The sequence below is a fragment of the Myodes glareolus genome, chromosome X, assembly GCF_982192425.1.
Source record: "Myodes glareolus chromosome X, mMyoGla1.1, whole genome shotgun sequence".
In the NCBI taxonomy this organism is placed as follows: domain Eukaryota; kingdom Metazoa; phylum Chordata; class Mammalia; order Rodentia; family Cricetidae; genus Myodes; species Myodes glareolus.
In genome coordinates this window covers 47,140,121-47,212,209 of record NC_142053.1, presented here as the reverse complement: position 1 = coordinate 47,212,209, position 72,089 = coordinate 47,140,121, and the positions used below count along the sequence as shown (strand labels likewise).

Sequence of the window (72,089 nt, the reverse complement as noted above, 5' to 3'; positions counted from 1 at the left end):
TAAAAGTTGAATGAATATAGCTTCTTATGAATAAAGGAATTGAACTTTTTGTTATACTGGACATCAAACCCAGGACCTAGTCAAATGCTGCATCCTCATCCCTACGTAATTTAATTTTAATTGCACGGGAGAAATGGCATGAATTCCTGACTGTTCTCCAGCAGTCATGCTGCAAGTGCCGGTCCTGAGGCCAGCAGCTTCACCGGCTGCAGGGCATCTGTGAGGATTACAGAAGTAAATACTATCATATCCAGAGTTTCTTTAAATCTGAGTTGGTAAAGTATTTGCCTAGTATGCAGGAAGCCTTCCATTCAGTCCCCAGGATGACACAAACTAGACTTGGTGGTGCATCCCTGTAATCCCAGAACTTGGGAGGTGGAGACAGGCAGAAGAGAAGTTCAAGGTCGTTCTTGGCTGAGTTTAAGGACAATCTGAAATACCTGAGATGCTGATCCAGAAAAGTATGTAAACTTGAAAAGTCCACAAAACAGCATTAATAATAAAAAGAACCTACGTTTACACTAGGAAATTACCCAGTCTGCACCTCTGTGTTTTATCCCACAAACACAAAGATAACTGATATTTTAAAAGTCTGACATACTCAAATGTGGCCATTTGTTGTGCATTATCAGGTCTACCAGGTTCAGAAGGGCCCCGTGGTCCCCCTGGAAATGGAGGTATTAAAGGAGAGAGGGGAAACCCTGGCCCACCTGGGCAACCTGGCTTACCTGGTTTGAAAGGAGATCAAGGACCACCAGGACTCCCGGTAGGAAATGGGACTAGATATTTGATAAAAGAAGAGTGTGGGAGAGAGCTTTCAAACTGGGAATTCTGAGCTGCAGAATTATATTAATACTCACTATGGGGCTCACTGGTGAAGTAAAAGTAAAAGAGAAGACGAGGCCCCTAGTCTTCCCACTAAAGTGTCTTTGCTGTTTTATAAAAAGGGGTTTTGGTGAAAGCAAACCTGTGAAAAGGAAATTTACATGTATGCATCAGTGCATTGCATTTGGATGAATACACCCATAGGGAAGTAATTATGGTTAGTGGGCATAGTTTAGATGTTGAAATCAGAGTCAGGGTCAGGTTTGAGTTCCACTACATGGTTTTGCTTTGCGTCTATGAAGAGAAGGACACCCCAGTTCTCTCTCCTCGCCTATAAAGAGAATAACATATACAGTTACTTCTGTGTTTTCTCTCTTGTTTGAATAACCCAAAGAGTCAGAAACTTTTACTTATTTCATTCAAACAGATTCCTGGTAGACGGCCTCTTCTTTCTGGTCTGTCTTTTAACTGTGAAAACCTCCTTATAGTTGAAATCATTATCCTTAACATGTTTCCTGTATCTTACTGTTTTTCCTTACCACCATTCTTCTTCTAGCTACCTAGATTTAAATATTGAAAAGCCACAAGGTAGTAAGAGGCAGAGTTAGAATTTGAGTCCTTCAAGTGTAACTGGAAATACAGTTCTCTAAGCCACTGTGCAACATCTGAACCTTCTTTCCTCTTCTCTATCCCCTCCTTGTTGGTTTTCTAACACCAATGATCGTTACTTATTTAGGGTAATCCTGGCCGGCCAGGTCTCAATGGAATGAAAGGAGATCCTGGTCTCCCTGGTGTTCCGGGATTCCCAGGTATTTGAAAGGATGTTTTAAGGTTTTCCTTTATATTTCTAAAGTATTTTTATTTATTCTTGGGACTTTTCATATATTCAATATATTGTTATCATATCCACTCCCGCTGCCTTCCTCCAGCTCACCTAAGTTCATGTTCTCTTCTGTTGTTGCTGTTATTATTATTATAATCATTCTTAACAACACACTAAGTTCAACTAGTGCTGACTATATTAAGCTCCTTTGGTAAAATCATTTTTTTCTCATTTTTCTATGTAAAGATTGTCTTGTTGTTTTTTTTCCATTTTCTGATTTTATTTTGTGTATTATATTTCAAGGGATGAAAGGACCCACTGGAGTACCAGGCTCAACTGGCCCCGATGGGGAACCAGGCCTTACTGGGCCCCCAGGTAAGGATTTTTTTTCTCCTAAAACTGTTTATGCCTGTTACTTAGAAACATGAAAGACTTTTGAAAGTCCCATTCTGTCTTTCCAAAATATCAACATAATTTCCTAATTTCTCAAACTCTTTAGTTATGTTATATTGATAACCAGCCTATTAAATTTAATATAGATTCTGTATCAGCAAGAAAGTCTTAAGATTTTATTAGTTTTTATGCTAATATCACCATATTCAATTGGCCAGATTATAAGAACAGGCTGCTTCTGTATATGTGTATATTTTTAAATTAAAAGTTTTATGCTAATAGAATTATATATTTTTTTCATAAACCATAAAAGAGGATGTCTGGTTGTTTCAGTAACTGTCTTAATGCACAACAAAGAAGTGTATAATGCAGACTCAGATAGGGCTTGTCATCCCTTGGAGACAGGCATGAAAGCATGAAAGTTCTATTGTTTTTGTCACTGACCCTAAGAAATATATTCGATTTTTAAACATCTCTTAGAAATACTCTCTTAGGAGTTTTTTGAGAGTTTGGACATGTTTTGATCACAATTATTTACTTTTCCCCCAACTCATTTTTCACCTAGCCTCTTCTCTACACACCCAACATTAAAAAACAATAAACCACAATAATAATATTTAAAAAGACCAATTTGTGCTGCCCAGATATTCTCGGATATATGACCTTCCACTGGAACGTAGCCAACTTATCTAGGACTACACTCTTCGAGAAAACTGATTCGCTCTCTCTCAGCAGCTAACAATGACCAGTAGTTCCTTAGTGATGTTGGGATTTGGGCTTACAAAGTCTCGTGCATGCTATTCCAACTACTGTGAGTTTATATGTGCAACCTCTCTGTTGTGTCCAGAAGACACTGTTGCCTTGTAATCATCTACCACTGCTAGCTCTTACACTCTTTCTGGCCCTCCATGTCAGCACTAAGCTTGATTTCTGCAAATTCTTTGACTCAAGTCTGTAGTGTCTTCAGCAATGGGGGTCTTACCATCAAATTCCGAGTAACCAAGAGCCAGTAATGTCTGGAGTAGTCTATGGTACCTCACTGGCCAACAACTTCAAAAGAAGTAACTTAGTCCTGGCACTGGGCTTTTCATTTGTTAGCCTGTAGTATCTCCAGAGGTTCTTAATGCTATTTATCCATCCCCATTGTTCCTCCTCTACCCTGCACTCCTTTTCCCCACCCCAATTTAACACTTGCAGTTTCATTATTCCCACTGAACCCTTAATAATAGTGTTTTCTGTCTTTCCTCCACAGAAAGCCCCTCTCCATGGTCCCTTAGCATTTAATTGACCTCTTTGAGTACTCCAAATGAAACATACTTATCTGATGACTCAAAGCTCACATCCACAAATCACAGAAAACATGTGATGTTTGCCTTGCTGGTTATGGATTACCTACTTAGAATTACTGTTTTCAGCCTCCTGCATTTACCTACCAATTTCATGTTATAATTATTCTTAATATTTGAAAAATGTTTCATTGTGTAAATCCATCATATTTTTGTTACACTTTCATCAGTTGCTTAACAGCTAGGCTGTTTTCATTTCCTGGCTATTGTGAAGAGAGCGGCAATACACATTGATGAGCAGACATCTCATTTGCTTCTATACTCAAATGTGATAAAGCTGGATCATATGTAGATCTATTTCCAGCTTTCTCAAGAACCTTCACACTGATTTCCATAGTGGCTACACAAGGGAGTACTCCTACTGTCAGTGAACAAGTGTTCCTCTTTTCCTACATCCACGCTACCATTTGCCATTTTGTTTTGTTTTATTTTGTTCTTTGGTTGGTTGTTTGTGTGTGCTGTATGTGTGTGTGGGTGTGTGTGTGTGTGTGTGTGTGTGTGTGTGTGTGTGTTTTGTTTGTATTCTAGACATTATGACTGGGTAAGATGAAATTGCAAAGTAATATTAATTTGCATTTCCCTGATGGCCAAATCATTTTAAAATGATTCTTAGCCACCGGTTCTTAGTGCATATATGGTTAAGATCGCAAAGTCCTATTTTTGAAGTTTTCCTTTAATGAGTATAAAGTTTTACTCCTTATCTCTTCTGATTAGTTTTGGTTTTAAGTCTATTTCATCAGATATTAGAATAGCTACCCTATGTTTAATTTTTTAATTCATTTTATTATAATATCTTTTTCTATCCCTAAGATGGTATCTATCGTTGGTCATTATGTATATTTCTTGAAGGCAACCAAAATGAGAGATCTTGTTTTCTGATGCAATCTGTTAATCTGTGTCACTTTATTAGAGAGTTGAGAACAGTTGGATGGAGGTGGCAAAGATGGATAGAGTTGGCAGCTGGAACTAGGCTTTCTGCCTAGAGATGAGGGGAACAGGGGTTCTCAGCATGGGAAGATGGAGTTACTGTGTGAGTCTGAAGTTTTCTTCCTGGTGAGGACTCCTGGAACGTACCAGAGGGCTGACATGGCTAGTTTTAATTTTCTTAATGAAGTAATTGCAGTTTTCCCAAATAAACTTCTGTTTGATGTGGCAGTAGTTGCAGCAGTTAAATACTTTTCTCTTTGTTTGTCATAAAAATATATCTGGTGAGGGCTGGAGAGATGGCTCAGAGGTTAAGAGCTCTGCCTAATCTTCCAAAGGCCCTGAGTTCAATTCCCAGCACCTACATGTTGGCTCACAACCATCTATGAGATCTGTACCCTCTTCTGGCCTGCAGTCATACATACAGGCAGAACACTGTATACACAATAAATAAATAGTTTAAAAAATATATCTGCTGACCGTAGATCAATTTGGCATCTGTTTCTTCTGACATTTCTCTTTGCCATCTTCACATTTGTGCGCTTTGCTTCTTAGGTCCTCCCGGGTTACCTGGTCCCTCAGGACAGAGCATTATAATCAAAGGAGATGCTGGTCCTCCAGGGGTTCCTGGCCAACCTGGATTAAAAGGTCCACCAGGATTTCCAGGCCCTCCAGGCTTACCAGGTACCTTTGTGGATCATTGTTTTCAGACCTATCCGAGAACCTTCCCTTAATCTGCTCCTTACATGTCAAGAGTTTGTCTCTGACAATAATAGTCTCAGCTATGAATAGAACGCCAGTCCACCACAGTCCCACCTCCACTTTTCTTGAAAAATCTTAAAATCTCAAACTGGGTGGTGGTGGCGCATGCCTTTAATCCTAGCACTTGATAGGCAGAGGCAAGTAGATCTCTGAATTCAAGATCAGCCTAGTCTACAAGAACTGGTTCCAAAACAGGCTCCAAAGCTACAGAGAAACCTTGCCTCGAATAAAACAAAAGAAAAAAAAGAAAGACAGAAAATATTAAAATCTCATGCACAACCACCCTTTAGGTCCAACCATATTTCTTTGAACTCCTCTGGGCATGCTAATTGAAATGACTCGATTGTGTTAAAGATCCATTTCTTTTCCCTGTAGGTCCAATTGGCCCTCCAGGAGATCCAGGGCGCAATGGGCTCCCAGGCTTTGACGGTGCAGGAGGGCGCAAAGGAGACCCAGGTCTGCCTGGACAGCCAGGTAAAATGACTGAAATAATGCTGCTGGTTGTAATGTTTATGTTTTCAAGGGCTCTGGATGTGAGCCTGTATTTGTAGCTGTGGTAACTTCTTAATGAGAGAACATGACTAACTGTCACATCCGGAGCTAGGGCAAAATAGGAAGGTGCAACTAAGGAGCTGTGTTATACCAGACAAACAGAAACATTGTACTTGGATTTTGCTTGTATATAAACACTAGAAATCCAAGATATTCTTCCAAGTACTCAAAATAATTACTAGTTGAACTATTTTTATTTTATTGTAGCAGGTGTTTAAATCCAGGGCTTGAGTGTGCTGGGCAGGTTACTTTTCAAACACATCCCCAGGGCTACTCAACTAATTTTCAGTGTGTTTATTTAAATCCCACAACTACCTTAGAACAATTTTTCACATTTTTCTTCATTTTCTAATATTATAAACGATAATTTTCCCATAAAATGCAGTAAATATAGGTTAAAATTTAAATGATCACCATAGAACTTTGAAGATCATGGTGAAATCTCATGTTGCCAAGATATATTTAATATCCAGATTTTTTAAGTCAATGATTAGTAGGTGCTCTTCACAATATTGATTTGGAGCAGGACAGTGGTAGCCCACACCTTTAATCCTAGCACTCAGGAGGCAGAGGGATCTCTGAATTTGAGGCCAGCCTGATCTACAAAGCGAGTTCCAGGACAGCCAGGGCTGCACATAAAAACCCTGTCTTGAAACAAACATAAAACAATATTGGCTTTTGTATCTACTAAGTTTATTCAATCTTATTTTGTATTTTGATTCAATATGTCACTATGCAACACTGATTGGCTCAATCTTTATAATGTAGTCTGGGCTGGTCTAAAATTCATAGCAGTCTTCTTCCTTTAGCCTCCTGAGTGCTAAGACTTGGCTTCCTAAATTCCTAGCTAAAGTCAACCTATTTCCAAAAAGTATTTGATTATGCTTATAAAAGAAAATATACTAATATGATTACTAAAATGAAAAATAGAAGCTGAGTGGTCTTGGCACACACATTTAATCCCAATACTAGGGATTCAAAGAAGGAAGATCTCTGTGAGTTTGAGGCCAGCCTGGTCTATAGAGTGAATTCCAGAACAGTCAGGGCTGCACAGAGAAACCCTGTCTCTAAATCAAATCAAAACAAAACAACAATAACAAAAAATTAGGAAGATTATAACTGAATAGATTGTTAACATGTTAATAACCTTAGATTTTATGTGTGTGTGTATAACAAGATAATGTAAACATAAAGGATGTGTGTTAGAAAAATGTTTCATTAGTGACAATATGAAGTAGTGATTCATGTAGGCCTTCCTAGAGCCAACACTGCCAATTTAGTAACTTTGTTTTTCCAGAGAGTGAACAAATTAGTGATGTCTTTATCACAGGTATTGCTATGAAGTGTCCTAATTGCAAAACTCAGCACACACTGTGGTTAAAGGCCTTGATATAAGAATTTTTAAATAAGCTCATGCAAAAAAGACCCAGTGGTATATTAAAATGGTGCATTTTGGAGACTTCTTAAGAATGTGTTACCTATTTTGTAAGCAAGTATCCTTCAGAACAGTACTCCAGAGGAAAAGATTTCATCAGTGAAGCTGGAGGAACTACAGAAACCATATCTTTCTTTTTCTGTTGATGAACAAAACAGTTGGCTGAAATTTGGTCGTAAGATTCAAACTCCTTTAGTATAACAAGAGAATAGATAACATACTGGCTTTCAATAGGCATCACTTCGTCCTACCGAAAACTCTATTCTTTAAGGATTTTAGGTCTCAATGTCTTCAGCCAATGCCAGGAGGAAATAAATGCAATCGCTTTGAGGGCAAAGGAAATAATCTCATTTGTCTCTCTGCCCATTATATTTGACAATACTTTTATAGATACCCAATAGACATTGAATAAATTAACTACTCAAATTCAGTCATTATACTTTGTTTATAGTCACAATAGTGGCTTAAAGCTTCCTTAATCTTGATTTCATAAAATTAGGTATGCGTGGGTTGGATGGTCCCCCAGGACCAGATGGATTGCAAGGACCTCCAGGTCCCCCTGGAACCACCTCAGTTGCCCATGGATTCCTCATCACACGCCACAGCCAGACAACAGATGCACCACAATGCCCACAAGGAACAGTCCATATCTATGATGGCTTTTCTCTCCTGTATGTACAAGGAAATAAAAGAGCTCATGGTCAAGACTTGGGTAAGATAGTTGGCATCAAATTTCTCTCTGTGCATTTTGTGTTTATTTTAAAAATCCTCTTAGGACCTAGAGTGACCTTAGACAAAGTACATACCTCTTTTCTTTGGGTTCTTCAAATTGAAGATAATGTCAAGGCCAACTAACTACAGTCACTATAGATTTTAAATGAATCACTTTAAGTTCAAATAAAAATATTAAAGTCATTGTAGCTAGTACAAGGTACCATTTTTGACTTAAAACGAGATGACTTCAAAGGGACCATGTTTCCTTTTATTTAGCTTAATAAGGGAATAGTTGTTCTGGGCTCTCTACAGTATGGCAGCTGTTTGATTACACAGCCAGGTCTACTACAGAGTGAGTTCTACAACAGCCAGGGCTGCACAGAGAAACCCTGTTTCAAAACACCAAAAAGTGGGGAGGGAATGAAGAATTTATTTTCTCGCATAGTTTCATATTTATTCCATGGTCAGCTAATGTCACCGTCTCCTGACCTTAATGATGCAAAACATCATGGTGGAAGGGCATTGAAGAGCAGATATTTCATGGTGACTAGGAAGTAGAGAAATGAAAGCCTGTGCAAGGTTCTTTCTTCTTTCTCTATATCTTTTTCCTCTTCTTTATGCCAAGCCTATTGGATGGTGTCATCCATATTCAAGATGGGCTCTCCTTTATCAGGAAACAAACACACCTAGAGGTGTGCTTTGCTAACTCTGTAGGTGTGAGGAATATCTCAGTGCACCGAAGTTGAGAATCTAGATTAAACATCAGTTTAACCTTGACTTTCCTTTTCTTTGTTCTTCCTGCAATTTTTCCTTCTTCTTTCACGTTTGTTTAACTTTTGGTTTATCTCTAAACCTGTCTGTAATTGGTTAGCATTATTAATATTATTAATACACTTGAAGAAATTGCTAGCCCACACAAGATGCATACTGAACTCATCTTAGAAAAAAGGGGCAGCATGGACATTGACAGATTCTGCAAAGATTTGGTATGTCTCTTTTATGTGTACTCAAAAAATGTATAGAAGTTCTTCCGTAGACACCATTGTTTGTAGGATCCATAAGCAACTTAAAAACAACACTGGGAATATGTAATTATCTATAACAATGAAATCTGCAATCATTGTAAAAATACATCTTGATTTTACAAATGACAAAATGAGTGAAACCCGGGTTTTCAAAAACCTGTGTTTTTTAATCTAAGAAATGTGCACAATTTCTTTATAAAACATTGTTTTTTATGATTTTAGGAGAAAGTCAACATCATAATGTATTCCTTCATCTTTTTCTTTTCAATTCTTCCTAGGAACCGCTGGCAGCTGCCTTCGTCGATTCAGTACCATGCCTTTCATGTTCTGCAACATTAACAATGTTTGTAACTTTGCTTCGAGAAATGACTATTCTTACTGGCTTTCCACCCCAGAGCCCATGCCAATGAGCATGGAACCCCTGAAGGGTCAGAGCATCCAGCCATTCATTAGTCGGTGAGACAGTGATTTCACTTTTACTTTTACCAATCTCAGCTTCGTTTAACTAGTAAGAAACCAGTTTAAAATGGATAATCAGTACTATCAACCCAAGTTATGTATACAAGAGTGATTTTTAATATCAACCCCATATTTGGTTTGCACTGTGTTTGTTGGAGAACAACTTTTGACCAGGTCCTATGACAAACATTTTAATATGAAGAGAACTCGGTCTAGTCACTAGGCAATATGCTTGTGTATATTTGTGCTAATTTGTACTAATGTGGTATGTATCCAGCTTAGGCTGTGTTACAAAAGATCAAATAAAACATTTGACAAAAGTATGGAGGAAAGGATGGAAGGATGTTTAATTCTAACTGGAGACACCTGAGGATATGTGTCCCAAAGAAATGTGTTTTGTACTGATCTGTCTTTGATAGACTGGAAAACAACTAACTGCACATGTAATTATTTTAAAGCAAAGAGCCTTTAATTAAGCTTAAGCTTGGACCCTCTGTTTGTCTGATGCAGTAGTTGAGATCAGAGAGTACCCAGCCCAGTTGGGATAAGTTTTTTTGTTTTGTTTTGTTTATCACAGTAGAGGTTGGGGTGAGGGCATTTCCAGGGTTCAGGACCCTGATTGGCTGACATTTGTCTAGGGGTCTTGACAAAAGAGGAATAGATGAGTTCTGGACTCAGGGAGATCTGGTGATCTTATCTAATCCTATCTATGGTTGGGTTGTCGGCCCACCCTGGTCCGACAGGCTTATGACTTTTCCTGGAACCTGGTGTGGCTTGCCATGGCAGCTGTGTGGTCTGAGCCCCATGTGTGGCCAGGCTCTAGACATGGCTCAGAGGTTAAGAACTACACATATAATTATAAAGGAAAGTTGTAGTAAGGAAAAATATGAGAATGGACAATAGACAAAGGTCTTGAGAATTTAGTATTTAAAGTTTCCATAGGGAGAAAAGATTAAAAATTATCTTGAACACAGAGAGTAGAATGCTTTAACTGCCAAATTATAGCTTGGAATTTATTTGGTATATTATAATGAGCAGAACTACCACTCCACAAACAATTATTTGAGATAAACTTTAGGGAAGATTAAAGCACCTGTCAATGTACTTGAATTGCGTAGGGATAGTCCTTGGATAGAGTTCTGTTATTGAATATTGTTGCTGTGGTCCTGATGTGACTGGATTATATCTCACAGTGAGAAATATGCACCACATTATTAGGGTAAACAGAAATTGGGGGTTGAAGTAATAGATGAGATTTGGCATTCCCTTAAAGTAACTGTTAGAGGCTGGTCCCATTAGCAGAAATTTCCTGTTGTTTTTTTTTCCACTTTGGAGTAGTAACTTAAATCGATCTCTTGAGAATTCTGGATAGTGCTACTGTTATTGTGATCATGATACAGGGTTCTAGAAACCAAGGGATGACTCATTCCTAAGTCTAATTTCTTTGACACTGAATACAATGATGTTACCTACTTTGTCTTTATTAGCAGTTTCATGATTCCCTTGGTAATATATTTACCTAAATCTGTATGTGTTGTGGGATGGAGGAACATAGCAATGCATGGAAGTGTTTAGGGAAGAATTTTTTTTCAGTCTCAACTTTATGGACTAAAAGTTTCCATAATATATTATGTATTATGCAGATAAATTTTGTTAAATTAACCTCCATCATATTTCAAGATGTTCCCTCATGCTCTTTATTAAAATTTTGATATATGCAGCAATATTTATTCTGTGGCTCTTTTTACTCATGTTTTCAATCACATCTTCTCTGCTGCCTGGACACCTCCCCTGCCTTTCTGGGTCAATTGTCTTTACCCAAATATAGCCAAAAGGCTAATAAATGTCCTTTGGAGGAAGAATACTGGGTGGAGATTGAGAAAATATCTGCTTCTTGTCTTCCAGCTTAACAGACATTGTTCTTACCATAGTCATAGCATTACTAAGTGTCTACCTCCAGTTGGGCGCTTTGACAGCAAGTATGTAGAGCATAGTAAGCCAAACACCTATAGCAATTACAGCACTGGCTACAGCAAGTCTGATGCAAATTTATGTCACAATGGAAAATGAAAATGCGGTAGCTGTAATATTACAATGTCTTGAAAAAAGCCTTGCAGTTTCTGCTTATAAATGTATTATGCATGTGGGAAGAGAGTTCTTATGCAAAATGATCTTCAAAATGCATTTTTCTCCTCTTCTGATCATTGAGGACATGGTCAAGGGCCTCAGAAGGCGTCTGAAGAATGGTTGTTGTTTCCTTCATACTTGCTCTGTAAATCATATTCTCTCTCCCTTTCCTTTACCAGATGTGCAGTGTGTGAGGCACCAGCTGTGGTGATCGCAGTTCACAGCCAGACTATTCAAATTCCACATTGTCCTCAGGGGTGGGACTCTCTGTGGATTGGTTACTCCTTCATGATGGTATGGATCACCCATCCTTGCTTTTCTTGTCACAGTTGACCATCCATCATATGTCCATTTCTCCCAACTTGAAGACAGCTCAGTTATCTGTATAGTAATAAGTTTGAATACCAAATAGCTTCTGTTCAAGCACTGTGTTCTCCCTCCCACATTTTCTATAATACATCTTTATGTATTATAGGCTTATACATATAAGTATATATATATATTAAATATTATAGTATAATATGTAGATTATATATTTATGCCCATTGCTTTTGTTAATTGCTCTTGATGTGCATACTATTCTCTTACCATTAGTCCTAGTTTTCTTTATTGTGTTCTAATTTGTGACCATGTTAGGTATTTATATGGAATAATCACTAAAGCATTATAGCACATATGTGTTATGGAACATGTTCCTTTTTTTTTAGCATACAAGTGCAGGAGCAGAAGGCTCAGGCCAAGCCTTAGCCTCTCCAGGTTCCTGTTTGGAGGAATTTCGCTCAGCTCCTTTCATCGAATGTCATGGGCGAGGGACATGCAACTACTATGCCAATTCCTATAGCTTTTGGCTGGCCACTGTTGATATGTCAGACATGTTCAGGTAAGTAGCTTATGGCTTTAGTTCAGGCCTAGAACCTTCTTCATAGATACTAGTGAAGAAAGATTTTATTAATGGGTGGTATATCTCCTGTGAATTTGAGGACTTTGTTGGGCTGAGTTATTTAGTATCAGCTTGTTCTCCACATCTACCTAACTTGTAATATAGAAACTGATGTTATTAATGACAGATCAGTATGGTTACAGGTAGCTTAGCATTACATTAACCTTTCAATAACAAAATATCAGGACTTGGTCTACTAAAATGAGATAATTTCAAAAACTGAAACTAGTATTGTCTATTCCAATTTCACAATTCTTTTTCTAAGAATGTTTTCGGGGACTTCATCCCAAGTCTTCGATGGAATAAAATAACACACAATACTTATATTTCTGACTACCTCAATTTTTTGAAGTTTGTCTTTATTTTTATGTACCAACTCCCTCTTGATATTTTTCATATGATCTTCATCATGTATTGCACATAAATTGCCTAAACTTTTCTCCTTTTATGAATATTAGGAAAAGTATCACAAAAAACAGCAGCCGAGAAACAAATATATGATAACAGTAGTGGGGAAAGAAGTCACAGAAATACATGTGAAGATATAGAAAATGAGGTATAGATAGATATACAGTGGAATTTTATTCTGCCATGAAAAATTACATTATGTATGAAGCCAAAATCCATGATATTTAAAATAAACTAAACTTAAACAAATATCCATATTTTCTCTCTCATTTCTGAATCTAGGATTTTACCTACATATATACAAACACACACATGCACACACACAAATGAAATTAAGTGGAAACAAATTTGTCTAGGGAAAGAAAAAGAACTATGGAATATAGGGAGAGAGGTAAAGATATGGGTGTAAACATATATGATAAACATGAATAAAAATCTCTTTATAGAACTCATCACTATGTACAGTGAATGTACATCAATAAAATTTTTTTGAATACTTGTGATCAGTAATGGCTATGAATTCATAACAATTAATGTATTAGTAAGCTTTTAAGGTCCAACAAGATAACTCAGCATGTTAAGAAACTTACTACCTAGCCTGATGGCTTAAGTTATGTCCCTAGGACTCACTCAGTAGAAGGAGGGGACCAGCTTCACAACTTGTCCTGACATTTACGTTCATGCTGTGGCAGGTATACTTGTACACACACACACACACGCACACACACGCATGCATGCACACACACACACACACACACACACAGAGCAGAGAGATAGATAGATAGATAGATAGATAGATAGATAGATAGATAGATAGTTTTAAAAATAAAATAAATCGTTAAGCATAAAGTCTCTGAGAAAGCTGCTTACCAGAAAGAAAATGTCGATATGTGAATTCATGCCTATAATAGAATGTAAATGGCATAAGTGTATAGGATTGAAATCAACAAAGCAAAGCTGATTGTCTCATTTTTTTTTTATTTCCTAGTAAACCTCAGTCAGAGACACTGAAAGCAGGAGACTTGAGGACACGGATTAGCAGATGTCAAGTATGCATGAAGAGGACATAACATTTTGAAGAATTCCTTGTGTTTTTTAATGTGATTATATAATTATTATATGTGATTCCCAGGATGCAATGTCTCACTTACTCTCCCCCAAACTCCATCACTGCTGCCACCAATGGTGCTAATACACTCTAGGACAAAGAGAGCATGCTGGCAAGTAACCACGGAGATGCAGATGTACCTCAGCAATGTGCCAGAACAAGGCCTTACTTCTTATGAAAGAAATGGGAAAGGGACTATACTTTTGGGGTCCAGAATAACATTATTCAAGGAGTATAAGATGACGAAGTTTATATATTTTGCCCTATTGCTAAAACGGCACATTAAAAATTCAATGAAGGGAAGAATCATACCGAGTAAAATGAAAGACTGCTGTTTGGGGAACAATTCTTTTTCATGGTGCTACTAATCCTACTGTACCCCAGGTTTTTAATAGAGGGGTGTTAATCTTATTTTGCTCTGTAAGTAAAGAATGTGTATATTCTGTAAACAGCCTCAGCTCAAAACGCCAAGTCATTTAGATGTGATCTGGTATAAAGCCTTCTTTACTGAAAATCTATGAAAGCCTACACTGTAGACAGCAAGGTTTCACATGGGAGAGAATTTATCCTTTCATCGACTTACTACTGAAAGCAAATAAATTGGGACTTTTATCCCTTAAGTTATTAACTGACTTTAAAAAAATAGATCATTTAAGTGATTTTGATCAGAATTTTAATGGTTTATGCTGCGTATCAAGTTATCATAGCCAATGGAGCAATCCTTTTTCTACATTTTCCAAGACACTCATGATCAGGTGCCCCGTCTGCATATATTTATATCTTGTTTTTGCTTGTTCCAAACAGTTTTGAAGAAGAAAATTTGTCCAAATAATTAAGGACTCTTATTATCCTGGTGCTTCTCATGTAAGAATTATTTTCCTTTCGGCTCACTTGTGTAAGAAGACAATATTTGGTTAGTCTTCTCTCTTCAATTACAGAAAGCCAATGGACTTTACAAAGCTTCTTATTTTAAACATTTTATTATGAATAGTCATAGAATACCTTATTTCTTTAACTGTCATCTTCTCACTGAATGTTTTTTAATTCACCAGTATCAACTTAATTAAAGTTATATATTGTAATTATGGCTCATTGTCTCTCTATTTGGCGTAAGTGCTACTTCAAATGTTTCTTCCTCAGGCAATTTGTTCCTGTGTCTTTGATCATTTTATGATCGCTCACAGAAAACATATAGCAATGGAAACTTTTCCCATGAATAAATATAAACTACTGAAAGGTGCTTTGGTAATACCAAATTTCTTGACAATGTGGTATTGATAGACAGTAAAGAACAAGTTTCTCTTTACAGAATAATTCATCAATAATGCTTAAAACAGATTAGAAAATTAATATTTCTAATAATTAAGAATGAGCCACATGCAGCTCTCTAAAACAACCCAGGGGCTTTTAAAGATAAAAGGACTTTTAAAGCCTTTATAATAAAGTTTGTATGACAGCTAAAAATGCAGCAACCAAAACAATTTTTAAAATTTTAGATTCCAATATGAACCTATGGGCAATCTGAAGCTTAGAAAGTATGGTGGCAAATTGTAGAATCTAAGGAATAATAGCTATTTTGGCATTATTTTTTCATGTAGACCAAGCCATGCAAACACTACTGTGTAATTCTAACTGAGCCCCTATGTCCATTCCACAGATCATGTTCAATGTGGCATACATCTGAGTGTTGCTCCTTGAGTTGCGAGAGCAGATGTGGATTTTTGAGTCCTCACTCATGTATGTCTGATTGAATTTCACTTTGGAAAAGAGCCTTGAACTTTTAGATTGTTGCATGTGCAGGTGATATTGTGATTCTTAAAGCCTCTACCTCTCTGCAGGCCTATTGTGTTGTTTGAGGACACAAACTCAAACCAGTAAAGCCCTTTGATGTTGTTGATCCTCCCTTGCTACTGATTATTCAAAAACTGTTATGAATCTAGCTGTTCTAGGAATTCCCCTTGATGAGTGTTACAGTCATTCATGGTTTTCCCACATGGGCCAACAGTGGATCAGTTGTTCTGCTAAAGTAGCTCATTTTACTACAAAACATGTTTATGTACCAAATGTGGTTTGACCAATTAATAAATTTATTTCATTATTCACATATTGCACAAGGAGCAATTCCAACTATTCTAGTTCCAAGGATACCGCTAACTTTCAGAAGACTAGATAGATACAGAGACAGACAGACCTCAAACCCAACAAACCCCACAAAAATATTACACTTAAAGTAACAATGGTTTTTGATTTTTAAAAGCGTGTCTTCCTTTCTTAGGTTGGGTTGGTCTACCATCTTGATGTAGTACTCATTGCTTCCAACAGAGGTTTTATTGGACAGTTTGTGCATCCATAGTGTTTTTTCCTTCCAGTGAAATTTGAAAACCACTTTCCAATTCTTAAGGTGCCAATGAGGTTCTTTGTTTCAATTAGCATGGTTAATTGAAAACTCACTGACCACTGTAAGCCATTACCAGTTTATACAGAAGTTAACACAAGATGGCAGTGTTGCCTATAAAAATGTACCAGCATGTGCAAATGGATGGACCTAGGAAAAAACATACTGAGTGAGGTAATTTGTAACTCAGACCCAGAAAGACAAATATAATATGTACTCACTCATAAGTGCCTTTTAGACATAAAGCAAAGAAAAGCCAGCCTACAATTCACAATCCCAGAGAACCTAGACAACAATGGGGACCCTAAGAGAGACATACATGGATCTAATCTACATGGCAAGAAGAAAAAGACAAGATTTTTTGAATAAATTGGGAGCATGGAGGTCATAGGGGAGTGTGTGGGGGGGTCACAGAGTTGGTAGAAGGGGAAAGAGGAGGAAATGAGGGGAACTGAGAAAATTGTATCGCTCAGTAAAAACAATAAAAAAAAAGATTTGTTGAGCCCATTGTTGAAGGTGACAATGAGTTTGTATAAACTCTTCGCCCGTGTTTTAGGTGTCATGTGTTTCTTCATCGCCATAAAAATCAGTAGAAAATAATTGTCAGTATCTGAATCCAGACTGAAAAGACATCTTCAATGTCAAAGGTTCCATACTTAGCTTAATTAGGAGTTGGCTCTGAAAACACTTCTTAGCCTCTCAACACACAAGTAAAGAAACCACTGTTGTTTGGCCAAGACTTCAATTGGTTTTAGTGAGCAGAGAATCTCTTTTCTTAGGCTAGGCTACTTAGCCATGTTCACCGCTAAGCAACTTCGAAATAAACTGAACAGTATTTAAAAATCGAATACCATTGTTGTTTTAAGTGTGATTTTTGTGCGGATTGCTTGTTTGTTTTTAGAATTATGCATGATGCTTTGAAGGTTGCTGTGGTGGAAATAGCTCAAACATTGATACAGTGAAGGACTTGAACCCAGTGAAGTCTGTCCTCCAAAGTGTATGCTAACAAGCAATCATTGGATCCTTATTAGCCCAACTATACCACAACAAACAGTAATCCAGTATACACTCAACCAGATGATGTGTGGCCATCACGACGTGTGATAGGCAGAAAAGACATGCTATTATGTCTTGAATTACAACTCTTCCCGATTCTAGTACAAATCTCGGGTATTTGCCTACAGTAGATATTCAGAAGAAGCTAGTTTGCCAGCCTCTTCCTCAGTCCAGGAACAGACCCAAATCCCATTTGGATAACCTTAGTTCTCTCTTAGTTCTCTGAGAAGACAGCTTGCCAAACACCTGAACCTACAGGAAAGTAAGGCGCTGCTTACGCTACTTATGCCTCTTATCATTATTCTCCACTTCAGATTCACATTACATTCTTTGCCCTGCTGTTTGCACATAGAGGATTCCCAAGCCCTCTGGCTTCAGGGCTCAATCAGCAGGATACTCAAGCAGGATAGCTGGGGTGGGGGTGGGGGCTGTGAATGGCACTAGTAGGATTAGGGTTATTTATTTTCACAGCTCCCTCTCTGTGGGATCACTTCAGGTTGTTTTGTGTTCCTCAGGGGAATGTCCTTATTCCTCTTGGGGAAATTCTAATAATCCTTTGTGGTCTCGGTGTGGCTACAAGTTAGCTCTTAATAGACATAGATTCATTAATTGCGGTATTTTGCTAATTAAACGCTTGTCTAATTATTGTAAGTGTGTTGTCTCAGGGCCACCAATAATGTGATTAATACAGCATTGCTTCTAGTTCCCAGGGTGTAGGGGTGGTACCTATTGATGGTAAATTGGGGTTAATTTATAAAGCAGCTATGCATATGCGAATGTTTGATTAAAGATCTTCCAGTTGAAAGGAAAGACACTTCACTACCAAATTTAAAACCTGGCTTAGTACTCTGTATTGGAAGCTTTGTTCCACTTTTCCTAGGGTGAAATGGGGCAAAATGTGTTCATTTTGGTACAAAATTATTTACTTTTCCCAAACATTGGATCTTTGAGTAATGCACTTTGACTTCTTTCTGTTGGCCATTTGACTTGCATGGTCCTGCTCCGAATGCGAAAAAAAAAAAAATGCTTGTTCTATTAAATATCAACAACTGATCTTTGAGAGATCTTTGAGAGAAAATGCTTGGTTGGTAGTTCTACTTCCAAGAGAAAATCTGCCAAGTTAGGTCTTCATGCCTGCAAGCCAATAGAAATGGTCCAAATGTTACTAGCTAATAAATGGGAAGTTTACTCATTCTAGCCTCAAGAACATCTGTCCAATGTAAGCCTGTAGAAGCTTTTCAGACTTGCTGCTCTCTAGGGTGCCAGAGAAAATGCTTCCAGTAGAAATTATGGAACTCCAACCTGGGATTGGAGGCCACAGGTTGTCTGAGACTACCCCTCATTTCAACCCGGGTCACATAGAACCTACCAAAAAATTAACATTCTTCATTTTCAGTGAAATTCTTTTCCTGGTTCATTTTCTCAGGGTCAATAAGGCATCTGCTAGTGTCAGTTCTGCCATGAGACACAGTTGGAAGACCGGATTTCAAATCTTTGTTTCTTCCTTTGACACAATATTATGACCCTTCCTTGGACTCTCAGAATAACTACCAATAATGCCTCAGTAGTCAGCAGTGAGAGTAATGATTAATGTTAATCAGGCCTCATTAAAGTTTCATTCTTCCCATATCTCAAATGAGTCTCGGTAACTCTGGTGTATTCAAGTAGTGATGTTAGCATAGTCTCCAACTTAGAGATGCAAAAGATGAGCCTTGGAGTGCTCAACTGAATTTCCCAAAATTTAAGACAAATTAGTTCTCCATTTTCACTCAAAATTTAATTACCATCTTTATGCACTAAATTGTCCTATTTTACAAAATTCAGAAGCTATTATTCAATCAGAATCTTTGCCTATCACATGCTAGACCTCACAAACACACACATACACAGAGAGAGAGAGAAAGAGAGAGAGAAATAGAAAGACAGATGGAAAACAAGCAAACAAACAAACAAACAACCAGAATCCTGAGTGTGATAGAAATTAATAAAGGCCTACTACAGGGCTTTCTGTTTCGTGAAAAAATGTGTATTTGGGAGTCTTGGTTCCTAAGCGAGAACGAATATGTTTCCTGTCATCATTGCAGCACGGGAGACTCTTTCAAATTGCCCCTTGGAAATGGAGAACTACTAATGAGTCCACTTCACAATAGGGAATTCATATCCATACACTCTGTCTCCACAGATAAAGAAAACTTTGTGGATCTGGCTTGGTTCCCAGCTTGTGAGCTACCTCAAGGCTCCTGGAGTTTGAATTTTCTGGTTTGCAAACTCTCTAATGTTACTACTGCCCGTTTAAGGACCGCTTGTGTAATTCTGGAAGCAGTACTACGGACAAAGCAAAAACTAGTCTTTAGTTCTAACTGGAAAGTTTATTATATTTTATTAATATAGCATACATATAGAGAAGCAACATTACTTCCTTGACTGTAACCTAACTTATCTATAACTTTCTTCCCTTGTCTGGCTCTCTTCCTCAGAATATGAGACGACGTCGGTATCAAATGAATGGAACAAGTCAAGTGGACCCAACAGTACATGATAATCTATGAGATTAAAGAAGCCAAAGGGTTAAAGATAAACTGAGAATCTATGTCAAAATAGTACCCTGGTTAACCTATGATAATTAGGAAATAAAACAGCTTGGCTTTGAGGTTGCCAGCTGTAAGAATTTCCATATGTTGATTCTACTTTCCAGGGTGGCGGGGAGCGCTTGCTTTCCCTTATAGCAGCAGTAATACAGAAAGTGCTATCATTCTGTATCCGGTACTTCCTCCCCCAAAACCTATTCTTTCTTTTATTCTTTCTAAGCAAGCAGAAGCAGTCATGTGTGTATAAAAATGTGTGGAGATTTTTCTCTTTGCAAGTTTATCTTGTTTTGCTTCGTCTACTTTGAAAATCTTTTAGTAAGTACATAAATATGTTTTATTATTCTGTCTTCTTGCTGCAATGATCTCTTTTTCAGTGTGATGCTGGTAATGTGGTAAACAAAAATTAATATTTTTGTAATGACGTCCACATGATAGCAATATGTCTTTCAGCTTTCTTTGTATTAATCTGAACCTGAGGCACTTTTTTCTAATCATTTTACTTTCCAGTCTTTTCTGTATACTTAAAGTACAAATCCCAAGGGTGTGTATCACTGGACACACTTATTTGTAGAACTAGGCAATAGTGTTATAGAACTTCCATCTTTGTAACTCAGTCTGGCTTTTAACTAACAATTGTGTTGCCTCGATTTTCCAAATATCAGCATTGCAGGTGTGTGCCACAGTGCCTGACTTAAAGAACTTTGCTATTGATCCAATTTGTATTTTGTTCACTTTTAATGCCTTGTTTTGTATTAAATGTTTTCTAATTCCATTTTTTCACCTTAATAACATATTAGTTACCTGTCTTTTGTTAATCTCATGACTGTTAAACAGTTTATAATATTTATCTTTAACTTCAAAGTATTTATGTTCACATCCTATAATACCATCTCACAAATATAAGTGGATTACAAGAACATACTGTCAATTTTCTGACCTTAAGCTTTGAGTGATTTTCATATATTATACCTTCTATATATTTCTTACATATTATAAGCCCACACAACATTGTCATTATTTTGCTTACATACTACATTATCTTGTCATTATATAGAACTCAAATTGTATAAAGGTTATTTCAAAAGTATAATTTAATGATTTTACCATATTCATAAACTTCGATTGTCATTACAATATATTTCCAGAACATTTTGAGCACCTGCCCCCCAAAATTCATGCCCATTAGCTGTTATTGTTTTCCTATCCCATCCTCCTTCAGCTTTAGGAAAGCACTAATATACATCTGTCTTTACAAGTTCGTCTATCCCAGGCATGTTTTTAAATTTTTTTTTAAATTTATTTATTTATTATGTGCATAGTGTTCTGCCTGCTTGTATGCCTGCAGGCCAGAAGAAGGCACCAGATCTCAATACAGATGGTTGTGAGCCACCATATGGTTGCTGGAAATTGAACTCAGGACCTCTGAATGAGTAGCCAGTGCTCTTGACCTCTGAGCCATCTCTCCAGCCCTCCCAGGCATTTTATAGAAATACTATCACACACCATATGATCTTTTAACTGTGTCTTTCACAATTTACTGTCACATGCTCCAAACTTGCATCAATGTTATACCATGTGCTAGTAGTTCAATTCTTTGATTTTTAAAAATTGAGATGAAATATATATATATATATATATATATATATATATATATATATAATTAAGTATTTTAAGGCAAATAGTCTAAGCAGTGTTTACAACATTCACAGTGTATCCCAACCACCATCTCTAGCTACTTGAAAAACATAGTCCTCACCTCAAAAGAGACTCGCACATCCATTAAGTATTCTCTTAAAACCCTGATAACCACTAATCTCCTTTCTGCTTCTTTGGATTTACCAAATCTGGATGTGCATATGAAGAGAGTCATACAATGCTTGACCTTTCTCACCTGGTTTCTTGCATTTAGCATATGTTTTCAGGCTTCATTCACATCAGAGCATGTGTGAGTACTTCATTCTTTTTTGTTTTGCAGAAGAACTCATTGTATGGCTAACCCACTGTGTTGTTTATCTCACTGCTGACAGCTGTGTTGCTTCTGCCTTTTGCTGACTGTGAATGTTGCTGGAAACCCCCATCTACAAGTATTTGCTTAAAATTTTCATCACTTTCAGATATATCCTGAAAAATAGTGTTCTGGGGTTGGGTATTAGTTCTATATTATTATATTTTTGAAGAACTACCAAACTACTTTTCATAGTAGGCGCATTATTTTACATTCCTACCTGCAAAGTACTAGGGTTCCAGTTTTTCTACATTTTTACCCAAACTTACTAACTTTTCTATTTTCTTTTCTTTCATTCTTTAATTTTTTTTTTAACGGTCTGGTTATGTACTTCAGATTAACCACGAACTTTGATTTCCCTAGCAACTCATTACATTTGTTGATAATTTGCAAGTCTTCTTTAAAGCAACATGTAGTAGGATGATGCATGCCCATTTTGAAATTGGGTATTTGTCTCTTGTTGGATGTAAGAATACTTGACATACTATAGAAACAAGTCACTTGTCGGATAGGCAATTTCCCAACCTTTTTTCATGTTGCTGGCTTAAGACTATCTTCCTACCTCATTCAGCCTCCTAAGTACTGATGTTGATGGTGATATTTAAAACTCAAGAGATTTGAAATTTCTTGAACTCTCATTTAGCTACTTCTTTTGTTTTTGCATTTATATCATAATCTTCGGGCATGGTTTCTTCTAAGAGTTATCTGAGTTTAGCTCTTATATTTAGGTATCTGTTCCATTTTGAATTAAGTTTTATACATAGTGTGTGATAAGGGTCTAACTTTTTTTACATAGAGTGTCCAATCATCCCAACTGTATCTGTTGAAAAGAATTTCTTCATTAAATTGTGTCAGTGTCTATATAAAAATCGATTATTCATTGATACATGAATTTATCTTTGAACATTTATTATGTTTCATTTACCTACATGTCTGTCTTTGTGATAGGACTGAACCATCTTGATTAATGCAACTTTGTAGTCATTTTTAGAACAAGTATAATGTAAATCTTCCAACTTTGCTTATTTTCAAGACTGGTTTTGCTGTTCAGGCTTCCTTGCAAGCCTGTATAAATGTTAGATTTGGTTTATCAGTTAGTGGGAAAAAAACAGAAGACAACTGTAATTCTGATAGATTGTGTTGAATCTGTTTATCACTTTGGGAAATGTCTTTCAACATTATTATGTCTTTTGATCCATGGGCATGTATATTTTCATGTCTATACAGTTTAATTTCTTCAATGACATTTTGTAGTTCTTATGGTTTTATTCATGTATCTTTGTGTTTAATTTATTCATGTCTTTTATCTTTTTATGTTACTGTAAATAGTATGGTTTTCAATATTTTTTTACAGATTTTTCATTGCTACTATTTAAGAATATATGTCTCTGGTGTATTAACAATGTATTCTGGAACTTTAGTCAATACGTTTATTACCTCTAATATTATTTTTCTGAATGCCTTGAGATTTTCTTTATTCAAGGTGGTATTATATACAAACAGACCAAGCTTTATCTCTTCCTTCACAAATTTTATGCTTTTTATATATTCCCTTGATTGAATAGGCCGGAAACTCCAGTACACTATTAAATTGAATTAATGAGGGTGAGAGATGCGAAGTGCTTGCCTAGCATGCTGGAGGATCCCACTTTGATCCCTTAAACCTCGGAGACACTGGGACATTTTACTTCCTTTTTCACTTGTTTTTAGGGGTGGGATTTTTGTGAAGAAACACTGTTAATATGACTTACCAGTGAATGATAGGAGGTATTACCAGGCTTGGGTGCTGGGAACTGAGCTCAGGTCCTTTGGAAAAGCAACAAGTGTTCTTAAGCATTAAGGCACCACTCTATTCCTTCTTTTTACCTTAAAAAATATGACATTATTTAAGTGAGGGAGCATATGATCACCATGGTACACATGTGGAGATCAGACGACAATTTGAAGAATTCTGATCTCTCATTCCACCATGTGGGCCGCAGGGAAAGGTGTTCAAATCCTCAGGATTGGTAGCAAGTGCTTTTACCAAGTGAGCCATCATCTCATTTGCTTTTTCTGGTTTTGAATACAGATATTTTTGTAAATAAAATTTCCTTTAAATGCTACCTATGCCTTGTAAGTGTTGCTAGATGTCTATTTACTTTAAAGTGGCATCTTATTTCTTTTTTCTTTCTCGTTTTTAAAAGTTAGTTCTTTGAGAATATAGTCCAATGTATTTTGATCTTATTCAGTCCTCTTCCCCAACTCATTTCAGATCCAATTTCCCTTTTCTACCCACCTAATTTTTAAAAATCAAGTCTAATTTGTTCTATTTATATATGCTCCTGAATGTGTGATATTCCAATGGCAGATAATAAGAGATGGTAGAGAGCTCATACTTAACTGGGCATTTATATCACAACCCTAAACTCCAAAGTTTCAGGGATCATTGTAGAAAAGGGGACAGGCAGGAAAATTGTAAGAGTGAGGTGCTGGATACTAAAATGCAGCTGTGCTCCAGACAGAGCAGACCAGTTGTGTGAATGAAATCATGTAGGTTGTGACAGTGTGCACAAGACCTGTGCAAGCTCAAACCAAATAAAATCCCAGTATTGAAGAGTAGCACAAAGTCCTGCCTCTAAGAGAGGAATTGTTGAAAAAGCTGTTGGGAGACGGAGGCTCAGCTTTCTTTAAAGGTATGGTCCCTAGTAAGGCAACTTATTTTCTTATCCATTGATTATTACAGGAGGCGTTAGTTACTTTCCACATTTTTGTGAATTTTCCATTAGTCCAATCCAATATAGTTAGAGGATGTACAATTTTTAATCTTAAAGATCTACTTTTTTATGGGTGTTTTACTAAGTAACATATGACATCATTCAGAATATGTCCTAGGTACTCTTTGGAATAATATGTCTTCTGTTGCTACTGAGAAAAGTATTCTGTAAAAGACTTTTAGACAACAGATCAATGGGTTTGTTTCAGGATCTTTTCAATAATACATATATACATACATATATGTGAGTATACAACAGCAATTAATGAAAAAAAGGCCATGAATTTGAAAAAGAACAAGCATACACCTCCAAAGTCTGGGATGTTTTATTTGTTTGTTTATTTTGTTCTGTTTTTAGATTAATATACCAATTTAGGTCTCTTGTGTTTATGGTTTACATTCTACTGTAACTTGTCTATTTCTGTGTGTGGGTGCCTACGACTTCAGTGGCTCTCTGCTAGGCAACATATGTTCAAAGTATGTTTTTTATATACATTCTGCCTTTAGACTGAATTGTTCAAACCACTCCAATGCAATGCAATTTTGGAAAAGGTAAAATTGATGGCTGATGTTCTGCTTCTTCAATTCAGGAAGCTTTCTCCAGTTCTCCCATCCTTCAAATGCAGTGAGCCAGAATAGTCACAGGGCTCATCAAGTTTCTCATCTTGCTGAGATCCTAGACTTTTACTGCTTCATGTTCAATGTTTTTTTCACAAAGCTTTGTTCCATATTTTTTGTCTGCTTGTTTAGATGGAAGGATAAATATTCTATATCTTTGCCAGGGGTGGAAGTCTTTCTAAATCTTTTCATCTTTCATTACTTAGAATGACTTTGTGCCAGCACACAGAATACATATTTCTTCCAACATTAGGACAAACTCATTCCAGAGGACATTGTTACTGTGTAACAACTTAAACTTTCAGTGTCTTGTACTATGAATATTTGTGTCAATCTTTTATCTCAGTTGCAACTTAAAAATTGGAGTTTGAATTAAGGCACTTTTCCCATTAACTATATGTAACACAATGTATAGTTTCACTTTATCATTCATGTGGAAAGTAGAAATTTTTTTAGAATTTTTAAGTTATTTTTAAAACTACTGGATAAAGTAATGGGTTTCATTATGACATTTCATGCATAAATGTTACTATACTTCATTCTTATTCATATTTCTCCATCACTGTACCCCCTCAACCTTCTGAACTGCCTCTTGTTGAACCTCTTTCTCCCTTCAAATAGTACCCTCTTTTCTTGCTTTAAATTCTTTGAATTTGCAAGCAAGGGCATTTTGAGTAATAGATAGAGTAAAGACATTTTTGGTGTTAGTTAAGAGTGTTCATGAAGGCCTGCTCATTGGGGTTTCTGTCCTACCCGGTACCCCACAACCAGCAAGTCCCAAAGAAAATCACACAGAGGTCTCCAAAAGATTATAAACTGATTGGCCCATTAGCTCAGGCTTCTTATTAGCTCTTGTAACATATTAATCCATTAATCTTATCTATGTTAGCCATGTGGCTCAGTACCTTTTCCAGCGGGGGCAAGTCACAGCCTGCTTCTTCAGTGATCTGGGCAGGAGTGGGAGGAATGGGCTTCCTCCTTCCCAGAATTCTCCTGTTCTCATCACCCTGCCTCTACTTCCTGTCTGATTGACCAGTCTATACTTCCTGCCTGACCGATCAACATTTATTTAAAACATGACAGAATACAAACAATTCTCCCGCATCAAAAGAGAAAGACATAATTTTTATTCCTGTATGGTACTGGACATGATAACAGTAGTAAGTGATACTGAAAATAGAAGGATAATTACATTAAAGCCATCCTGGACTACATAGTTATTTCAAGGCCAACCTTGGTTGTATAACAAGACTCTGTCTCAAAACGAAAGAGAAAATCTATATATCCCTCTCGTTTTCTATGAATTATCATGAGTCATGAGTTCCAGACTAGGAATACCTCTCCCCAGCCAATTCATCCTATTTCCTATTAGACTTTTTATCGGAACTTTGTTAACTAGAAAACAGGATTATGACAACTAGAAAATACCACAGTAAAGCATTGGGTCGAGCTTCTGAAGTATAGTTGAAGAGAAAGAGGAGGGATTATATGAGCAAGGAACATCAAGGTCAGGATCGGAAAACCCACAGAGATAGCTGATCCAAGCTAGTTGGAGCTCACAGACTCTGGACTGACAGCTAAGGAGTCTGCTATGGGACCAAAGTAAGCCCTCTCAATGGGGGTGACAGTAGTGTGGCTTTGTCTCTTTGTGGGGCTCTTGGCAGTGGGATCAGGATTTATCCCTGGTACATGAACTTTTTTTTTGAGCCCATTCCCTTGGTGGGATACCTTGTTCGGCCTCACCCTTGATGCAGGGAAGAGGTACTGGGCCCTGTGTCAACTTGATATACCATAGGAGGGATTATCTTTTCTGAGGAGTGGGTGGGGGCTGGATGAAGGTGATAGGGAGCAGGATGATGGAAGGGAGGGAGAACTGTAGTTGTTAAGTAAAATGAATAAACAATAAACAATAAAAGGAGAAAAATAATAACTAGAAAATATGATTAAGAAAACTACTCCAAGTAAGAAAAGTGAATGAAGACATTGTTGAAAGGCTAGAAGAGTGTGGTCTATAGCACATCTGAAAATCCTTGTATATCTCCACCCAGTTCCAGTATTTAAAAGGTCAACTATTAGTTTGAAGATGAAATATTGATATAATGCTATTGTTACATTCCCACAAAAACATCTGTCTTTTGAAACAAGGTATTTTCAAGTTACATGGGCTATATGGGTTGTAACTGATATGCTTATCTGTGACTCTATGAACTAAGTGCAACCTCCAATACTTTTAGTCTTCCTGGAATGAGCATAAACTTAATATAAGAGGGAAAGAAACAGCACAGAAACAAGCTCATCCATATTTTTCTAATTTATTGATACAGATGTGAAAACAGCAACAGCAGAAATCTAAAGCAGGATATATTTTAAAGGCCCTTCATACATGTGGTCCCTGGAAATAAGATACAAAATGTGAAAATAATGAAAATTTTCTTGAGTGTTGCGAGTTTTGATATATAGAAAGAATTATAACCCTCACATTGTTTTTTTTTTTATGGTGATACCTAAGAATCTGTTTTCCATTTTAATATTTCTTTGGTCTCTTTTTTAGTTAAAATGCTAATTCAGAATGCTTCTGCTGGCACAGAAAACCCTATAATGGATATTCTGAGACTGAAAACTCAAGGAGGTGATTGCCCCTAGTTCAGTTGTATGAACTCAAATGCTTAATATTAAGTAAAACCAACAGTTTCCTCCTAAATTCTCAAGACTTTGTGTAAGTTTACCCCATTTACATAGCACAGCACTGTATGTTTCTGACAAATTCCAATGTAGCATGCAACAGTGGTTCCTAATTGCTTTAGCATTTATCATGCACAAGAGACGGGAGGGAAGTTGTCTCATTTTGTACAGCTCAGTTGCATTCCTTATCTCTGAAGTACACTTAAGCAGCAAACTGGGACTTAAGGTAGCTGAGTGAAAGCCAGCATCTATTAACATGCATATCTTGGAGGGAAAATGAATTGGATTTTCTAAAACGGAATACAGCCCAACCTCATTCCGTGCATTAATTTTGCATAATTTCACTTTTGCACATTTTATAAATGAGGGGCCATGCTCTGACTTACCCACATAAATTGTCATGCTCACATTTTCCAGGTTATGCCTTATGTCAGCTTTGTTTGCAAAACATTTCTTAAAAGCATTTTGGTGCATTTCCAAGATGTCTTTTGAGGTCAATTAGCACCTATTAATGTTTTTCTAAACAGTCACTGGATGTGCTTAACTAGTGTCTACTTAGGCATCTTTTATCTGACAAGTGTTCTGAAAGGTTTTATGTTTTAAAGAAATAGTACTCATTTTCCTGAAAATGACATATTTTCATACGCTTTATAGGTAAATAAAATTTCATTGTGCAAACATATCCCATGTTCTTTATTCATTTCTCCCTTAATTGACAACTAGGTTGACTCTGTAACATGGCACTGAGAATAGAATGTGAAAGTAGAGGCAAAACTATCTGGGGGGATGGATGGGAATAAGAAGAGGGCAGAGAAAATGGAGGGTGAGTTGGATAACATTAAAATACATAATATATTTGCATGGAGACAATTTTATAAAACCCATCACTGTGTATAATAAATATTTGTCCCCAATTTTTATATTAAAAAAAATGAAAGAATTTCTTGACATCTCACAAAGACTACATGGTTACCATGCATAAGAAAAGAAGAGTAAAGAAGTTGAAGCTTTCTGCACGCTTATATATAGGTGCTTCCTGCTACTGGGTTGTGCTGATAGTCAGCAGTCTGTCCCTACTGTTCTGGGAATTCAAATTATTAAGAATTAACACCTAAGTGGGCATACAAAGATCATGTGAACTGGAAAGCACCAATGCATGCATTTAACTTTGAAGATTCATTGGAAATTATGTGTGTGTATGTATGTATGTATGTATACATGTATAGTTCCATGAAATGATGGTGGGAGTCCCCTCTGTGTGATGTGGTTACCATTAATTAATAAAGAAACTGCTTTGAACCTATAGCAAGGCAGAACTTAGGTAGGCAGAGAAAGCTAGCCTGAATGCTGGGAAAAGAGAAGTGGAGTGAGAGAGAAGCATGGAGCCACTGGAGACAGATGCTGGGAACTTTACCCAGTAAGCCACTGCCATGTGGTGATACACAGATTAATAGAAATGGGTTAAATTAATATGTAAGAGTTAGCCAATAAGAAGCTAAAGCTAATGGGCCAAGCAGTGATTTAATTAATACAGTTTCTGTGTGATTATTTTGGGTCTAAGCTAGCCAGGTGGCTGGAAAGAACAAGTGGCTCACTCCCTCCAACAATGAAATAAATATTTATATATCTAATTTGTATATTGAATGTGAAATAATATTTATAAATTTTTATTTACATTCACGAAATTAGAGTAACTAAAGTTCTATCTGATGTGGCATCTCTTATTTTTATTTATTCTTTCTGTCTTTCATATCATACATTTCTTTTTTTTATTAATTTATAAAAATTTGCACTTCATTCCCTCCTCCCAATACCCTTCCACTCCCCCACTCCCTCTCCTCCTCCCTCTCCAGTCCTAAGAGCAGTCAGGGTTTCCTGCCCTGTGGGAAGTTCAAGTTCCTCCCCTCTCCCTCCAGGTCTAGGAAGGTGAGCATCCAAACAGACTAGGATCCCAAAAAGCCAGTACATGCAGAAGAAACAAGTCCCAGTGCCATTATCAATGGCTTATCAGTCAACCCTCATGTCAGCCACATTCAGAGAATCCGGTTTGATCACATGCTCGTTCAGTCCCAGTCCAGCTGGCCTTGGTGAGCTCTCATTAGATCAGTCCACTTGTGTCAGTGGATGAATGCCCCCCTCGCAGTCCTGACTTCCTTGTTCATGTTTTCCCTCCTTCTGCTCCTCATTTGGACCTTGGGGGATCAGTCCAGTGCTCCAATGTGGGTCTCTGTCTCAATCTCCATCTATCATCAGGTGAAGGTTCCCTCTGATCCTGCAATCCTTGCTCACGTTCTCCCTCTTTCTGCTTCTCATTTGGACCTAGGGAGTTAAGTCCAGTGTTCCAAAGTGGGTCTCTGTCTCTATCTCCATCCATTGCCAGATGAAGGTTCTATGGTGATATGCAAAATATTCATCAGTATGGTTATGGGCAAAGGTCAGTTCAGGCACCCACTCGTCTGCTGCCCAGGGAACAATCTGGGGACCTCTCCTTGGACCTGGGAACCCCTCCAGAATCAAGTCTCTTGCAAACCCTAAAATGACTCCCTTAGTTGAGATATGTATATCCCTCCTCCCATATCCATCCTTCCTACCTCCCCCATTCCATTCCCCCAAATTATCCCCCATCCTCCCCTTCTCCCTTCTCTCTAACCATCTCCCCTTACTTCCACCCCCCACCCCACCCCCCCCTGCACCCAAGTTTGCCTGACAATCTTGTCTACTTCCAATATCAAGGAGGATAACTATATGATTTTCTTCAGGTTCACCTTCTTATTTAGCTTCTCTAGGATCTCAAATTATAGGCTCAAAGACCTTTAACTATGACTAGAATCCACTTATGAGTGAGTACATACCATAATCCTCTTTTTGGGTCTGGGTTACCTCACTCAGTAAAGCATTTTCTATTTCCATCCATTTGCATGCAAAATTCAAGATGTCATTGTTTTTTACCGCTGAGTAAAACTCTAATGTGTATATGTTCCACACCTTCTTTAACCATTCTTCTATTGAGGGGCACCTAGGTTGTTTCCAGGTTCTGGCTATTACAAATAGTGCTGCTATGAACAAATGCTTTTGTAGTATGATAGGGCATCTCTTGGGTATATTCCCAAGAGTGGAATTGCTGGGTCCTGAGGGAGGTTGACTCCCAGTTTCCTGAGAAACTGCCACACTGATTTCCACAGTGGCTGCACAAGTTTGCATTCCCATCAACGATGGATGAGTGTTCCCCTCACTCCACATCCTCTCCAGCATAGGATATCATTGGTGTTTTTGAGTTTAGCTATTCTGACAGGTGTAAGATGGTATCTCAATTTCTATCTCTTTCATTCCCCTTCCCTTTATGTCCACCCTATGTCCTTGCAACCTACCCCTGAAAAATAAAATTTAAATGAAAAAATGATACAGGAAGTCCTTCTATATTTGTGTTGCTTTCATTGGTTGAATAAAGAAACTGCCTTGCCCTTCTGATAGGGCAACAGCTTAGGTAGGCAGAGTAAGGTGAACTAAATGCTGGAAAGAAGGACAGAGTCGAGATGCCATGATTCACCTGTCTGAGACGGACACTGATTAAACTCATGCCGGTAAGCCACAGTTAAGTGGCGATACACATTAATGAAAATGGGTTAAATCAAGATGTGAGAGTTGGCCAAGAAGAGGCTAGATATAATGGGCCAGGCAATAATTTAATTAATACAATTTCTGAATGGTTATTTCGGGATAAAGCTAGCTGGGCGACGGGACACAACTCCCTCCATACTACCAAAAAAGAAAAAAAATCAGTCTCATCATGGAAGCTGTAGGGTGACACAGTGAATTAAGCAGTAAAACCTTTTATCCATATATCTTTATATGCAAGTGTCCATTACAAAGGGTCATTGGTTTTGTTCAAGGCCTCTGGTGTCTGCTACACTATCTATGCTGGGCCCTCACTGGGACTCCTCTTGGATATCCTACTATTGTCCTGTATCATGGAGACCCTGCAGCTTTGCTTCTTCAGGAACATTCTTATGTACTCCAGAAGATCACTGATGGGATGGATGTTGGGGTGGAGTAACACATAACCCTAGTTCTGAGCCTGGGTAGTTGCGGAGTTGGTCATCCCGCCAGCTCTCCATTTTTCTTACCACCAGGGTGAGTTCTCCAGGTATTGCCTTGGCTTGTTCACCATTTGCAACAAGAGATGGAGCCAGTTCTCCTGCTTTCATGCCCTCAGGGTTGGATCTTCCGCACCTACACCTTCAGGGTCAGTCCTATTGTGTTGCCCAGACACAGCACAGGGGCCACTCTCCGAGTCCTGCAGCTGATGAGGGACAGGCCCAGTTTTCTCATCTGCCCCAGGCGTTGATGGGCAGTGGGGAGAGGGCATCTCTCCCCTACTCATATCTCCATGACAGATGGATCATAGGGACAGCTCTTCCATGCTCAACTTCAAAGCTGGTTCACCCATACCTCCACCAAAGGGGTTGACTCTACTTTGCTCCTTATGTGAGGTACAGGACCGGCTCTCCCAAACTTATGTTGGGGTGAAGGGCAAGTCTCCCCCACCCAGGCTGTGTTGTGGCACCTCTAACGATAAAGAAACTTTAATTATATCTTACCATTATAATATTCGTTTATGTACATCTGAGATGTACCCAGAAACCACAAGCTGTACAATCAACAGTGGGTTTCACAGAGACAGCTCATATGTATATAATCTGAGACCTGTCTTTTTGCCCTGTGGCCTATCTGACCTGTGTGCACCTACTGGATTCCAGAATTGTTCTCATATTTCTATGTGGTAAGGGTAACTTGGGAAAGACCAAATAGGTAATAGGGTAATCATATTTTTTTAGTGTTTCTTAAGATCTCTGGATTCCAAAAAGACTGATAAAATTTATAAATGAATTCATGATATTCAATCTACCCTTCCTTCTATAGTTTATCAGTGTGAAAATTCTTTCTGTCTATTGGTGTATTTTTCCCCCATGGCTAAAGAGAAGGCAATGAAAAAGGAATCCGTCAAAGGAAAATGTTAAGTGGCAAGGAGATAAAGTCTAATTACAAACAATCACCTCACTTTCCTTGGGTCATGGTCCAAGTGTAAACGTAGGGCACTCATTTCGTAGATTATTTTATACTAGTATCACCTCTACATTTGTTGATTCAAAAGTGAATTGATTCTATTAACTATGTCAAAAAGCTTCATGTTTGTGGGGAAAGTGACGGACATGGCTTATTCACCCCAACTGCTTCATTCGGGGAAATGGCTGGCAATCAGTTCTGCAAGAGCAGGGAAATATACTGATAATGAAGCTGAGACGATTGTACAATGAAAAATGAAACTTCACGCCAATAAGTTACATTAACACATTTATTGCAAGTAGCTCTACGGAAAAGCAAGTCAGATATCTATATAAACACTATACAGAGTTGCAAGGTTGTCTCCCAAAACTGCAAACGAGATGCTTACAAACAAGAAAGTTTAAGAGTATTTACAAGGGAAGACAAACACAGAGCAACTCAAAGCAGGTCTGTGAAGCAGAAATAGCAAATGCAATGAACTGTTGGAACTGTAAAGCTTTAGTTTTTACTGACCAAGTAACTATGTATGACACCAAACTAATGTAGTAGTCACACACACACAAATCGTTCCATCATTTCTTTTGCTCAGCAGCATAAACGTCACTGGAAGGTAAGTGGTATGTCGGTACACATATTCCATAGATTCTTCCAGCACAATACTGAATAAATTAGTTAAATCTGTAAACTAAGAAGTTGTGTCCAAAAGACTGCATATTTGTTATGCTGTACCTGTGACTATTTGTACCTGTGACTAATTGTATGTACTGTTGTGCATGAGGTTTCCATTCATTTATTCAGCAACTGTGCTACCTCTGTGCTCTACGTTCTGTACCCTGTCTATTGGCAGCCCCTAAACCGAATACGTGAATAAAGTAATATAGCAGTTTCCCCCAAATAATCTTTTCTTGCTACAATTCTGAACGATTATGACAACTTACTTGAATACTTGAATTAAAATGGTAACAGAAGGCCTGAAGGAAGGCTGCCTAAAGAGTACACTGTTACAATGAATAAAAGCCACACTGCATTACTGACTTAGGTTAGGACCAAGAGAGGAGCCTGAAGGGACTGATGAAAGTGATGCCCTAGCAATGACCAGAAACTGGGTAAGTGACTGGCATTGAAGCTACATCCTCTCAGCACAATTCACACAGGGAAAAAGGAGCACTCCCCATCCCTTTGCTTGATAGGCAGGGAGAAACAATAGAAGTCAACTCGGTTCTTTAGAAAGTTAGTTCAGCAACATGTACTAGAAGCCTGCTCAAAGATAGAAGCACACATTCAAAGATGTAGGAACCGAGTGGCAAAGAACTTCAGGTAAATGTTACACTACTTCAAAGTTGCACGTTAAATGCGAAGCAATTTTTTTTTAAACAGAGTTACACACAACAGGTACGTCTATAATCACATGTTCACAGGTACACAAAGGTGTACATACACACAAACGTGTGCATACACACACTAGCACTCACACACTTTTGCAGACACTTGCTCAAACACTCACACCCATCTGTGAGATGATTGAGGTTTGCCAGTGATGGTACTACAGCCGAGAACTGTATGACACCACATAACAAAGCTCTAAGCAAGCTTCAGGACCTTTGCTTCTATCCTGTGTGGTCACCACCTGATGTTGTCAAGTCCACAAAGGTCCAGGTTCCTAAAAATCTTAATTCAGTTTCCATCAGAGGCAAGCAAAAATAGGAGTGGGGGGAGCTTGCTCTGAGTTTTTTTTTTTTAATTTTGTACATCTTATATTGGCTCAATTGTCTTGAAGGAAAAAAAGCCATATAAGAGGTTCCGTTTGGCTTAAATTTAAGACAGATGATCAATTGATAGGTAACACTAATTTCTGATATGGGAAGCAAATTTCTTTATAGGTGTCCTGGGCATGGGAGGAACAATGGTTACTGGGAGAAAGGCCAGAAAGAGGGGGAGACAGTTTGAAGAGTAGGAGGGAGGAGCCTCCAGAGAGGCAGAAAGGGTTTTTTGAGATGGAGGCTTGCCTCTTTTCAGGGATAAGTGTAGGTTTCAAAAGAATAGGTTTGGAAATGTCCAATTCACTAGCAGACCATGGCTAGGTTCTACATGAACAAGTAGACAACCTGCTCTTTGGCTCTGCCTTTAAGATATTCTGTCAAGACATCACTTTAGTTGATAGTGTCAAATAGAATGTTGCAGTATTGTTAATGGGCAAAATCTGAGATAATCTGCCCTTTAGTCATGTCTTTAAAATACTGAAAATGCCTCGTCAAGTTCTAAGAAGTTCAGTTCATATTAATTCCTTGATCAAGAAATGTTTTAAGTGTGCACTAATTAGAAAAAGACTCCAGATCATACCTACCTTCTCATTAATATATATACATATTTATTTATCTGCCATTGTTTCAAGATGTTCACGTTGAAATTTCATCCAGGTATTATATGTCATTAAAGTTGGTGCTGGCTGTATTTACATAGACTGAACACATTTTTAGAGAGGAAAGGGGAAGTGTTATGAGATACTAACTTACAGCATCTCATTCCTTTCAAAGGGACAGATCAGGGAAGCTAGGACACAAAGCCTATGTACAGTGTGCACATCTTTAAGTCAATCAGTGGATCCAGGAGGCAGTAGTGAGAATGAACTCCATGAACAGGCTCATTCAGCTGCCACGGTCCAGTTGACTGGTAGGAACTGAGACTGGTTTCTATTCAGAAGCCTCAGGATTTTCTTTCTTTTAGGCAGATCTGGAGTAGATGAAGATGAAATTCTGTGTCGTTTTTCTTCTAAAAGGTGTCTGGTTTTGGTGGCAAGGTAATCACTCTACAAAAAAAAAAGATGACAAAAATTACTTTCAAAATTAGTGTAAAGAAATGTCATCCCTCCACATTTTTGAACAAAAGGGAAGAAAACCTAAAGAGGTTCCGAGAGATGCATTGAAGATATTTCCTTGGCATAGACATGGTTAATCAATACCCTGGACTTCCCGAACAGAGAAAACACAAGCTAGACAAAAACACTAGGGTAGCTACTCCTGTACCCAGGATGCCAACTTGGCATTGCTGGTGGGCAGTGGCTTGGAATGTGTGAGCACTGTTCAACCTCATCCCAGTGTGCCGCCTGAATGGAGCCTTAGAAAGAAAAGGTTCAGGCTTCTCCTCCATGCGTAAGTCTACCTTTGCCTTAGATGACACAAGTCAAAGGATTTAAGGACAATTGTGATAAGGGTCTTCTGACCTAATCATGGAATTGCTTCTGAAAGAACTAGCTGTAACTGCAAAGATTTGATTGACATTTCTATTTCTCTACCAAAAGATATGACTCTCTTAACTATCAGTTGAATGTGAGGGCACATAACAGGGAGTGCAGTGTGGAGAGCAGCGGGAATTAAGTATATGGGGGAAGTTACTGGAATGAAAAAGAGAAAGAAAATGCCGGCAAGTGGATTATGGAGTGTCAAGGTTACTTTAAACTCTGGTTACATCGAAGTACCCAGTAGTTCATGTCACCTGAAATGAGCTAAAAGAATCCATAGAAAGCTTCCTCCAGAGTAGCCTTCAAGTAAAAGATCTTTAATTAAACTGTAAGTATCTACTTCTTTTGATGGATATTTTAATGAATGCAACAAGACTGAGCAGCAAAGTCTCCATCCTTTCCCTACTTATTGTGGTTATTAGTCATGCTCATTGTTCTTTCCTTCATATTAAAAAGCTAAGAAAGAAGTACCCTAAATTAGGAAGTATTAAGTCTTCCCATGAGTACTACATTGGGGAATTTTAGCTTTAGGATAAAAGGTATGTGTGCTCATCACAGATTAATTGCGGGTGTGCATATTAGCAGCTCATTTACTTGTGACAAAATTGGGCTAGGTCGGTATCATGGAATTTATTCAGATATCATGTACATGTTTTTAACAGAAATGTGATGTTATAAAGGTATCTCAGTAATTTAACTTATTATTTTTAATGGACAACATCTTTATAGTTCATATATATAGTACATTGCAATTACTTCAAATGGGGGTTTCTGAGTATCATAGATTATGCATTTCATTTCATACACTTTTGCAGAAATATGTAAATTAAGTTCCTAAGCTACGTAAGTGACAGCTCTTGGAATTAGGACTATTTGTTGACATTGGAGTCATTTTCCTTTATTCTTTCCTTTCCAAAAACTATAGCAGCTCTAATAAAGAGTTGATGCTTTCCTATGGCACTTGCGTCACCATTGGGGAAAGCGTGAATAACCTACTAAAACCCAGAAAATAGTCATTGTAATTTCAAATTTACAAAATGTGTTTGTCAATTCCTATTTAAATATGCTAGTAGACAGGAATAATGCTTCCCAAACCTGAATAATCCCAAAATATTATAACTTGCTTTAAAAATGCATGGTGGGAACTGGAGCCACAGATTTGCATTTATAATTCTATTTTTCTTGGACCCATATTAAAATCAGTTTACATTCTCTGAACACATTCCAAAGAACAGCCAAAGGAAGCAATTCACAAGTCTGCTGAGTAGTGGAAGAAAGCAATTCAGGATTAAACCTCAATTCGAAAAAGTCTACAAAAGGAATATTAAAGAGCTGCTAGTCACACCATGTGTTCATTTCCCATTCATTTTTTCTGATATCTCACCACCAGAAAAACAAAAAGAATGGTGATGCTTTTGATAGTGTTATCTGGTCTGGATCTATTTTCCCATTTGATAGTGACAGGTTTTAAATGCTTGCCTTATTGTGTACCTAATTTTCTAATTAGTCAAAACTCTTTTTAATATCAAATTAATTCTACCCTTTTAATAAGTGGTATACTCTAAAAATAAGCTTTTACTTTGTAAGAGAGAAAACTTCAATGGTTTTCAGTATGTCAAAAGATTTCTCTTCTGCTTCTTCCAAAGTCTGGCAGGTATCATTTTCTCCTTAAAAATGAATAAAGACAATTTTTCTATTTCAATGTGTATAATGTTATAAACCCAAACATTAATCTTTAATTTACTAATGAAGCACACATGACTTGAATGTTACTGGAAATGTATAGGGTAAGCCAAAAAGGTAGTTCCTCCTGGGTAGTCCAGACCTTTTTATAAGAATCATAAGTGTGCTTCTATTAGGGTATGAAGTCTGAAACAGTAGACAAGAGAAAGGTGTAATTCCAACAATGTGTACCAGTGTTCGGTCACCCTCTTTTCATTCTCCCAAACTTGGTTCTCTTTTCAACTTTAATTTTTCCTCTCAAAGTCATATTGAAAACACTACTCACTAGACAGTATGCTGTCTTTGCAATCTACAGGTGATCACATTATCAGAGGCAATCAAGTAAATCAACCAGAGTGAGTGGAGGGAAATGGAAACCTCAGCCCCTACGATGAATGTATAAAGTGTATAAAAACGCAATCATGCTACTTAACTTCGCAGTCATTGGATTCTATGCAAGTTTCATCTCTTCAATAAGAACTGTCCCCTCACATTTCTGTGCTTGATGACTATACAGGATGATGATTCCATATAAGTTAATAAACAGGAAGTACTGTCCCTAAAGTGTGAAAATTAGCAAGAACTGCTGCTGGGCTTTACAGCGCCTTTCATAGTATCTACTTCTGAGATGAAATGATAAAATATGCTTTTCTCCACAGGGGCACTGATTTCCTAAGAGAATTGGCAAAAGAATCTGAATGAAAATGGATGGTACTTGTAAAGCTCCATGTTTTGAAAGGAAAGCCGAGTTGTCTCACATCTGCCCATCACGATCAGGCTCTGGGCCACATATGTTGGCTCATTCTAGTCCTGATTATCTCGAAATAGACTGTTTGGGGATCAGTCACTTTATTTATCATCCTAGGTTAGTCTCTCCACTCCCAACACACGCTTGGGCTCATTCACTCTGCTGCCTAGTTACTGTTGATGTGAAGAATGCAAGTTACTAGAATTTTAATATGTTCACTCTTCAATTTACAAAAGACGTATAGTCCCACGCTCATTGTTTAGGTGAAACTCAGAATAAATTACCTCATAGAAAACTGTCTACACATGACTCTATTTAACCTCTTCAGTTCCTGAACCAACAGAGGAACTGTTTTATCCCATCATTTCTGTGAGATGCGTTGGAAGTTTCAGTTTGGGACTGCAGTGAAATAGGTCTTTTAGTCACGATGGATAATAGAAATTATAACATTTCCTAAATTTAAAAGTTTAAAATCACATTCCCTGGTCATTTATCCAAGGGCTCAGTGGTTGAACCTGTGAGCAATTTTCAATATCAATTTTGAGATGTAGAGTTGATTGACATTCTTTCTACATTTAAAGTCTTCAAATAGGAAATCAGTAATCATATTAAGGCAAATTATGTAACTTTTTAGATCTAACTAGAGTGACTAAAATTTATGACAAATGGAATATTCAGTAAGTCTTGAAGGTCTAATTAACATCTCACATATTGTGGACAATTTACGTATGGAAATAGTTTTAAATATCATCCTGACTACCTCTGTGCCAACAAATGACAATGAACCAGGCATCATCTCCTCAGAAGTGTACAAAAAGAATCCCTACAAGGAAAGCTTCTCCCTCCAGTTGAGTTCAAGCAAGCTGGGGCTGAGGACATCTAGGCATAGTCCTTCATGTGTCCTAGAATGTCTTAGAATGTTCCCCACCTTTTCTGTTGGAAAGAGACAATGTAAGGGCATTTTTAGTGAAATGAAGGGGACAAGTCAGATAAGGGGCATCTTCACAGTATGAGTCATAGAACACCACGAATGGTAACCTTAACAATGATGTAGGTGTATCAGAATGCAGGGGGAAAAAGATCACTTTCTCATTTCTCTACATAAAATATTTAATCAGTCATTTTATATTCTACAGGGAATTAATTCATCAGTCTAAATTGAAATCAGCATATATGTTCATATTAAGAAAAGCTCCAAAATCAGGTTGCATGAGGTGAAATTCTCAGAAAAATTAATAAAAATGCTATATTGAAAAAAATTCTAAAATTTCCCATGTTTTAAATGGTAAGCCTATGATTCCACATCTTTTTTTCTCAATAATCAATGCAGAGTTGCTAGAGAAGACATCTTATATGCTCATAAAGCAAGTATAAAATCTTGACAATGTCATCAATAGTTTTAAAGTTTGCATTTCGATAGTCATACCCCCCCCAAAAAAAAACAGAAAACCCGAGTTGATTATAATGTAGTCATTATTCTAAAAAGTAATTGTTTAAATCTCATTTTTTCTCTGAGTAAATGATCCCCTTGGTCTAAGAACTCGACAGCTCCTCTAACACCAAACATACTATGGACTTTAATTAAGTATTTCGTAAAAGACATATCCCATAACTGCCAATAAAATATCTGGGCTATTTACACACAGTCTTAAAGTCTTGAAAAAAGGTGATAAAGAAATTGAATTTAATGTTAAATAAGGAGTTTTTAATGCCCCCACGAGAAGGATTTGGTTCTCAAGACTTCTAAAATCTACTTGCCCAAAGCACACCTCCCCAAAAAAACATAAAAAAGAAAGAACAAAAAGAAAACAAAAAAACATAAAAAACCCATACACTTCTACCTTACCTTTTTCTCTACCTGTCTTATTTTATCCTGTTTTGTTCAGTGTGGTAGTTTATATTAAAATACTAGATTTATGCAGAAATAATGAACTAAGAGACCAGCAATAGCTGATATATGCCATTAGATTATCAGCAGAACCTTAGAAATCTAACTTCAGTTAAGGAAATAACCATTGACTGGAATTTATTGACTACACTCCTATTTCAATTTCTTTCCTTTCTGTTGTTCATACTACACACACACACACACACACACACACACACACACACACACACACACAATTTGTGTTTGGGAAATCAGAGTAACTAACTCTTCCCTAGATCAAATTTAAAACATTGAATTCCAGCTAATGTCAGGGTCATTTTCTCTAGAAGGGCCATGGCAAACAGTTCAATGAAGGAAGATCACCTGAGCCCTGACAGATGTTCCAGTTGTAACACTCTAAGTGAATTGCAATGAAATTTGCTACCATTGAATTAAAGCGTACTTACGCTTTTGCTCCCATCGCTATCATACACAATAACTTTCATCAATATAAAAGTGACAAATTAAGCACTTGGTTGAAGGGCAGTGTGATGTGCTAGATGGAGCATTAGTTTGGAAAACAGATGTATGCGTTACATTTTCAGCTCTGCCACTTACCTTCGTGAACACAGGAAAATTCTTAACTCCAGCTTCACTTCCAGTACTTACCATCACTGAAATAATGAATGTGAATGTGCTTTGAAAAATATAAGGCAATCAATCTGTAACTGGAAAGCATTCCCTCAATCAAAAAGTTAACAATTTAACAACAGTTCATTTGAAATCACACACAGTAACCCTTACTTCTTTCTGCAATGGCCAGCTGCATCTGTTCCAACATGAAGTGTATTTTTTTTTAGAAACCTTAGTTTGTTCCCCAAGATAAACGCCTGCCAATGATTTGAAGTATTTTGGTTCAAGTTTGGCGATTAGAGACAGGGAAAGAAAGCTGGAGACCCTGGTTGAGTATTTATGAATGTATAACAATCTGGTGTGCTTAATTAAAGTCCTGGCCCTGGTTTCAAAGAGATGTTTTTCTCGTAGCTGACATTTTTATCCTGGAAGCATCAGTCTTAAAATAGAATGAATGCATGTGAATAATGGTTGCCAACAACTTTAGCTAACTTTAACTGAGTGAGGTCCTCCTTAATTGTTTAGGTCAAATACCTCACGAATCCAAAGAAATATCCAGATTTGGGGGAATGATGTATGCTACATAAAATAAGTGACCCATTAATTATAATGGGGAAATCTCTGGTATTTGGAAATTATATTCTAGTTATTTACAATAAATCTAATACAGTAAAAAATGATTTGCTTTCAGTACCCACAATTTATAGCAACAGGACTTGGCAGCAGGACAATGAAAAAAAGCTTTGACTTCCCATGTGGTGATAACAGGACCTAATTGTCAAAAGTTAATTACTAGTTTTTGGCCTTTTAATACCAAGTACTACCATGCCATAACTAATTTGGTTGAGCAATTATTTCCAGCCATCTACAGCTGCCCATTTCACTCTCCTATGTCTTGAATAAAAATACCAGAGAAATCTACATCCCAAATCACTTCAACCTATCAATTTTATATCAGGTAAAACATTAAAAGAAGCAAAAAGGCACACAAGGGTTTAGGGATGGACTAAATCACATGGGAAATGACACTCTTCTAAATGCTAATGTGTTCAAAACCTGAAGCGTTCATTATCAAGGGATTGCTTTAAAATCATTTCATTCATTAAAAAAAATACATACTCAAGTTATATTCTTGGTGTTTCTTTCTAAATGGTTTGAATGAGCACCTATAAAATACTTACATGAAGTTTGACTGTAGATAAGTACAGTGGTACATTCATTATTTTTGCACTGAGTAATAAACTGGTCTTAATAAATTATAATCTCACATAATAAACACATTTCAATACAGAGATACCACCTGTGAATAATCATGTGTGACACTTTTAATGAAAGTAAAGACTAATGAAAAAGAAACACAGAATTTTAACTTAGCTTTGTATTTCTAAGTTGGTAGTTAACAGTCACAACCAAAAGAGTGATCATAACTACATAATAATGCACACCTAGCACTTCTCTATTCCAGCTCTAAACACATTCTCTAAACTGAGATTAACTTATTGAGCTATGTGACTCCTAATGATATGTCTTTGTTTTTTGTTCACATTACTATTTATTTCTTAATATGATGTTTTCATTTTTAAATGCTAGATAAAAAAATAAAGACAGAACAGAAATAGGTGAAAGTTCTCCTATAGCGTTACAGAAAAAACATAATCAGAGTCATCTGGCCTGTTTTGAACATTCCACAGACAATGCTTTATCAATTCACATTGAAATGCTAACGAAAGTCATTTTCTGCAGTAGGTTGCTTCAATATCACACATCCTCTAAGGCCCTTCATGTGATCTATTGCAGAAAATTACATCTCAAATCTCCCTTTAGCATCAAGAAATTAGCTAGTTTTCTGAAAAACTAAATCATTTGTTTAAATGCTTGAAATTTCACGTCAGTGTTAAACCAATGACAAAGTAAAATTTTGCAAAGTGAGTTCATGTTCCCAAATGCTTCCATGTTCATTTGCTTCTTTCAATGTAAGCTCTTTGCCTGTCTGTGAGATACAACTTCAGTGGTGTAGTCCCTCAATAAAGTCAGGAATTTCCTCAATAAACAATACAATTGAAGCATATTAAATCTCCAAAATAGCTACAAAGCCATTAGTCAGTAATTAAAATATATAATGGCCCTGGATCTCAATAATCCTCAGCAATCAGAGTTTATTTGAAGAACAGTATGATTTCACTGTTTTTAATTTATGTGCGAACAAAGATCAGAGTATTAGAAAGTGTAGGCATAATTTCAGAGAATTACAGGGTCCCAAACAGCGACTCTGATGCATCATCTCTTTTGATGTGGAGTTTTACATCCAAGTTGTACCTCGTACTTTCAGGGTTTAGGCTTCAGCAAAAGCTTGAGGGTGATTTTGGGGTGCACTTTCTGTTTACTTGTCCCTGAAAGGCAGATTGTTTGATTTTCAGTTCTTGGAAATGGAATTATGACTTTTAAATATGTAGTTATAATAGTGGTGTTCTCTCTCTCTGTGTCTGTGTGTGTGTGTGTGTGTGTTGGGAGGAGCCTCACAATTTAGAGAACTTTTGGACTGAGTCCTTTACCAGCCACAGCATCCCTTTGTGGCTTTAATGATCACTCTTTTGGTGTGTCTGTGCAGCAAATGTGAGTTTTTGTATGGCAAGTTTTCTATAGCAAGGAGAGAAAGAGGAGGCAGGGGGCTCCACCTGCACTAAATGGGGAGCTTGTAAGGTGGCTGTTGTGATCAGTCCCCAACTTGTTCTGCCTGATCAAGCACAGTGGGCAAAGATCCAATCACAAAAGCATTCCAGAGCACAAGTAAAGCAGGAAACTGAGCACTGGAATGAGAGCTGCTGGGAACCATCCCTTCACTGGGAAAGAAGCATAGTCTTCTAAAGAGAGAAGGCAGGGCAGGCTACAGGGTCATCCTCTGCAGATGTTGATCGAGACCCTCTCAAGACAATACTGTGAACTCTTGGAGAAGGTTCACTCTTACAATCCTTCCCTTCCCTCACAAAATTAGGCCTTGACCCCCTCCCCTCAGGGTGGGCTGCCCCTGGAGTGCTGTCTTCTTCCTCCAGTCTTGTTATCTTGCTTTCCTTGATTTCCCAGAAGACACTTCAATTAAATGTTTTAAATGATTTTTTAAACGTTTGAAACAATATTCATATCCACAATCAAGATGCAGCTACAACTTCTCTAGAAAGGGGGAGGGGGTGAAAGAAGAAAATGAAGCCCAACAAAAGTGACTGACCTTTCCCTCCCAGTGACAGCGAAAAGGAACACTCCCAGTTTCTCACAATTCAGCCTGCGCAACAACAAAATCAGAACAACACAAAACTTTCCAGAGCAAATGCTGCCTTTTAATTGCCTGGGGTTTGGGATTGTGTATGCACCCTGTCACCATTCAGCTGACAACTGAGAGTTAACTTTTTGGGCAAATCCCAGCAAACTGGGCAAATGATGACTGTTTTTTAGAAAGTAACCATGTCCCTAGTTGTCTGGTTCCTGCTAAACTTTCCGTGCTCTCAGTGAACCCCTGCACTTGAACTGGGCCCTTGTAGAAAAGCAGCTTTAGCTGTAGGCTTGAAAATTAGTTGATGGAGCTCAGTTTCTGAAGGACTTAGAGAAGAGGAAAGCAACCTCATGTGGCGAGGCTTTAAGTTTTAACTGCTCCTGAGAAATAAATCCATTGTTTAAAAATTGGCTCTGTCAGTTAAATTTATGGGTTAGATCAAAGCTTATGTAATCGCAAAGGCCAGAAAGGTCCCATGTGAAAAGTGAAAACTGAATTCTACTCTCTCTAATAATACTAGTAAATGAACTATCACCTCACTTATCGCTAACACCATAGCAAGTAGCGCATCAACTCACTCATTAGGCAACTTCCGTTAACTTCAGAGATTTAAAATATAAAGTCACCAACCTCTTTTCGGAGAATGATCACTTCTTGTAGTCACGTCTGGCAAAGTCCATTCTCACGTAAATGTCGTCGTCATCGTCCTCGGTGTCCTCAGAATCCTCGCTCTCTGGGGGTCTAAGCACCCTTCGCTGGCGAGGTGGAGATGGGGGAGCGGCTGCGCGGGCCGCCAGGTCCTCACCTCCGGCAGCTTGGTTACCTGCTCCATGATTCCAGCCTGTTGCAATGTCCTGGACCCCTCTTACAACCTGGGCACCCAGAGCATTAGCAACAGGTTGGAACCAGCGAGAGGAGGCGGAGTCAAATCTGGCAGTGCTCTGGAAGCCGCCAAAGATCACGCCAAAGCCGGGGGCCGCTGCGAGCGCAGAGACCACCGCTAACGCCCGGCTCACTGCCAAGAGGGGCTCCTCAGTTACAACAGCAACCCTGGCCGAAGCGACGGGAAAATCTCTGTCGAAGCAGTCAGTGGGGAAAGCAGAGACCGCGGCTCGGATATTGGCGAATAAACTTTGGGAACGACTTTGTGGGCGTCTTCTCTCCTGCACTTCCTCCTGCAGCAGCAGCCTAGCTACAGGTGGTGGCTCAGCATATCGACCAGGAGAGAGAGAAATGTCCATACAACACTCAGAAAATGGGTCGACTACATAGATTTGGCCGGTTAGAGCATCGTAGCGAATGGCACGGTTAGCAAAAGGCACGATTGGTCTCATGACTGGGTTGAAAATGAATTCAATGTATTCACCCTCTTCCACAATACTACCTGTAGCATTGCCTGGGAAAGCACAAAAGGGCCACCTAGTACGGGCCAGAGAGAAGGCGCTGGCACCAGGTAGAACTCTTAAAAGATCTGAGAAACGGATTGCTGGATTTGGAAAGGGCACCCCGAATTCAATATTCAAGTAACTAGAAATACCTCTGCGTCTGGGGTCAATAATTAAGCCCCAGGAATCTGGCAGTCCTTGAGCAGAGAGAGCTGGTGCGCGGAGCTCTCTCTTAATGAAGTCAATGTTGACATAGTCATGAGAGCTATCAGCTCCCCTCTGCTCCTGTGTGGGCTTTACTGGTTTGGTCTTGATTTCATTGTCTTTTGCAATAAAAGAAGGCTTTACTGGTTTGGTCTTGATTTCATTGTCTTTTGCAATAAAAGAAGGTCGGTTAAGTCCCTCAGCCTTGTTCACTGGGGACTCGTCATCTGAAGGCTTTGCAGGTGACCACCTGTCTCCAGGTTTTGAGAATGACCTTTCAGTGCAAGTCTCTGAAGCCACATCTTTGGTGCGAGGGCTAAAGGAGGTTTTATTGTCTAGACCCCTCCCCAGGAATTTCCCAGGCAACATCGGAACGTACTCACTATGATCGCTCTGTCCCAAGGGAGAACTCTGAAAAGAACTTGGCAGAGAGAAGTAAGAGCTCCAACTTTTGGAGGAAGAGCCTCCCTGATTGGGGGGATTTTTAGGAATCGCACCCGCTCCAGGAGCCATAAACATGTAGTCACTGTCACTGTCATTGTCCTTAGAGTCATCCTCTTTATTAGTATCCGGTGCTTTTGGAGGACGTGGGGCAGGTGGCGGTGGGCTCACTCTGGGAAACATCATCATGTACCCTCTGGAGTCTTCAAATGGTGACCTAGAGTGGCGCATCTTTGAAGCGGAGGAATTTTGAGGAGCCATTAGCATATAGTCACTGGAACACGCAAGGGGAGCAGCCACCCCTGGCCTCATTGGCACATATGGGTCATCCTCGTCTTCATCAAAAGCTCTGGCTCTGTAAGGCGCCCGAGTTGCACCTCCTAGGGTCTCCATATCTCTCACCTCTTTGACTTCTTTGCGTTCTTTTGTGGCTCCCTTGTCCGCACAAAAATAAAGTCGGAATCTTCCCCCAGACTTCCCTTTCCCACCAGTTGCTCCAGTTGATGGGGGTGGAGGCGGCGGTGGCGGCGGTGGCAGCATTTGCTGTTGCTTGCTTTGAGTGAATTTACCAAAGTACGATCTTTTCTTCAGAGATTTTCTGCGTTCACCATCATCGGAGTTTTTCCCACTTCCTGAGCCCTTGGCCCCTCCTGGGTTCTTGCCACCACTTGAGCCATGACCGTCACCAGGTTCCTGGCCACCACTTGAGCCATGGCCACCTCCACGCCTCTGGCCTCCACCTGAGCCATGGCCACCTGCCGTGCCCTGGCCATTTCCTGAATACTGGTTTCCTCCAGCAGCACCCTGACCTGAACCTTGACCTCCTGAACCCTGGCCTCCTGAGCCCTGGCCACCTCCAGATCCCTGCCTGCCGCCTGAATACTGGTTTCCTCCTGAACTCTGACTACTGGAGCCTTGACCGCTTGAGCCCTGGCCACCTCCTGACCCCCGGCCATTTCCTGAGCCCCAGTTGTTCATGGGCATATAATCACCTTCGTTCCCTTCCTCAGCGTCCTTGTCTTTTCCTTCAGAGTTGCCAGAGTTGGAGCCCGAGGGCTCACGAGCTCTGTCGTAGGAGACTTCTTCACGGTGTGAGACACGTACCGAGGGGCTAGTTGCTAAGCGGTGGGAAAAGGTGGGTGGTACTGAAACCGCTCTCCTGGACCTGTGGGCTCTGGGCAGGTGCCCCCTTCCTAGCCTGGATGGAGGTAGAGGCTGGGAGGGTCTAATGCGCCTGTTAAAGAGCATCTCTTCCCGCTCACTGATAGCCCTGAGGTGGCAAAGGTGCTCCAAGCGGTATCTTCGGAGCCAGCCGCAGGGTTCTAGCGGGAGCATGCCCAGGTGCCTCCTAGTGGACAGCAGGGTTAACAGGTGGGCGCCGATGCTGATGCTGTAGCTGCGGCATCGGGCTCTGTATTCGTCTGCGCACAAGGCTCTCATCTTCTCCAAAAACAACTCATGCATATTTTGGGCTACCACACTGTCATCCACCTGCATCCACAGCTCCCCTGGACCGATGACATTGGACCTGCCAACTTCCAAGAAGAAGTACTGCTCTGAGTGACCACAGCGACGAATGCTCAGGAGCTGGACCACCACACTGGCCACTTCGGTATTGAGCCTTACAAACACGACCTCTTCGTCGGTAAGACACAGCCGGAACACGCCGCTCAGCTCTTTTCTGTGCCCCAGCCCCCTGGGTTTTATTACTACCTGCCACACATCTTTATAGAAGGGTGGCTCCGCCGCCGCTGCTGCTGCCAGGGCCGCCGGCTCTCCGTCCGGCTGCGCGCCTAGCAAGCTGCAGCGGCGGCGGCGCTTGCTCTCGAGGATGAGGCGGCTGAGGAGCAAGTACCAGCTTTCTTGTTCCGACTCGTTCTCGGCCACCAACGCGAAGTACTCGTCCTGGGTGAAAAGGGCAATGAGGTATCGGTACCTGGCATCAGCTCGTTGGCTCACGGAGAAGCACTGGTACAGGATGATCACTCGCCTCGGCGGGATGAGCGCGGGGACCGCAGCACCGGAGGCGGCAGCCGCTGCCGCAGCGGCCGCGGCGCGGACACTGTGCCGGAACTTCCTGGCATTTTCGTAGTATTCGAGCCGAGCCGGGGCGTCTGCGGTCTCGAGTTTGAGCACGAAGTAACGTCTGTGCCCATGCTTCTGTTTCCTCAGGTAGCCGCGTTTGCAGACTTCATCCCCGACGGGGAGGTCCTCCTCTTCGGACTCAGAGTCTGACCGGGAGCCAGTGGCCGTGGGGAGCCACATGGCTCCCGGACAGGACGGCCCGGTCCCAATGAGTGCGGTCGGGGTTCCCGAGGAAAGAAGCGGGGTGGTCGCCACTGCTGCTAGAGCTGCGGAGGCTGCTGCTGCTGCAGCTCTCAGTCTCCTTAGCGCTCGGTTGCCAGCGAAGGAGCAACTCGCCATGGTGATGCGCGGTGGTTTTAAGGTGAGCGGAGGAGAGGGGGGGCTAGGGAAGGGAGGGCTGGGGGGGAAGAGGCCGTCCCCCGCTGTCTGCCCGCCCCAGACCCCTCCCGCCTAGGCCCGCGTCCCCGCCCACTCCACTGGGCTCACAGCGGCAAAACAACACGTGACCGTCGCCTCACGCGGCAGCCCGCTCCAGATCCAGCTTCCTGAGAGATGGAGGGGCGCAAGCGGCCACCAGTAGAGGTGTGCAAGGGACGGGGGACCAGGGGCCAGGGATGCAGAGCCATTTTCAAATTGGCAGAGACACTTTAGATGAACCTCAGCGCCTTTGGTCCAAGGCAGAACCGACGGGAGGAGGCGGGGCTCTCTAGCCACACCAAGCCTAGACCAGAGTCCCAGAAGACTGGGGCAGGGGGTGGATGTAAGGGGTGGAGAATAGAGTAGCCCAACACCGGGCAAGGATGAGGCGCCACAGCCCACACTCGATAAGCCTGAGGGGGCTAGAGGTGGTGAGAGGTGATGGGGCTGACACAGTGAGGGTTGGTTTGTTTGTTTATTTAGGAAGCGGGGGACCAGGTGAAACCTTTACGAGGCTCTGATTGGTTCGGATATGAGCCAATGGGAGGGTCCAGCAAGGGGGTGGCCCTGAATTCATTAATGGAACTGGGGGTGGTGGTGGTGGTGGTGGTGGTGGTGGTGGTAAGGGATGAGGGGGCGTGGCTGGGGTCCCGGAGAGGGCTTCTCTACCTGGTTGTCTCAGGCTTAGGCGGTAAACAACCCGCGGAAAATAGCTGTTAATGGTGGTGATAAACTCCTGCAAATCCCAGAGCAATGGTGACCCTCTGCCGGGAGACCTCTCCCCTTCTTCCCTATAGCTCACATACATTTTCCGTTTCAATTGCAGTCTGCTCTAGTCCCTCCCGCCTTTCACTATGAGCTGTGCTTCTTAGCAGAAAATGACAATAATCTCTGAAAACATGCTAAAGACCTGGGTTCTCAGACCTGCTGCACGCCAAGCTACACAGACTTTCTCTCCCGTTCCAATCCTGACAAAAGCCAGCGACTCTTAAGACTCAGGAATAACAGTTATGCCGTCAAAATCAACGCAATCTGTACACAGAGTGTATTTCTAGTCCACGAAACACGGGTTCGCTGGGGATGGTGTTTCTATTTGATTGATGACGACTGTGAAAGTACAAATTTGGGGGCCTGCGAAGTATACAGCCATGTTGGAAAAAGCCGGACTTGATTCTTACCGAAAAACAGTGTTGAGCTGTCGTGATGTTTTTTTCTGGAGGGCAGGGCTTTGAACGGTGCCTTTTAAGGAATTAACAAATCCTAACTTTCTTTTTCCTTGAAGGAGACTGGAAAACTTTACGAAAAGAAAAGCTCCTATCTAGAACAAAGGACTGTGCTGAATACATGTCCTCGAATATATTTTACATCCTTCAAGAAGGTCTTTGCTTTATTTCAGTTTACAAATTGACATCACAAAAATAAGAACCTACTGCCTCCCTTTTTGTTGGAGAAAATGCCGGAGTGTAAGGTGTAAGTGCAACCTTCTGAAAACTGTCTCTTTGCTCTACTCCTCTCCTCTCTTCTTACCTCCCTTCCCCTCCCCTCCCCTCCTCGCCTCTCCTTTCCTTTCTTTTCTTATCTCAGCGGTGTCTCTTTCTCATTTCAGAAACTCAAGGATGGAGACAAGTTGAGATGTTATTAAAGTACCAAGAAGTGACTGCATGTGAAAAGAGGGATAGTGGGACAAATAGTTTTCTTTCAAAGAATGTAATGTCAGTTCATCCTTGTCCTTCAGTAGATACTACAAATGCTAATATTTATAAATCGAACAGCAAACTAAACAGGAATACATCACTAAAAAATAGACTCCATCTCCTTTTAAGAATTCTCTTTGTTAGCAACGGAAGAAATATATGAAAATAGATGGCGCCTTCCTTCGTGATGTTCAGGTTGGCAGGGTAGGGGACAAAGACTAGAAACAATCATTAACATGTCTTTGGCTTCCAGCAGTTTATAAATCTGGAGAATGCACAGGTGCTAGAAGCAGCTGTGGTTTTGGAAATGGGCTGGAGGCAGGATGAATAAGGGCTGGAAACCGGAGGAATGCCAATGAACTGAGGTCGCTACCCACAGGTTTCAACTGCTTAGTCACATACGTGCAAGATTCAGTGCACTTAGAATTCAAACAGTCACAGGTACATGAACTTGAACTGTTTATGGTATTTTATAACGTTCTAAATGCATGGTTTTGCTTCTGATAGAATTGTAAAAAAAAAGAAAGGTGTTTGAAAATAATGTAACATAACATTTTAAAATATATCAAATATATTAAGGTGCTTGTTAATAAAATTTGGAAAATACTGAACAGATTCAAGAGTCTTTGTTGCTTCACCACCTATGTACACAGAGTTTCTATATAGACTTGTTATATACATGTGTGTGTATATATATATATATATTTATTTATAATTTGGTATCTTCTTCTTTTAACTCAGCAGTATATAGCAATACTATCCCACATTTCTATGAATCAGCCTACACATCATTTAAATAGTAGAATAATATCCCACACAGTTGTGATAAAACAATATATTCTCAGCTCTAATTAATCATTTTTCAGTATTGCAAATAGTACTTCCATTAATCTCTTGAATCTATGACTTTAAACATTGAAATCATTACCTTTGCAAACTGAAGATGAGAATTACTGAGGTAAACTATGACTATTTCATACATTATTTTAAAAAATATTATATGACTTTATCCTGCCGTCGCATCACCTGTAGTCATTAAATATTCTTGCTTTAAAAGAGGATACTGATAAACAAAATGCTATCCCACAGTTATAATTTTACTTCTTGTCTGACAGTAAGGTAAACTATGTGCATGTCTACCCACTATGTATTTTCTTCTATAAAGTGCCATTTAAAAGCCTTTGGTTTATCTGTTGAATTCATATTTTATGTATTGATTTGTTTACATCATAATAACATCATAAATAAAGATTTAAAAATTTTGTCATATTTGCTACGAGGGTTTTTTTTCTCAGCTGGTAATTTTAAAAAATCACATCAAACTTGAGTCCCTTATGTTGTCCTTTCTATTTTAAAGAGAGATTTAAATTTTCCTCACTGTGTTTTGTAGTGCAAGCTATCAGGGAGCTATCACTTGTAACCATCTCTTTAAGAGATCATATATCTGACCTTGGATGCGTTTTGAAAGGAAAAGCCACCTTGATTTTCATGTTAACTAACTGTTAGAATGTATTCTAGATCAATTTTATATAACATTCTGAAACAATATGACTACGGTATTTTCTGGTGTGAGGGGAAACCAATGCATTTAAGAATAGAGGAGTAGAAATAATTTTTGACCAACCGCAGTGAAAAGTTAACTGTGCTGATCACTTTGTGCCCACGGTATATTGTTTGACTCCAGCAGAGTGGAATTAGAGCTCTAGTGAGATGTTTCGTGCAGGGAGTTTCCTTTGTATGTTTCTTACAATAGAAGCGCATCTGGAAGCATGAACCCTGGTGAGCAGAGAGAACTTCTGACGGGAAGAGCATCATTTTCTTCCCACAGGCCAAGCAAAGCTCTGCTGTCCTAGAGTTCTTCTGGCACAGAAGCTTTTGGGAAAGACCCCCGTTACTGAAATGCAGCAGGTGCTCCAGCTCGTCTGGCATATACTTAAACTTTCATCTTCCCGGACAGCTTAATGATATGGAATAGTTGTTTAGTTTAGGTCAGGTTTCTAAGGCCAAAATAAAGCAGAAGGTTGGCACAAGCTTCTCAATGGTTGAGACAAAAGGTAAAGACTTTGTGCTTAGCCTGAACTTACCTTAATGCTCTCTTTCCCTTTGCCTGTATGTTGGTGTGTCTTAACGCTTTTTTTTTGACTTTTTTTTTTTTTTGGACTTGTGACTCAAGAAAGCAAAAGTTACTTTACATGTCCAGTCATTAATGCCTTTAAGTTTCAAGTCTGTACCTAGTCTGATACACGTCATTTTAAAGTAATAGGTAAGAAGTAATAATGTCTATATTAGTTCATATTTTGTTCACTAGTTTAGCTTAGGGAAACTCCATAACCATTGCAGCTAGTATTTCACATCTATAAAGCAAAGGGAATGGATAAAGCATTGTGATATCTTTATCCTTCCTGTAAAAAGTCCGTATTTAATGGGGTTTGCTTTTAAAAGGATTTCCTAGGCATCATGCTAAAAAAGAAATCATTTGACTGACTTGTCCCCAGAGTAAAAGTTCACTCTTCCCTCATCCACATGATTACCAGTATTCAAATTCTAAGTTGCATTGAAATAAAAGTTGCTAATTAAAATGTGAATTTACTTAGCTGAAAAATCAAACTATTACATCAAATATGAACAGTTTCAAGAGACATTATTCAAGAGAATAAAGCAAAAGAAATTACCAGCATAATAGAGCCATTTTTCTTACCCAATGTACAAATTATCCTATAATTATTAACTCTTTATGAGCTAATGTCCAATTGTGTATATCAAAATGTGGTAGGATTCTTGATGCTCAAAAATGATGCTAGGGATAATGATTGATTTCTCTGTGTTTGAACATAAATAAAGCCGTGCATGATGAATATGCTTTTTCCACTAAGCAGAGCTAAGGACTGTTGCCTCCTTCTGCAGATGATGGCTTTGCTTCTCAGCTTTTATTCTCCTCAAACCCTCTGCTGAAGAAAACAACGGTGAAAAAGCCTGCCTGTTACACACAGAACAGGCCTGGTAGCTGCTTTTGTTAACTAGCAGTCTGTGGCTAAAGTAATTAGAGCAAATATGTGGTTTAATTAGGCTCCTAAAGCTGCCCTGTTATCTTAAGAGTCAACTGAAAATTAACTCTGTTAACAACTAGGCATTCCTTTCCACCTCTGAAAGAGAAAAAGTTATTTGCAAATTACTTTTAGTAAGTTTGTTAAACATCAAGACAATGAAATAGAATAGATTTAACATAAATGTAAATGGTTTCACACTATAGACTTTGTGTATCCTGATAAAAACAAAAGAACAATAGAAAGTGTTAGACTGTAACTTGTTGCTATCATGTGTCAGAAAACATGAATTCATACTTCCCTACTTGTCTTCAAAAGTTATAATACTTCTTCAGCAAATAGGATCATGTCATGGTTAATTTATTTTTTAAAAAGTTTATGATTTAATGTATGGTTTCTATTTTATTCTGGAAAATATCTTGCTCTGTTGCCCAGGCCATTGTTAAACTAGTCACAAGTGATCCTCCTGTTTCAGTTTTCTGAGTAGCTGAAACTACCTGCATTTTCTTTTAAGTGTTATGGAAAATATATGAAGATAATATACATTAGGTTTAATGTGGATTTCCCTTTCTCATGGGCTGCTGCAACTATCAGCTAGGTTTTTACCATTTCTTCTGCTCTCCAATCGGCTCTTTTCTTCAGTATTTTGATAGAATGATAATTTATCATAGTAGTCTCTGCTCCTGTATGTATAGAAAACTCCTCCACGTTTCTCTACCAGATCACAGCCAGATTTTTACGCCTAGCATGTACATTTTTCTCTTCCTATTGGCACCCCAGCCAGTCCTCTTGTCCTCTTTGTATCCAACCCATTCTCTATAAAGTTAGAAGTCATTAAAACTTGCTCTTTTTTTCTATTAAGACATAGTCTCACTATCCATATCCTCAGGTAGATTGACTTCCCTATAACATACTGTATATAATTTATGTATTTCACTCTATATGTGGGCCATGTCTCATGTCTATAATACCATCTCCCTCTTCATCAACTGACACAATTTTGTTAAGATTTAAATCAATACTGAAGAGAGTTTCCCTCACTTAATCCAACTATACCCATCTCCTAATCTACTTGAGCATTGGATATACACAGAGTTTAGGACTTAGCTTATATCTGTAGATATAGTCTGATCGTTATTTATGATAGTTATTGTTAAATTGCAGAAATACTTTTCTGCCACTCAGTAAGTATCTATTCTCTCAAAATGTTTACCTTCTCTTGCACATCTAATTGTCCTGGCAACTCCAGTACAATGCCTGCCCATCTCTCCATCACTCAGAATCTGTAAGCATGACTATTAGCACTATTACTGCCGATATTGTAGGGGATTTGAAAGCCCCCTGCACTTAAACCTTGACAGCATAAATTCTGTCTAATTTGTTGACTACTGTTTAGCAGGCTGTCTGAGAGTTTAAATTACCTTACCTGATTGTACACTAGTCCTTGAAATTGAAACATTGGTGTGGACCATTAACTTTTTGAAGACCCAAACTATGTTATATATGGCTATGTGTCTCTACTTCCTAAAAGATTGGTTGGCAATCACCAATGCATGTTTCCTTCAGAGGTGGCAAGAAACAAAGGAGTATGGGAGGTGTGGAGCAATGGAACAGGAAAAGGAAAGAAAAGAACAGAAGGGAGAGGGGGAGACGGAGAAAAATGCCTCAGATAGATTTGGATGACTAGGGCAGGCTACCTCAACTTCCAAGTTATTTCTAGCACTTCCTAGGTTTTCAATGACTTCAAATTTTCAATTTCTTCCTCCATAAAGGAATCATTCCTATTTTCTTCTCTCATCTATCAAGGGAAGCAAATATTTTTTTCACACATATATTCCTTTCCCATATTACAACCGTTTTCAGAAACCTCAGAGAATATTTGTACTTCTATATTTTCTTTTCTGTCTAAAGGTCCACTAGGGAACAAAGCAAAATATACTGGTTATAAACCTCCATCAAGAAAATCACTTATACATTCTCAACATCATTATTTTTATTTCCCATTCTCACACTAAAATATGAACTCCCTGCTTTGTCATGTATTCTTCATGTTATGCTCCTTATATATTTCCAGTGCTAAGAGCCACCTAAGCACACAGTTGAGATCCTCAATAAATACTTATTAAGTAAATGAAAGTAAAAATGATGTGTATTGAAATTCAAATAGAGAAGTCTCAAGGACTGAAAGTGTTCTTGGACATGGTCCATATCAAAAGATCAACAGAAATATTCACCTATGTGCTTTAATTAACTATGTTCTTGCTAATCAAGACCATTCAAAAATATTTCCACATGTACATTAAACCCAATTTCAAAATAATTTTTATTTTACCTTGTTGTCTGCTTTTTTCTTATGACATTTTCATAGCAAATACACAGACAAATTTCCACACATTATGACTTAAATGAGTTTCGTTTTGCAAATCTATATATCCAATCAGCAATTATTTCTAATGTTTCTGACAATTAAATGTGTTCTACTTTTCAAATAATCATCTTAAGGACAGCTGTCGGGGATCTGCAGAGATGGTATTATTCTTCCAGAGGATCCAAGTTCGGTTCCCAACACCCTTGTACCTCCAGCTTCGGGTAGATCTCAAGCCTCTAGCTTCCATGGTCACCTGCACTCATGCGCACATACTCCCACAGAGATACATATACATGATCAAAACTAATTAAAATAAATCTTCAAGAAAAGAACCATTCTTAAAGTACAGCTATGTTAAGTTTCTCTGTGGAGCCTCCTGTACTGGAGGGTTGATTATGGGCTCTAAACACTTTTCAGTTGTCTCTGAATGGATGCTTTATCTTCCTAATGTTTTATAAGACCCCCTCCTCTGAGGGCAGGCAATGTGTTTCTTAGCTCCTTCACAGTGCAAAAGATTCGGTGATTAAAGTTGAATGAAGAATTTTACCTAAATGCAAAATGCTACCTAAGGTGATGAAACCAGAAGACAATGTATAATTTTGTGGAAAAGATGAAATACCGGTTCATTCAGTACACTCATTACTATTTAGGGCTATTGTAGCTGACAATCATTGTTAGAGATCACATTTTGTTTAGGCTTGTTAATCATTCTTTCTTGTCAAAAATTTCTATGTGAGGTATATTAGGAGAGCAACAATACAGGACAATAAATCATGATTATAAATGTATGACAGGGTACGTTTAAAATATTTAATTTTTTTCCTTAATGATATCTTCCTTGTTTCCTTTAAATACACCATCAGGGAGGATCATGAACTCTTCTCTAAAGAATATAATTTGAGTTTAGAAGTTAGAAGGTAAAATATCTGTGCTTATGTATTTCAGGTCCGTTTTGAAATTTGAGACTAACGAGTGAAAAAAGAAACCAGCTAAAATACACTTTCATTTTTGATCCGGGAGCAAAAAAAGTTTTTCCTCTGTCCCAGTGTGCTGGCCCCTCCATTTGTGATAATGCATAAAAAGTACGCATGATTGTATTTGCTTAAATGTTGATAATTACATGGGTATTCTGTTTGCAGTTATTTAGACTACACATCTTTTTTTCCCCATGTATATCGTCTACTTTACAACCAGAGAGATTTTTAGGAAAAAATAACATTCAAAGAAGGAAGCTTGAATACCTCACTGACTCAAAGTCAGTCATTCCTTTGGCTAAGTAACATTCTGGAGGGACTAACGTTAACATTTGAGTATAGCGTTTAAGAAATAAATTTTGTTTCTTATATAAAGTGTCCCCCAGAATACAAAATTAATACTTCTTTACTAAAAACAAAAATAATTTTGCTTACTTAAAAAGATTTCTTGAAAAATTATTTTTTTGTGACATGATTCAACATTCTCCTGGAGTCTTCAAGGATCCAAATATACTCCAAAAGTGAGTTGTGCAAAATGGAAACCTCATTGCACAGTCTGATATTAAGAAAGGAAGACGTAACATTTCTCTTGGAAAAATCCTTTTCTATCATTTTGCATTTCTATCATTTGCATTTGTGCACAAGACAGTGAAGGGTTTAGTGTAATTTTTCTTATCAAGAAGAGTCTACATTTCTTGAGAATAGAGAAAATCCCTTGTTCCTCTTTTATGGGCCGTGCATAGCTTAGTTCTGTAGTCACCCGATTCTTTTGTTTTCTTTGCAAATGCATATTCTGATACCTTCTGACTCCTTTAAGTCATCCCTGTTATAACCAGAGGAATGTGCTGGAGAGCATAAGCACATAAAAATGTATTGTCTTACAATGTAGATATTCTAGAGACAGTTATAACCATTAATTGTATGTTTCAGGGTGTTTGTACAGTTACAGTTATTAAAATGCAAATATAAAAGCATCATGTTATTTAAGAAATCTTTTGAAAAATTTATTTTACAAATCAATTTTGAAAGTTTTCAGAATACTTTTGAATCTGGGTTGAATACTTGGTCAGAGGATCATTCTGTAGGCTCTTTCCAAAAGTAAAAGCAAGGCATAATGGCCCAGTATTTGAGAAATGTCCTTAGTTTTATATATCTTGCAATACAAATTATTTTTATTATGTATAGTCTTTATGTGGATTGAAAGTCTAAAATGTTTAAATGTAATCATCTAAGACATTTGGAACAAATACAGATCCTTTGGGCAGCTGGATTGCAATGCGTCTCTTAACTTTTGCATGTCCTCCTTCAGCTTTGGCTAATGCTACTGTTTGATGATTTCTCTTTGTTTTACTGTTTGGAGTACTCACTCACAAGTTCTTAACCTTTATACACAAGGATCAATGCTTCTCTCAGCCTTCGTCAGTAGGTGATAATTAATGCAGAGACCCACAGTCAGTCAACATGCAGAGGATAAGAGATTGTGGAAAGCTCAACTCCAAACAGAACATCCGAGTTCCACAGAACCAAGCCAATCCAAAGCCAATCACAAATGGGCAAGGGACACATGAAATTCCACCCTAGCTGGAAGCTACTGAGAATTGATGGCCTCTAGGGGAAAGAGGCAGTTTTCTTCAGGCAGGCAGCCCTAGAGAGGCCATCCATGTTTAATCAGCTGACCCCACCCCCACAGACTGGTAGCAGTAAGTGGGCAGGAATCGGAGCTAAAAACAAAACAAAGCAACAACAACAACAAACACATATGAGAAAGTTGTGAGATCTGGGGGAGGGACAAGGGAGAAAGTGAAGGAGGGCGAATATGTGATTTGATCAAAACACGTGAATATATGAAATACTCAAAATAATAAAAACCAGTGGAAGGGTGGTCACATGTCTTCAAAGGTTTCTAACATAGACTGAAAGAACTGGTATATACATTTTAGTTTCTACATAATCAAATTGGTTCATATTTTGCACCACCAACACCAACAAAGGTTTTTTATGACATCTGAATCAAAATTATCAGACTTTTCTGTTTATTTGTTATTATTTTTTGAGATTATAATTGTATCATTATCCCCCATCCCTCTCTCCAAACCCTCCCCTGTACCCCTCTTGTTCTCTCTCATATTTATAACTGCTTTCACTTTCATTGTTATTGTATATGGATTTATATGTGTGCAAATATGTGTATGTATGTCTGTATGTATATGTCTGTATATATGTACACATATACATCCCTCAGTATATAAATGCACCCTGTTCAGTCTGTGTAATGTTACACAGCTAGGTGTTTTCAGGGATAAGCATCTGGGATTGGATAATCAGTTAGTGTGCTCTTTCCTGGGAAAGAGTTTTTTTCCTCCACTATCAGCGTTCCTCAGTTGCCTCTGGCTCTTTGTTGAGGCCTCATGAACTTTCCCCTTTTCATGTTAGCATGTCCATTGGTGTGCCACTTATGCAGCTGATGTTTAGGCAGCCATGTTGGTGAAGCTTCATGGGTATAACTTGCGACAAATCAATCCTATAATACTTAGAGACCTGATCCTAAGAGGGAATCTACAGTACAACAGGGAAAGTGAAGATGAAGAAACTAAAGCTAGAACACAAAAGGTTCTGCAGACTTAAGAAGAACCCACTGAAGAAGACAAAAGAATCAATTTTGTTTTATTCAGAAGGTCACTTTCTAAGCATCCCTTTGCAGTAATTATAGTGGATGCGTTCTACAGAAGTCCTTGAAAGAGTCTCACTCCTATCCACACACACTATTTTTCCACATACTCTTATAAATGCCAATCCTCCATTAGATAGAAAGAAAAGATCACAGAATGTTGAATTTACTGAGGTCATACAGATAAGAGGCACAAGCAGAACTTTTACTGGTTTTACCTGACTTCAAATCATATACTCTCCATTCCTCCTCTTTGTTACCAATCATTTTCCTGGTATTCAACTGTCCACTTCATGTTCTAATAAGCTTTTGAAACTTTCATCTCAAGAAGAAAGGACAAAAGAACTCTCTAGGATGCACTTATTTTTTTTCTTAGCAGAAAAAAAAATAAGAGTCCCATGGATCTAGAGAAAAAGTTGAGTGTTCCACTTAAGGGAAATTAGATTCACAATGGACTTTTTTTGTATAAGATGAGCTACACTCAGTGTAGCTAATGCTGTTTTCCAGAACTTTGATTATGAGACATGAAAAATAAAATACAACAAGGTAGAATAAGGTTAAGGTAGATGCACACCAAATAGGGTACAATTGTTAATACAAGTAAGCACTACAAAATGGAAAGCTCTTTCCAGTAAGTCAAATGTAACCAATTACTAGAGAATGTTTTCCATAGAAATGGCTTTAATAATAGCTATAGCTAAGCAGAAAGTCATGTCTTCAAAAACACAAAAAACACAGGACATGATTTGGGAACATACAACAAGTATTATTTCCCAGCAGTGTTACATCTATCTATATGTGAGTGAACTGAAGCCTAACCAAATCCATTTATTTTCTGATCCTCACTTTGTAGAAAATCAAATGGCTGAACGAAGCATAGCACTCAGCATCCATCTTGACAGTAACCAAAATGAACAAAGTGGTCCCGCCTAACTCAGCAAATAAACAAGTGCTCCTTGGCACTGTCTAGATGCTCCAAAATACTTTAAATGCTGAGGGTGGAGGAGACTACAGAAAGATGGAAGACATAACCCATGCCATATAATCTTGTGGTCACAAGCTGTAAATACATAAACTAAAAAACACTCTAAATATAAGTAGATTATAGTGACAGCTCTCAAACCGTCAATATGGGTTCAGAGACTGGTACAAGCCACAGGGAGCAAAGTTAACATGGCTCTAAACTATGGAAGCTGTTGAAGAGAAAGAGGGGAGATCTGCAGCACATGTTTCCTAAGGAATTACCAAAACAAAACAACATTCCTTTTTTTTCCAAATAGCAACAACATTTAACTCTTACTTTTGAAATCATTAGAGCCATAATCCTTAGGCAAGTGCTTTCAGCAGAGACAACTCTAGCTCCAGGTGCACATCATAATTGTCTGAAGTCAATCAGGACATTCTATCCTCCTGGCATTAGCGACTGACTTAGGAGTGGGTGTGTAACTCAAGCCTAAGCCAATTAGTACATCTTACTCCTCAGGGTCCAGTGATTAATTTGAAGTAGATAAAGGATTTGGTCCAAGTTAACGACTGCACACTCTCTCGAAAGGCACAGACTGATGTATTCCAGTTGGTAGTGCAGTGTGAGGGGTTAAAAACTTTATAATCATTCTAACTGAATCAAGTTTGTGGAAGAAGGACCCTGGATCAACTCAATGTAGTCCTTGGGGGTTAGTATGGACACCCCTGGTACTAGAGTTGAGACTCAGAATGAATCTGGATCCTTGCTAGCATCACCTAACCAATAGACCAATCCTTGCCTAAAGCTATTATCTGACATTTTTCAGTTCAATAAGCTAATAAATTTTGTTTATTGTTGGAGACAGCTCAAGGTTATTTTTTTTCAGTGCTTCCAGCAGAGAATCCTATCTGTTGGATGAACACTCCAAGAGCTTGTAATAATATAAAGGTAAGAAATGAGATTGGACTTTGACCACACATTCTCTTGACTAAAGCAAAGGATTCATGTTGGTGAACACTGGACAATCATATCAGATAACCAAGAGAGCTCAGATTACAGAGAAACTTGAGTAACACAGCCTGGATTTGTTGGAGCAATTTGGAGTAATGACTTGTTCCTGAAGAAAAGATAATGACATGAATGAAGTGGTGGCCTAGCATTATTGATCAGACAGAGGTATGCATTGATTGTAGGGGGAAAACAAAAGCACAAGGAAACCCTCAAGGAGAAGTTTAAGAGCTAGGCCTATGAGAGCAATGATGGAAAAAAAGAGAAAGAGATAGATGAGAGGCCATGGAAGACAAAGCACTATTTAGTAACATGGACTCTAAAGGGAGAATGCCTGAGCTTGCAGCTGACTTCTGCTATTGCTAATTGTTCTTGCCAATATCATATCTTAGTCACTAATAGTATCACTTCTAGTCAACCATTCATATCATTATTTCACTCAGTTATGAAGCTTAAACCTTCTGACATTCAACTTTTTGTGCGCAAATTGTGGCATAAAATAAGACCAATTCCTTGAGGTCATCCTTGTGATTAAATGTGAAAATACTCAAAATGTTTACAAGAGAGTGTAGCACAAGTCGTGTTACTAAGTGCTAGCTATTATGCAAGTACTTTGCAAAGACAGACTAAAGAGTGCCTAGTAACTGAGTTGAATAACAACAAGAATAACAAAAATGGCAGAGAGGTAGATTAAGAATATATGCTTTCTAGCTGCAGCTTTGCTTCACTAGCTGTAGTGAAGTCAAACAACTTTTTGACCTTCTAAGGAGCCTGTGATTAGTCAGTCATCTGTGAAAAATCTATATTTGGATTAGATAATCTGCATGGAGGTCTTTAGATTTAATATTTTATGAGTTCATAAAATCGAAGTAAAGTTCTAGAGAAAAAAAACTTTAAGCAATTTGGCCACATTAATCTTTTTTCTCAACAGTTGTGAAGTAGACCGAGTATCAAACTGTTTCAAGGTGTATAATTAAACATAGCACTCGAAGGCAGAGCTTCAAACTCTAAACACACACACTATTTATTTTAACTTGCTATCTTCAAGCTAAAAAGTTTGATCATAGCTTTTGGCCACCCTAGAATCAGTATGGTTTTTGTCAATAAAAACAGAAATTGCAGGTATAACACAGTATCAAATGTAATGTGTTGTACGACAGAAAGAGAAGGAACATTGCTAAAGTCTTTTTATGAGAGTATGAATACCTGGATACCCAAACCACACAAAAACATTGCTAAGAAAGAGAATATAGGCCAATCTCACTCATGAACACTGATGTAAAAATACTCAATAAAATATTGGCGAACCAAATCCAAGAACACATCAGAAAAATCATCCACCATGGCCAATTAGGCTTCATCCCAGAGATACAGGGATAGTTCAACATATGAAAATCTGGCAATGTAATCTGCCATATAAACAAACAAACAAAAAAACCATGATCATGTCATTAGATGCTGAAAAATCCTTTGACAAAATACAATATGCTTGCATGATACAGGTCTTAGAGAGAGCTGGGATACAAAGAACATACCTAAGCACAATAAAGACAATAATAAAACAAGCCAACCGCCAACATCAAACTAAATGGAGAGAAACTCACAGTGATCCCACTGAAATCAGGAACAAGACAAGGTTGTCCACTCACTCCATATCTATTTAATATATACTTGAGGTTCTAGCTAGATCAATAAGACAACAAAAGAAGATCAAGGGGATACAAATAGGAAAAGAAGTCAACCTCTCACTATTTGCTGATGATATGATAGTTTACATAAGTGACCCCAAAAATTCTACCAGGGAACTTCTACAACTCGTAAACACCTTCAGTAATGTAGCAGGATAAAAGATTAACTTGAAAAAAATCAGTAGCCTTCCTTTACAAAGATGATAATTGGGCTGAGAAAGAAATCAGAGAAACATCACCCTTCACAATAGCCACAAATAACATAAATTACCTTGGAGTAACTCTAACCAAACAAGTAGAAGACCTGTATGACAAGAACTTAAAATCTTTGAAGAAAGAAATTGAAGACGACACTAGAAAGTGGAAAGATCTCCTATGCTCTTGGGGAGGCAGAATTAACATAGTAAAAATGGCAATCTTATCGAAAGTAATCTACAGATTCAATGCAATAACCATCAAAATCTCAGCAAAATTCTTCACAGACTTTGGAAGAATGGTACTCAACTTCATATGGAAAAGCAAAAAAAAAAAACCCAGGATAGCCCAAACAATCCTGTACAGTAAAGAAACTTATGGAAACATCACTATCCTTGACTTCAAACTCTACTATAGAGTGACAGTACTGAAAACAGTCTGGTATTGGTATAAAAACAGACAAGAGTACTAGTGGAACTGAACTGAAGACCCAGATATCAATCCACACACCTGTGAACATCTGATTTTTGACAAAAGAAGACAAATTTTTGACAAAGAAGACAAAAAATATAAAAATGGAAAAAAGAAAGCATATTCTACAAATAGTGCTGGCATAACTGGATATCAATATATAGAAGAATGAAAATAGATCTATATCTATCGCCATGCACAAAACTCAAGTCCAAATGGATCAAAGACCTCAACATAAAACCAACCACACTTAACCTCATCGCAAAGAAAGTGGGAAGTACATTTGAATGCATTGGCACAGAAGACCACTTCATAAATATAACCCCAGTAACACAGACACTGAGAGAAACAATAAATAAATGGGACTTCTTGAAACTGAGAAGATTCTGTAAAGCAAAGGACATGGTCAATAAGACAAAACAGCAGCCTGAAGAATGGGAAAAGATCTTGATCCACCCCTACCTCTTACAGAGATCTGATCTCCAAAATCTACAAAGAACTTAAGAAATTGGTTATCAAAAGAACAAATAATCCAATAAAAATGAGTTACAGACCTAAACAGAGAACTCTCAACAGAGAACTCTAAAGTGGCTTGAAAGACATTTAAGGAAATGCTCAACATTGTTAGCCCTCAGAAAAATGCAAATCAAAGCAACTCTGAGATTCCATCTTAAACCTGTAGAATGGCCATGACGAAAAACACTCATGACAACTTATGCTGGAGAGGTTGTGGGGTAAAGAGAACACTCCTCCATCGCTGGTGGGAGTATGAACTGGTACAGTCATTTTGGAAGTTAGTATGGAGATATCTCAGAAAATTAGGAAACAACCTACCTCAAGACCCAGCAATACTATTTTGGGTATATATCCAAAGGATGCTCAATTGGTCTACAAGGACATGTGCTCAACTATGTTCATAGCAGCATTGTTTGTCATAGCCAGAGCCTGAAAACAACCTAAATGTCCCTCGACCGAATAATGGATAAGAAACATGTGGTATATTTACAGAATGGAATACTACACAGCAGAAAATAAATGTTATCTTGAAATTTGTGGGCAAATAGATGGATCTAGAAAACGTTATATTGAGTGAGGTAACCCAGTCCCAGAAAGATAAATATCATATGTACTCACTCATAAGTGGCTTTTAGACATAAAGCAAGCAAGCAAACAAGCAAACAAAATCCAGCCTACAATTCACAATCCCAGAGAACCTAGACAACGAAGAGGACTCTAAGAGAGACATACATGGTTTTAATGCACATGGGATGTAGAAAAAGACAAGATCTCCTGAGTAAATTGGGAGCATGGGCACCATAAGATAGGATAGAAGGAGAGGGTAAAGGAGAAAAACATAATGCTCAATAAAAACAATGAAAAAATTTAATGTGTTGTACATTACTGAGGACTTATCCTGTCTTCATGAGGGCAGCAATTGCCATCCTGAGGCAAAAAGGTCTCTTAAAATGGTGAGTTAAAATAGGAAAAGATCCTTTGATGAGATCAAAGCATTGGTATGATGCCACAGGGTTTGATATAGGATGAATTTATAACTGATATATTAGTGAGAAATTATATTGGTAGAATAGATATTAGCGGGTGTAACTGTCCAGTGAAGACGACCATGTATCTGATGATAAATATTAAAACACATATAACACAGTAAAGCTATGTAATGACCATTTTCTATCTGCTGGGTCTGCCTCAAGAGATAGCAGTCCAAAAGGATAGGCTATTGCACATTTAGATTTGAAAACATAAAAAAAATACAGTTGAAGAGGCAAAGTGTAATGCTCCACATAGACAGTGAAGGCCCAAATTTGTAGGCTAATATTTTATAGCATTTTATTTATTTCATACAAAGAAAAAATGTGGACAATCAAAATTCTCCAGAATCCAAAGAACTTTTACAATTGAAGGTGACATAGAAAGACTAGGCCTCTCTTGAACAAAATGTCATCAGGAATCTTCTATTTATTTAAAAAAAATAGAAAATCAATAAAGCAATCTAGGAGAAAAGGCAGGCTGGTATAGATGACGCTAGAGTAAAAGCAACTAAAGAAAAGCATGGAAAATGGGTCAGGGCCATGAGAGAGGTACAAAGAAAATTGGGGGCAATCTAGGATAACAATTTTTTAAATGAACAATTGACATATATAGGGAGCTAAAAATAAGTAAGAACACAATATAAATACACATAATTTTTTGTTTTTTTTTTCTGGGAAGTTTTAAAGAAAAAAACAACTAAATCAAAATGTAGGCCAACATGTAGGGAGGGATGTGTACCAAGTTCTTAAGCAATCTAGTAGGAAAAAAAAACTAGCCACTTATAATGCCAGGCGCCTTACACACTCCACAAGGTCCAGCCTAGATACATGGAAGCATAATAGTACCAGTGTATCCCTGACACCATGATCTGTGAATATTCGAGTCCCTTAAAGAAAATGTTATAGTATCTGCATATTACTCTTTTATGTTGTGTTGTATATTTTTTAACAATATCTAGATTATTTATAAAACCTCACACAATGCAAATTCATTACAAGTCATTACTATGTTATAATGTCTGGCTATACTAATCAGAAAAAAAAACCAAAAAAACCTCACACATGTTTACTAGCAATGCAATCTTCTTAAGACTTTTGATCTAAACTTGCTTGAATCCAACAATGATACAGAGGGATAGTTTTAATTTGCTGCTTGCATATGGTTATTATACATTACTACAAGCATAAAATTGGACAAGAAAAGGAAACAGAATTTCTGAGTGTAAAGGAATAACATTTTGTTAACGTAAGGTATATAAAGTCAGTAACATATAGTTATAGAAGACTTCACAAGCATAAAAATAATTTCTCACGTTGTATAATCCAAGCAGTGCTGATATTTTGAAAAACTTCAGCTACTCACAAATACACAAGTCAAATGTTTCATTGTAGAGAAAATTATAATTGAGGTTTGCATAAAACAAACAACAACGCCCATATAATGAGATTTGTAGCACTCAAAATAAAGAATATGGTATTATTTAAAATATGAATATGAATAAGAATATGGTATTATAAAATGTGAATAAGAATATGGTATTGTAAAATAAAGAATATGGTATTGGAAGTGTAAATTTTTGAATGGAAAAATAAAAGAATAAATAAAATAAAATAAAAGAATATAGTTTTAGAGGTGGGAAATAGCTACAGAGAATATTACAGATGAGGAATTTACTTTTTAAAACTACTGTAAGCAAGAGAACCAGAAATATCTATAATTTCATTATTCTATTTTAGTGGTGATAAAGTGTTGCTGTTGCTAATCTTTTGAAACATACTTCAAAGAAGTCCAGCCCACAAGATTACTTTATAAAGTCACTTGAAAAAGACCAAAATTATATGCAGTATATAAAAATGATTTAACAAACAAAACCTGACCTCTCCATCACTATGTAAGAAAACAAGAGGCTTGATAAAGTGGTGGAACTAGGAGCATGCTTTCAAAAGTCAAGAGAAATCTTAAATAGACAGGCAAGAAAAATGTAATCTATTTCGATGATCAGTATAACTAGTATTTCCTTTCGAAGAAGTCATCTGAGACAAGAGTAGTTGCTGGGAATTGAACTCAAGGCTGGAACTCAGGTGCTGTTAACCACTGAGCCTTCTCTCCAGACCATAAAGTGAACTTTTATTGTAATCCCACACCCATGTGCATATGGATAGCACTAATTGGACACAGTGGAGAGAGATGTACAGCAGAGGGGGAGTTGGGGAGAGATTGAAAGAGGGAGTGAGGGATGGATATAGTCAAGATACATTGTGTACGCATAAAGGTTTTGAAGAATACACTTAAATTTAAAATACAGACCTATAAACTTTACCCAGTTTCCTTTAACAGTGTGTCACCATGAGAAACATAATATTAAAAACAGATATCTTTTGCAATATTCCTATATGTTTAGATTTTACCCACTTTACTGTCATTATAATATCATAAATGTTGTCTTGTTGTAACCACACCTACTCTCTTGTATACTTTTAACTACCAACTGTTATTTGTCTTCTATGTTTATACTTTTGTCCTTTCAATCATGTTATACAAATATAGTAGTATAGCACAGAATATTTTGAGGTTGGCCTTTTTTATCAAGCATAGTTTCCTGAATATGCATGAGTTTTTCTTTTGTGTTATTTTCTAATGTTTCAGCTTTTTTCACTGACTTTAAAATTAGTATACAAAGTAGTATGTTTCCCTATACCATTTTCATAATCCTTTTGGATGATGTTCTTTCTGTTTCTCTCCCTCATCTCTCTGTCTCAAGCTCTCTTCACATGCTCTTCCACATCCGCATCTCTCCTTCCATTTTCATCCTCCGTGCTTCTACTGCCTTCTTCCCCAACCCGTAAAGTCTCTTATCCTTTTTCTAGATTCATTTCAGTACGTCAAAGAGGGTGAGTTTTCTCACTGATCATAAAGACAAGCCAGTTTCTAATGTGGTAGTAGAAAAACAGAAACACAGGCAGCTGATGACTCCTGAGAAAAAAGTAATTATATTCCTCCAGGGCTAACCTCCTTTATTGGTTGTCCAATGCAGAGTGGTCAGTCTTGAAACCATTTACATACAAACAACAAAAACTGGCTCAATAGATGTGTTTGTGTGTGTGTGTGTGTGTGTAGCAATAATCTAATAAAAAGAAGCTATCAACTTGAGAGTCAGGAAGCTATAAGAGAGGTGCAAGGCAGGGTAGCTGGGAGGAGTTGGAAGGAGAAAATGGAAGGATGAACGTGTTATAATTTCATTACAGTTTTTAAAAGTGAAAATACAAACAACAAAAATGTAGAATAGTTCATTTACAATAAACCTTCGCGCTTTGAAATATTGAGCCCTACAATCCATAGTAACTACCATACTGCTTTATTACAACTCTTCTAACTTGCATCAGTCATGTAGAAAGATAACATTAAAAGTTTTAAAAAGTTTTTAAGTATACTAGTAAACAGACCTGCATTTAAGTTTTTTCTCAGAAAATATGAAGCAATTAATATCAAAATTTTCAAAGTTGGCTTTTGCAATCAGATCTTCAACAAGACAGAAAGGGAAATTGATAATACTGATTTTGAGAGAATTGATTTGGTTTTCACTAATAATACAATGTCTCTAGCCACTCTAGTCACTTGGGATGTATTTTATTATTAGCTGTGGCTGCTCCAAAATTAAAATATGGCTTTAAAGAAAAATATAAATCAGTAGAACATTTTTCTCCCAAATGAAATATAGGAAAATACAAGCACCTCTATTTACTAGCCCATTGAAATTATGTGAGATTGTATTTTTAATAACTATAAGTCTATATGCTCAAACTGATTCTCCATCTGAAAAAGCAATAATGCTTTAAGTCAAACACTTAAAAATATCTTAGTACATTTTATGATTTAACCAGAGTGAGTTGTTAGGCCAGTGCTAAAGTTTCCCGAAGCTGATAACCTAAATTTAGGTATAGTATTGAAGCTGGTAACACTTGCCAAACTAGGTGAAATTAAACACTTGTTTTTTGGAGAATGGACATAGAACAGGAAGTCAAGCTCCAGCAATTCTCAAAATGGAGTCAGTTAGAATCCCCATACATCAGTCTGACTACGGGACAAGGCCAGTTCAGGCACCCTCTCCTCTACTGCTCAAACACCTAGCTGGCAGGGACTGACTGAGAAGCCAATGATAATGGCACTGAGATTTGTCTCTACTGCATGTACTGCCTTTTTGGGATCCTAGTCTATTTGGATGCACACTTTCCTAAGCCTGGATGTATGGGGGAGGGCCTTGGACTTCCCACAGGGCAGGGTACCCTATCCTCTCTTTGGACTGGAGGGGGTTGGGGGAGGGTGAGTAGGGGAGCAGGAGGGAAGTGGGAGGAGGGGAGGAAGTGAAATTTTAAATGATAGCATTTATAAAGCAATAAAAATTAAGAAAAGAATCCCCATACATAAATCTGGAACTTCAATGTTTGATCGTGACTTAAGAATAATCTAAATATAAATCTGTCTCCTCAACACACCAATGGAAAATTGATTGTCTTGAGCATTAAGTGTTGAATGCGATTGAAAAAAAATATTATCCCTAAAATTCATGATGAGAAGAAAACTTCAACATGAGTAACTTTTAGTAAAAATACATACTGGACATCTTCTATCTCAAACCCAAGACTTCAACCAAACAGTTAAATTATTCTAGATTACTAGTATTCTCCAATATCTTAAACATGGAAGGAAAATATTTTCTGTGATCACCTACTTACCACTCAATAAACTTTTACTGACTAAATTTTAAAACAAGCAATTGATAATTGAGACTTCGCATACTCAGATTGCTTAAAAAAAAAAGAAGCACTATATGTTATGGTTTTCATCTCCTTAAGAAACAAGCCACACCTACTCCCTCCCCCCATCCCCTGAGCCAGGCTGATCTTCAGTTGTGTAGCTTGGTTGTCTTGCGAGACTTCTAAACGTGGAGATAGAAGCTGTCTCTGATTGTGTTGCCTGCTTTTGGGACCCAACTCATACTGGGTTGCCTTGTCCAGCCTTAATACATGTGGATGTCTTTAGTCTTACTGCAACTTGATATGCTGATACTCGTGGAAGAACTGCTCTTTCCTAAACAGAAACGGAGGTGGCTTGGATTCGGGGGTAGGAACAGAAGGGGGTGGGGAGAAGGACTGGGAGGAGAGGGTGGAGAGGAAACTGGACAGGATGCAAAACAGATAGATAGATAGATAGATAGATAGATAGATAGATAGATAGATAGATAGATAGATAGATAGATAGATAGATTTATTAATGAAAAGAAAGTTAAGAACTGTTAAGTGCTCATTTATGAATGGGACGTCTATCCAAATTTACCACCAGCAGCCCATCCCACCGAAGGTCATGGAAGAGAGGGCAAAAAGAAAGTAAGAGCTGGAAGATGGGGAAGAGTACCATGAAATGCTGTCTTTGGGGCAGATGCATCTATTACAATCATGGACCAATTATCCCTTTGGTAGCTTGCATTGGGTCTGCACAAGATGAAGATAACAAGATCAATCAGCATTCTAGCTTCAGCACTAGTTAGAGTCATTTGATTACCAAAAAACTAAAGGAGAGTTAATTAAAATGGGCAAGGGATGAGTTGAGAAAGTGGTAGGGGCAGATGTATATATGTATGTGTGTGTGTGTGTGTGTGTGTATGTTGTTGTTGATGAATGATAAAATATAGTCTAAAAATAAGTACATAAATAAAAAATAAATGGCACAAGCCACCAGGCCATACAAAATGGATAAATAAAGTATTAGCTTTAATTGTACACTTAATTTTTAAAATTTCTTTGCCCTGGGCTAGAGAAATGGATCAGTGGTTAAGAGCACTTATTGATATTGCAGAAGATCGAAGTTCAGTTCCCAGCACCCACATGGTGGTTCACAACTATCTGCAGCTCTAGTGAATGTGACGCCCTTTTCTGACTTTTGTCTGCATCATGCACACACATGGTGTACATGCAGACAAAACACACAGATAAAAATAAAATAAACCTCAAAATTGTATACAGCTATGTAACACTATCATGTTAAATTTAAAAACATTTGTAGCATTCTGCAAGATTTTATATTTCTCTACCTCCAACTATATCAAGTGACATTATTTTAAGTAGCCTTCTTGAGAAAGAAGTCACATCTCTCACAATTAACACATTTGAAAGTACAATTTAATATCTAAAAATTTTAAGCATCACTAAAAATTATGGACCATTTTCACCACTCCAGAAAAAAAGAAAACCTTTCCCATTAGCAGATTCTTCCATTATCTCTATTTGCCTGTTCTGGTAATTTTATGTAAATAAAATCATACAAAACTCAGTCTTTTGAATCTAATTTCTTTGACTTACAATAAATAAGACTTATTCATGTTACAGAACGCACTAGTAATTTCATTAGTTATTATGACTGAATAATAGTTCCTGGAGTAAACACACTACTTTTGAATAGAT

General features: G+C 38.1%; 2 protein-coding genes and 1 long non-coding RNA gene across 4 annotated transcripts in view; 2 read left to right on the top strand and 1 right to left on the bottom strand.

Annotated features, from left to right (window-relative positions):
- Col4a5 (collagen type IV alpha 5 chain) overlaps positions 1-14,923 on the top strand; it is a 193,164-nt gene extending 178,241 nt beyond the window's left edge. For both annotated transcript variants that reach the window (XM_087903202.1, XM_048428518.3), the window contains exons 42-51: positions 633-766; positions 1,562-1,634; positions 1,952-2,023; positions 4,867-4,995; positions 5,449-5,547; positions 7,560-7,772; positions 9,078-9,255; positions 11,565-11,679; positions 12,093-12,265; positions 13,722-14,923. In XM_087903202.1, the coding sequence (XP_087759328.1) occupies positions 633-766; positions 1,562-1,634; positions 1,952-2,023; positions 4,867-4,995; positions 5,449-5,547; positions 7,560-7,772; positions 9,078-9,255; positions 11,565-11,679; positions 12,093-12,265; positions 13,722-13,803 (1,268 nt within the window). In that variant the 3' untranslated portion in view covers positions 13,804-14,923. The remainder of the gene's footprint in view (positions 1-632; positions 767-1,561; positions 1,635-1,951; positions 2,024-4,866; positions 4,996-5,448; positions 5,548-7,559; positions 7,773-9,077; positions 9,256-11,564; positions 11,680-12,092; positions 12,266-13,721) is intronic.
- Positions 14,924-33,279: 18,356 nt separating this feature from the next.
- Irs4 (insulin receptor substrate 4) lies at positions 33,280-48,931 on the bottom strand. Its single transcript, XM_085684317.2, has 2 exons — positions 45,108-48,931; positions 33,280-35,810 (listed from the first exon to the last, which is right to left on the bottom strand). Exon 1 carries the CDS (start codon positions 48,929-48,931, stop codon positions 45,125-45,127), a length of 3,807 nt encoding a protein of 1,268 aa, XP_085540443.2. The 3' UTR covers positions 33,280-35,810; positions 45,108-45,124.
- Positions 48,932-49,078: 147 nt separating this feature from the next.
- On the top strand, positions 49,079-51,893 carry LOC148117292 (uncharacterized). Its single transcript, XR_015736973.1, has 3 exons — positions 49,079-49,174; positions 50,292-50,479; positions 50,616-51,893. It is a non-coding gene; the product is annotated as an uncharacterized LOC148117292 (long non-coding RNA).
- Positions 51,894-72,089: the final 20,196 nt, after the last annotated feature.

What these genes read in the sequence shown, in the direction of transcription:
- Irs4 (XM_085684317.2), bottom strand. Translation starts at nt 48,931, where the DNA reads ATGGCGAGTTGCTCCTTCGCTGGCAACCGAGCGCTAAGGAGACTGAGA.